This window comes from Oncorhynchus masou, chromosome 24 (genome assembly GCF_036934945.1).
Source record: "Oncorhynchus masou masou isolate Uvic2021 chromosome 24, UVic_Omas_1.1, whole genome shotgun sequence".
NCBI lineage: Eukaryota > Metazoa > Chordata > Actinopteri > Salmoniformes > Salmonidae > Oncorhynchus > Oncorhynchus masou.
The window spans coordinates 17,102,923-17,175,011 of NC_088235.1; positions in this window are offsets into that span (position 1 = coordinate 17,102,923).

Sequence of the window (72,089 nt, forward strand, 5' to 3'; positions counted from 1 at the left end):
CTACAATTCTGCTGGGTTTTTCACACTCAACGGTTTCCCGTGTGTATCAAGAATTGTCCACCCCCGAAAGGACATCTGTAACGGCATTCCTCTGAGGAGGAGGAGAAGCGAGAAGGATCGGAGGACTAATGTGCAGCGTGGTAAGTGTCCATAATGTTTATTTTAAGATATAAACTAAACACTATGTGGTGGTGTGGGGGCTGTGCTTTGGCAAAGTGGGTGGGGTTATATCCTTCCTGTTTGGCCCTGTCCGGGGGTGTCCTCGGATGGGGCCACAGTGTCTCCTGACCCCTCCTGTCTCAGCCTCCAGTATTTATGCTGCAGTAGTTTATGTGTCGGGGGCTGGGGTCAGTTTGTTATATCTAGAGTACTTCTCCTGTCCAATTCGGTGTTCTGTGTGAATCTAAGTGTGAATTCTCTAATTCTCTCCTTCTCTCTCTCGGATCTGAGCCCTAGGACCATGCCCCAGGACTACCTGACATGATGACTCCTTGCTGTCCCCAGTCCACCTGGCCGTGCTGCTGCTCCAGTTTCAACTGTTCTGCCTTATTATTATTCGACCATGCTGGTCATTTATGAACATTTGAACATCTTGGCCATGTTCTGTTATAATCTCTACCCGGCACAGCCAGAAGAGGACTGGCCACCCCACATAGCCTGGTTCCTCTCTAGGTTTCTTCCTAGGTTTTGGCCTTTCTAGGGAGTTTTTCCTAACCACCGTGCTTCTACACCTGCATTGCTTGCTGTTTGGGGTTTTAGGCTGGGTTTCTGTACAGCACTTTGAGATATCAGCTGATGTACGAAGGGCTATATAAATAAATTTGATTTGATTTATGAAAACACAAAACAATAAATGTGAAACGAACGAAACCGAAACAGTACAGTGTGGCAACAAACACCCACAACTCAAAAGTGAAACCCAGGCTTTACACCTGTAGGCAGAAGATGGAGAGACAGGGGCTGCCACCGGAGGGCTGGTGCATGGAAGTTGCACTGGGTAGACCGGATCGTGCAGGCGCAGTGGAGCTCTTGAGCACCGAGCCTGCCCAACCTTACCTGGTTGAATGGTCCCCGTAGCCAGGCCAGTGCGGCGAGGTGGAATAGCCCGCACTGGGCTGTGCTGGCGAACCGGGGACACCATGCGTAAGGCTGGTGCCATGTACGCCAGCCCAAGGAGATGCACTGGAGACCAGATGCGTAGAGCCGGCTTCATGGCAGCTGGCTCGATGCCCACTCTAGCCAGGCCGATACGAGCAGCTGGAATGTACCGCACCGGGCTATTCACACGCACTGGGGAAACTGTGAGCTCCACCGCATAACACGGTGCCTGCCCGGCCCCTTTCTCTCTCCGGTAAGCACGGGAAGTTGGCGGAGGTCTCCTACCTGGCTTCACCACACCCCCCGTGTGCCCCCCTCCAAGAAATTTTTGGGGCTGCCTCTCTGGCTTCCAGCTGCGCTGCTGTGCTGCCTCCTCACACCAGCGCCTCTCTGCCTTCGCTGCCTCCAGCTCTGCCTTGGGACGGCAATATTCCCCTGGCTGTGCCCAGGGTCCTTTACCGACCATTATCTCCTCCCAAGTCCAGGAGTCTTGTGTTCGCTGCTGCTGCTGTCCTTTACCACGCTGCTTGGTCCTTTTGTGGTGGGTGTTTCGGTAACGGCATTCCTCTGAGGAGGAGGAGGAGAAGCAAGAAGGATCGGAGGACCAATGCGCAGCGTGGTAAGTGTCCATAACGTTTATTTTAAGATATAAACGGAACACTATGAAAATACAAAACAATAAACGTGAAAAGAACGAAACCGAAACGGTGCCGTGTGGCAACAAACACACACACGGAAAACAAACACCCACAACTCAAAAGTGAAACCCAGGCTACCTAAGTATGATTCTCAATCAGAGACAACTAACGACACCTGCCTCTGATTGAGAACCATACTAGGCTGAAACAGAAACCAAACATAGAAAAACAAACAGACTGCCCACCCCAACTCACGCCCTAACCATACTAAATAAAGACAAAATAAAGGTCAGAAGGTGACGACATCCTGCCAACTTGACACAACTGTGGGAGGCATTGGAGTCAACATGGGCAAGCATCCCTGTGGAACACTTTCGACAACTTGTACAGTCTATACGCCGTTGAATTGAGGCTGTTCTGAGGGCAAAAGGGGGGAGGGGGGATTGCAACTCAGTATTACATTTTAGTCATTTATCATAGTGGTGCCCAACTTATGTTACTGTACCACCAACTGCTCTACCTGGAGTACCCCTGAAGTATTCCCTCATGTGCATTTTACCAGTAGGCCTATGGTCTCATGAGTCTTCTCAAATGCCCCTGTGGATAGGCCTTGTACCCCCAGGGGTCCTAGTACTTGATTAGTAACCACTGATTTACCAGATACTCTTATCCAGAGTAATTCGGGTTAAGTTCCTTGTTCAAGGGCCCTGTCATGACTCTCCAGTTCAGACCTGAAGGATCAGGTTACAGTGGGTCTCCCGCAGATGGAAAGAGGGGTGAAGTTGCCCGTTTTATGACTGTCGTAAATACCTGCAGGGAAACTCTCCCTCCCACTCTTCCAGAAATGGAAGCTAAATCCCTTTGTTACCACAGAAAGAGACGTTGCAGTACGGTAACTTCAAAAGGTTGAATAATGAAACAATATGTATGTATTCCAAACAGTTGGAAGGGTCTGTGAATACTTAACAATCAAGTCGAATTCATTACTAATTTGTTATGTAACTAAGGGCAGTAGAACAACATAACTGTATCTCTGAATGTGTATATTTCCAAGTGATCAGATTCACATACAAATGTTGGGGAACTTAAATTATTAAATATGAAACTATTTCTGAGAAGATGTGATGTTAGCCTTCTAAATGAGATAATTGTTTTTCATATGAATTCTTAACCAAGTGAGTGTCTACGTCCACGTGAGCACAAACATTATGACAAAAGGAGGGAACATCCTTTCTCCCAGAGTGCTTAAATAGGACTCCTGACAAAATGTACATTAAACCAAGCAGGTGGACAGTGTGAACCAGACGTCACGAATGGTTAAGAAATATACAAAACTAAAGATGAGAGAACGTGAGGACATGCGTCCCCACACTGAAATGGTTACCACTCTATAGGCCAGCGAAACTGACAGCGTGGGCTGAAAGGTATAGAATAGCTAGATACTCTGAAACTTTCTTGAGAGAAGAAGTTGAAGACTACAGATGGATACATATGGAAAAAAAATATACACACATTTCCTAGACACGCAAAATACTTATTTTTTAGTTGAGTCAGCAACATTTAATATTTTATTGTGTAATTCACAACACATCGATTCAGTCTGCACCTGTTTAAGAACTTTCGTCTATTAACCTCGATCGGGAACCACCGGGTGATACTCTGAAAGATCCATTCTAAAGAACATTTCCCTATCAAACGACCATTGGTACATCTGACGTATCCATTATGAGCTACAACTACGAAATACTTTGATCTCTGGTGGACAAACCAGAGACTTTCTGTAGAATTCCTTCTCAGGTGGATTGACTGTTTTCAACGGAGAGACAGCAAGACACGCACGTAAATATGTACATTGCAACTCTTTCGAGTGAGCGGCCTTTCACAGGCCAGGTATTCGCATTTCCATGAGCATAGTTCTCAGCTGTATGTATGTAGTGGGTCCATTCTGTCTTTCCTGCTCTTTTTCTGTCCCCACCCCTTTCCATTGTCTACCAAGCCATCATATCATGTTTAGTCCACCAAGGACTTTTCATTGTATTATGTAGCAATTGTGGTAAACCGTGGGGTGTTGGGTTGAGCTTGCAGAGATTGACACAAAGACAGGGAGGCTTTAGTCCACAAAACAACTTTACTAAGACGTAAAATAAATATATCAAAGAAATCACTTTGGTCTTTCTTCTCTCTCTTAACTGGTGTCCGTCTTCCCCCTTCTCCCTCGCGCTGTGCCATTGTGCTCCTTTTATTTAGCCTCCACGTCTGGTTAGCACTTTCCTCTAATTATCTCCACTGATATCTGTCCGTGTCGGGGTCCCCAGCTCCTGTATCCCCAGCAGAGGGAGCCAACGTCATCTCACGTACCACCCCTCTATTACCATCCCCCAGGGTAGACCTCCTGGGATACCACATAATCAATGTGTAAGCTATTCTGTTTGTGTGTTTATGTAATTCTGTGTGATTATTTAGTTAGTTGGTAAATAAATAATTAAGCCGATTTGTTTGTCACTGATTCATCATTTATGCTAGGGTTCGTGCAGATATCCAAGGATTTTGCGACATTCAGAACGAGCCTGATAGAAGGTAAATATCAATGAATGAATTGTTATTGATATTTATATCTTTAGAGTTCAGTTGGGACATAGTAACTAGTTAAATAACTACTTAATTAATTGTTACATGAGTAATTTAATTGCGTAATAATTTAACGTCGTATGTAATTATTTGATAAAATAACAGTCCATCACATTAATGATAGTCAAAGACACGACAGCACATAGGTACATAGATACATAGATAGGTACATAGATAGATTTGTCACCTAGTCGGCTTGGGGATTCAAGCCAGCGACCATTCGGTTACTGACCCAATGCTCTTAACCGCTAGGCTACCTGCCAACCAAGATGGGTCACTTTAGTCGGCTTTAAAGATGACTCAGTTTAGCTGGCATTAAAGATGGCTCCGTTAATTTGGCTTTACTATCGCCACACTCCTCGACTCCTGGTTACTGTCTCCACACGCCACTCCACCTGGTTACTGTCTCCTCACGCCACTCCACCTGGTTACTATCTCCACACGCCACTCCTCCTGGTTACTATCTCCACATGCCACTCCTCCTGGTTACTATCTCCACATGCCACTCCTCCTGGTTACTATCTCCACATGCCGCCACTCCTGGTTACTATCTCCACATGCCACTCCTCCTGGTTACTATCTCCACATGCCACTCCTCCTGGTTACTATCTCCACATGCCACTCCTCCTGGTTACTATCTCCACACTCCTCTACTCCTGCTTACTATTTAATTAGAATTGTTTTGATTTCACCTTTATTTAACCAGGTAGGCCAGTTGAGAACAAGTTCTCATTTACAACTGCGACCTGGCCAAGATAAAGAAAAGCAGTGTGACACAAACAACAACAGAGTTACACATGGAATAAACAAACATACAGTCAATAATACAATAGAACAAGTCCATATACAGTTTGAGCAACTGAGGTAGGGTGAAGGAGGTAAGGCAATACATAGGCCATGGTGGTGAAGTAATTACAATATAGCAATTAAACGCTGGAGTAATAGATGTGCAGAAGATGAATCTGCAACTAGAGATGCTGGGTGCAAAGGAGCAAAATAAATAACAGCATAGGGATGAGGTTGTTGGATGGGCTATTTACAGATGGGCTATGTACAGGTGCAGTGATCTGTGAGCTGCTCTGACAGCTGGTGTTTAAAGTTAGTGAGGGAGATAGGAGTCTCCAGCTTCAGTGATTTTTGTAGTTCGTTCCAGTCATTGGCAGCAGAGAACAGGAAGGAGAGGCAGTCAAATGAGGAATTTGCTTTGGGGATGACCAGTGAAATATACCTGCTGGAGCGCGTGCTACATGTGGGTGCTGCTATGGTGACCAGTGAGATAAGGCAGGGCTTTGCCTAGCAAAGGCGTATAGATGACCTGGAGCCAGTGGGTTTGGCAACGAATATGAAGCGAGGGCCAGCCATGAGAGCATGCAGGTGGCAGTGGTGGGTACTATATGGGGCTTTGGTGACAGAACGAATGGCACTGTGATAGACTGCATCCAGGTTGCTGAGTAGAGAGTTGGAGGCTATTTTGTAAATGACATCGCCAAAGTCAAGAATCGGTAGGATAGTCAGTTTTATGAGGGTGTTTGGCAGCATGAGGGAAGGATGCTTTGTTGCGAAATAGGAAGCCAAATCTAGATTTAATTTTGGATTGGAGATACTTAATGTGAGTCAGGAAGGAGATATAACAGTCTAACCAGACATCAGGGTATTTGTAGTTGTCCACATATTCTAAGTCAGAACCATCCAGAGTAGTGATGCTGGAAAAGAGTCGGCCTTATCTCAACTATCTTCACATTCCTCTCCTCCTGGTTAGTATCTCCACACTCCTCTCCTCCTGCTTACCATCTCCACACTCCTCTCCTCCTGGTTACCATCTCCACACTCCTCTCCTCCTGGTTACCATCTCCACACTCCTCTCCTCCTGGTTACCATCTCCACACTCCTCTCCTCCTGGTTACCATCTCCACACTCTCCTCCTCCTCCTGGTTACCATCTCCACACTCCTCTCCTCCTGGTTACCATCTCCACACTCCTCTCCTCCTGGTTACCATCTCCACACTCCTCTCCTCCTGGTTACCATCTCCACACTCCTCTCCTCCTGGTTACCATCTCCACACTCCTCTCCTCCTGGTTACCATCTCCACACTCCTCTCCTCCTGGTTAATATCACTACACTCCTCTCCTCCTGGTTACTATTTCCACAAGCAGAGATCGAAGGTGTGTGTTGATGGGATGGACAATTTATTTCCCCCTGACAGGTAGAATACAGTCCAGGATGACTATCCATCATGAACCCATCACACACACACACACACACACACACACACATCACACACACACACACACACGAGAGAGAAAGAGCATCACACACACACACACAAACGCATTCATTACGTTCCCATCAAACTGTCAGAGACACTCCTTGATCAATCGTTGAAAGAGAAAGTGGCCCCTTGACGATCCATACGGTAAACACTAATACTATCCTGTGTCCCAAATGGCACCCTATTCTCTATCTAGCATACTACATTTGACCAACAATAAAAAGGGAAATAGGGTGCCATTTGGGATACACACGACAAAAAATACTCCCACTTCAAAACTCCAATTTCAGTTTCTTTCTTTCTTCTCCCTTAGGGCGTTTCTAGTGAAAAGATGTATTCTCAGACATAACTGAATAGAGTTATGAGAGATAACGCTGCCTCAGGTAACAACACAGAAAATAGACCTTCTCATTTGCTTGTTGCCATTTTTATTCGTCCCTTGCCCACCGACAGTTTCCGTAAAACTGGTAATGAGGTTGTTGCTTCGTCATCACCTAAAACGATACTGCAATAACATCTACAAAGGTTACACGAGTCATCCAACTACTGTAGCAGGTTATGGGTTGGTGAACACTCACTCAACTTATAAATACACACATTCAAACTACAGTTTGGTATTCATTTTAAAGCAATACAGCAGTCACACCACATGTTTTGCTGTAAAGCAGAGTGGTAGGGCTGGAGACATGGAAGCAGATTCATAGATGGAGCTATGGAAGCAAGGAGTGACAGTCCATGAGGCCTACGTGATTGCGTTAATTATATATTGAGGCTCTGTTTGGTTTCATTATTAGCTTTAGAAATCACAGAGTGGGGCTTTAAATATGAAAGCAGCTCTTCAAAGGCTCATAATCCCCAATGCTTTTCCTCTGCTTCATTACATTTCTCTTCCTCTTCTCCTCTCTTCCCTCTTCCTCTCTCTTTTTTTCATTTTTTCTCTGCTCTTTTCCTCCCATTACAACAGAGAGCTTAATTCAAATGCCACCAAACAAACTGAATAAGGATGGCTACAAATGCGACCCAATTTGTAAGCAGATCCTTATTCTTTATAAAATGGTAGTAAGCGCAACACTAATGCAAGGTATATCCATGCTTAAGGGCTGTTAGCCTTATAAATATTTAAAGTGTAGGTAACATATGGATTTGCATTAAAATACGTATCAAAAGTCCCAATACAAAGTAACACCTCACTATTCTATTTTTCAAGTTATTCCAAAGAATGCCGAATAAAAATGCAGGAAAAAACATTTCCAGGGTGTGATGTAATATGGAGGACCCGGCAAGCCAGCCTATTCCCTATAATGTCATGCAAAGAGATGCAGTTTTTCACATTCTTCATTGATGTACATAGTAGCTTACCAGTGTCAAGACTTGGTCTTTAATTTAATTACATGTCAGCATGGCCAGTAGCTACCGTTAGCCAGCTGGAGCTATCTAGGTAGCTTCAGTTCTCCATATGACATTGAGAAATAGTGCATTGTGGTTAGTTCTGAAGATATCCGGAAATAAGTTAATAAATATATAAATATAATCAAACATAACTACGTTTGTAGGTAACCGAATCGTGACTATGACTAAGTCTTTCACCGCTCCGTGTTGCTACGTTGGTGAGTAAAAACTCTTCCTACTCTTTAAATAGTCACTAACATTTCGAGATTAAAGGATCCAAATAGTGCTGTAAAAAACAACAACTATTTCAGCTTGTCCTTGATCTCAGAGTCGTGGCTGAAAAACAACATGGTAAATATATAACTAACTGATTTTTCTATACATCTGTAGGACAGACCGGTGGCTTTGGGGAAGCTCAGGGGAGGGTTTGTGTTTATTTGATTAAAAACAGCTGGTGAGCAATCTCTAATATTAAGAAAGTTTCAGGGTTCTGCTCACCTACGTTAGAATAGGTCATTTAAGCTGTAGACCATACTATTTAACATCAATATTTTTCATATATATCTATTTACCAACGCAAGCAGATGCTGTCACTAATACCACATTCAATGAGCTATATAGGGCCAAAAGCAAACAAGAAAATGCTCCGCCAGGGGCCATGCTCCTAGTGGCCAGTGACTTTAGTACAGGAAAACTGAATTCCATTTCAACTCATTTCTACCAGCATGTCACCTGTGCAACTTGAGGCGGAAAAATCTCTAGATCACCTTTACTGCAGACCCAGAGACACATACAAAGCTCAATTTGGCAAATCTGACCATAACTCTATCCACCTTATTCCTGCTTTCAAGCAATATATCAAACAGGAAGTACGAGTGACACAATCAATACGGAAGTGTTCCGATGAAGCAGGAAGCTACAGGACTGTTTCACTAGCATAGACTGGAATATTTTTCCGGGATTCATCCGATGGCATTGAGGAGTTTACCACATCAGTCATCGGCTTCATTAATAAGTGCATCAACAAAGTCATCCCCTCGGTGACCGTACGTACTGTAACAGTCAAAAGTTTGAACACACCTACAGTGGCTTGCGAAAGTATTCACCTCCCTTGGCATTTTTCCTATTTTGTTACCTTACAACCTGGAATTAAAATATATTCTTTGTGCGTTTGTATCATTTGATTTACACAACATGCATTCCACTTTGAAGATGCAAAATATTTTTTCTTGTGAAACAAACAGAAATAACACAAAAAAACTGAAAACTTGTGTGCATAACTATTCACCCCCCCCAAAGTCAATATTTTGTAGAGCCACATTTTGTACAAGCTGCAAGTGTCTTTGTGTATGTGTGTATAAGCTTGGCACATCGAGCCAATGGGATTTTTGCCCATTCTTCAAAGCAAAATTGCTCCAGCTCCTTCAAGTTGGATGGATTCTGCTAGTGTACAGCAATCTTTAAGTCATACCACAGATTCTCAATTAAATTTAGGTCTGGGCTTTGACTAAATCATTCCAAGACTGTTAAATGTTTCCCCTTAAACAACTAAAGTGTTGCTTTAGCAGTATAATTAGGGTCACTGTCCTGCTGGAAGGTGAATCTCCGTCCCAGTCTCAAATCTCTGGAAGACTGAAACAGGTTTTTCTCAAGAATTTCCTTGTATTTAGCATCATTCATCATTCCTTTAATTTGGACCAGTTTCCCAGTCCCTGCCGATGAAAAACATCCCCACAGCATGATGCTGCCAACACCATACTTCACTGTGGGGTTGGTGTTCTCATGATGATGGGAGGTGTTGAGTTTGCACAAGACATAGTGTTTTCCTTGATGGCCAAAAGGCAACATTTTAGTCTAATCTCACCAGAGTACCTTCTTCCATATGTTTGGTGAGTCTCCCTCATGCCTTTTGGCAAACACCAAACATGTTTGCTTGTTTTTTTCTTCGAGTAATGGCTTTTTTTCTGTCCACTCTTCCGTAAGCCCAGCTCTGTGGAGTGTACGGCTTAAAGTGGTCCTATGGATAATTACTCCAATCTCCGATGTGGAGCTTTGCAGCGTCTTCAGGGTTATCTTTAGTGTCTTTGTTGCCTCTCTGATTAATGCCCTCCTTGCCTGGAGAGAGCTCCTTGGTCTTCATGGTGTCGCTTGCTTGGTGGTGCTCCTTGCTTTATTTAACTAATCATGTGACTTCTGATAGTAATTGGTTGCACCAGATCTTATTTAAGGGCTTCATAGCAAAGGGGGTGAATACATATGCACGCACCACTTTTCCATTCTACATTTCTTTGAAACATTTAAAACAGGGGGGGAAAAATCATTTCACTTCACCAGTCTTGACTTTTTTTGTGAATATCAATTACAAGTATTTGAGATTCTTATGAGTAGACACCCTTTGTCTTGTTGACAGCTTTGCACACTCTTGGCATTCTCTCAATCTGTTTCATGAGGTAGTCAGCTGGAATGCATTTCAATTAACAGGTATGCCTTGTTAAAGTTAATTTGTGGAATTTCTTTCCTTCTTAATGCGTTTCAGCCAATCAGTTGTGTTGTGACAAGGTAGGTGTGGCATACAGAAGATAATGTGTGTTAAGTCCACATTATGGCAAGAACAGCCAAATAGCAAAGAAAAACGTCAGTCCATCATTACTTTAAGACATGAAGGTCAGTCAATCCAGAACATTTCAAGAACTTTGAAAGTGTAGTCTCAAAAACCATCAAGCGCTATGATGAAACTGGCTATCATGAGGACTGCCACAGGAAAGGAAGACCCAGAGTTACCTCAGCCACAGAGGATAAATTCATTAGAGTTACCAGCCTCAGAAATTGCAGCCAAAATAAATGCTTCACAGAGTTCAAGTAACAGACACATCTCAACATCAACTGTTCAGAGGAGACTGTGTGTATCAGGCCTTCATGGTCAAATTGCTGCAAAGAAACCACTACTAAAGGACACCAATAATAATAAGAGACTTGTTTGGGCAAAGAAATACGAGCAATGGACATTAACCTCTTGAAACTCCCCATCCCGGATCCGGGATTGTGACTAAGCCTCAGGCTCATTAGCATAACGCAACGTTAACGATTTCTGAAAATCGCAAATAAAATTAAAATAATGCGTTTGCTCTCAAGCTTAGCCTTTTCTTAACAACACTGTCATCTCAGATTTTCAAAATATGCTTTTGAACCATAGAAATTGACTAATTTGTGTAAGAGTATGCAAAGCTAGCATAGCATTTTGTGTAGCATGTAGCACGCAACATTTTCACAAAAGCCAGATAACCAAATAAATAAAATCATTTACCTTTGAAGAGCTTCTGATGTTTTCAATGAGGAGACTCCCAGCCACATACCAAATGCGCAGTGTTTCCTGAAAGCGTCTGTGTGTAGGAGAAATCGTTCCGTTTTCAAACATTGCGCCTGACTACCGAAACGAACCGAAAATGCAGTCACCTACAACGTGAAACTTTTTCCGGATTAACTACATAATATCGACCGAAACATGGCAAACGTTGTTTGGAATCAATCCTCAAGGTGTTTTTTCACATATCACTTCATTGACATGCAGTTCATGGAAGCTTGCTTCTCTCTCTGTGCCCCATGGAAAAATACTGGCAGGTGACTTTTGCGCACCAATTTCGGCGCAGGACACCGGGCGGACACGTGGTAAATGTGGTCTCTTATGGTCAATCTTCCAACGATCTGCCTACAAATACGTCACAATGCTGCAGACACCTTGGGAAACGACAGAAAGGGCAGACTCATTCCTCTTGCGTTCACAGCCATATAAGGAGATCATGAAAGACAGAGCCTCAAAAATCCTTGTCATTTCCTGGATGCCAAGTCATCTTGGTTTTGCCTGAAGCTCACGTTAAAGGGCACGCACAGAGAAGATATTTGTATTTCTGGACACGTCAGAGTGTTTTCTTTCGAACAGTAGCAATTATATGCATAGTCGAGCATCTTTTTGTGACAAAATATCTTGTTTAAAACGGGAACGTTTTTCTTCCAAAAATGAAATAGCGCCACCATAAGTGTAAGAGGTTAACCTCTTACATCTATGGGGGCGCTATTTCATTTTTGGATAAAAAACGTTTCCGTTTTAAACAAGATATTTTGTCACAAAAAGATGCACGACTATGCATATAATTGATAGCATTCAAAAGAAAACACTCTGACGTGTCCAGAAATACCAAGATATTCTCTGTGCGTGCCCTAGAACGTGAGCTTCAGGCAAAACCAAGATGAGATGGCATCCAGGAAATGACAAGGATTTTTGAGGCTCTGTTTTCCATTGTCTCCTTATATGGCTGTGAATGCGAGAGGAATGAGCCTGCCCTTTCTGTCGTTTCCCCAAGGTGTCTGCAGCATTGTGACGTATTTGTAGGCAGATCATTGGAAGATTGACCATAAGAGACCACATTTACCAGGTGTCCGCCCGGTGTCCTGCGCCGAAATTGGTGCGCAAAAGTCACCTGCCAGTATTTTTACATGGGATACAGAGAGGAAAGCAAGCTTCCACGAACTGCATATCAATGAAGAGATATGTGAAAAAACACCTTGAGGATTGATTCGAAACAACGTTTGCCATGTTTCGGTCGATATTATGTAGTTCATCCGGAAAAAGTTTTACGTTGTAGGTGACTGAATTTTCGTTGTAGGTGACTGAATTTTCGGTTCGTTTCGGTAGCCAGACGCAATGTAGAAAACGGAACGATTTCTCCTACACACAGACGCTTTCAGGAAAAACTTTGGTATGTAACTGAGAGTCTCCTCATTGAAAACATCAGAAGCTCTTCAAAGGTAAATGATTTTATTTATTTGGTTATCTGGTTTTTGTGAAAATGTTGCGTGCTAAATGCTACTCAAAATGCTATGCTAGCTTTGCATACTCTTACACAAATTACACATTATTTTCATTTTATTTGCGATTTTCAGAAATCGTTAACGTTGCGTTATGCTAATGAGCCTGAGGCTTTAGTCACAAACCCGGATCCGGGATGGGGAGTTTCAAGAAGTTAAACAGGTGGAAATCTGTCCTTTGATCTCGAATCCAAATCTGAGATTTTTGGTTTCAACTGCTGTGTCTTTTTGAGAAGCAGATAAAGGGAACGGATGATCTGTGTGGTTCCCTCCGTGAAGCATGGAGAAGTAGGTGTGATGATGTGGGGGTGTTTTGCTGTTGACAATGTCAGTGATCTTTTTTGAGTTCAAGACACACTTAACCAGCATGGCTATCTCAGCATTCTGCAGAAATATGCCATCCCATCTGGTTTGTGCTTAGTAATCATAATCTTAGTAATTATCTCTCTAGTCACCCCCAAAACCAATTCTTTCTTTGGCCGCCTCTCCTTCCAGTTCTCTGCTGCCAATGACTGGAACAAACTACAAAAATCTCTGAAACTGGAAACACTTATCTCCCTCACTAGCTTTAAGCACCAACTGTCAGAGCAGCTCACAGATTACTGCACCTGTACATAGCCCACCTATAATTTAGCCCAAACAACTACCTCTTTCCCTTCTGTATTTTATTTATTTATTTAGTTTGCTCCTTTGCACCCCATTATTTTTATTTCTACTTTGCACATTCTTCCATTGCAAATCTACCATTCCAGTGTTTTACTTGCTATATTGTATTTACTTTGCCACCATGACCTTTTTTTCCTTTACCTCCCTTATCTCACCTCATTTGCTCACATCGTATATATACTTGTTTATACTGTATTATTGACTGTATGTTTGTTTTACTCCATGTGTAACTCTGTGTCGTTGTATGTGTCGAACTGCTTGGCTTTATCTTGGCCAGGTCGCAATTGTGAATGAGAACTTGTTCTCAACTTGCCTACCTGGTTAAATAAAGGTGAAAAAAATCATTTGTTTTCAACAGGATAATGACCCAACACACCTCCAGGCTGTGTAAGGGCTATTTAACCAAAAAGGAGAGTGATGGAGTGCTTCATCAGATGACCTGGCCACAATCACCTGACCTCAACCCATTGAGATGGTTTGGGATGAGTTGGACTGCAGAATGAAGGAAAACCAGCCAACAAGTGCTCAGCATATGTGGGAACTTCTTCAGGACTGTTGGAAAAGCATTCCAGGTGAAGCTGGTTGAGAGAATGCCAAGAGTGTGCAAAGCTGTCGTCAATGCAAAGGGTAGCTACTTTGAAGAATCTACAATCTACAATATATATTTTGATTTATTTAACACTTTTTTGGTTGCTTCATGATTCACATGTGTGTTATTTCATAGTTTTACGTCTTTACTGTTATTCTACAATGCAGAAAATAGTCATAATAAAGACAAACCCTTGAATGAGTAGGTGTGTCCAAACTTTTGACTGGTACTGTTTATATTCCAACCAGAAACCATGGATTACAGGCAACACCCGCACTTTGCTAAAGGCCAGAGCTGCAGCTTTCAAGGATCGGTATTAATCCGGGACAAATCCCACTCTACCCTCCGACAAACCATCAAGCAGGCAAAGCATCAATACAGGACCAAGATCGAATTCTATTACACCGGCTCTGACGCTCGTCGGACATTGCAGGGTTTGAAAACTTTCATGGATTACAAAGGGAATCACAGCCGCAAGCTGTCCAGTGACGCGAGCCTACCAGACGAGCTAAATACCTTCTATGCTCGCTTCGAGGCTAGCAACACTGAACCATGGATGAGAGCCCCAGCTGTTACAGTTGACTGCGTGATCCCGCTCTCCATAACCAGTGTGAGTAAGACCTTTAAAGAGGTTAACATTCAGTGCCAGATATATTACCAGGATGCGTACTCAGAGCATGTGCTGACCAGCTAGCAAGTGTCTTCACTGATGTTTTCAACCTCTCCCTGACCCAGTCTGTAATACCTATATGTTTCAAGCAGATCAGCATAGTCTCTCTGTCCAAGAACGCCATTGTAAACTGTTTACGTGACTATCACCCTGTAGCACTCACATCTGTAGCCATTAAATGTTTTGAAAGGCTAGTCATGGTTCAAATCAACAACATAATCCCAGACAACCTGGACCCTTTCTATTTTGCATTCTGCCCCAACAGATTCACAGATGACGCAATCTCTATTGCACTCCACACGGCCCTTTCCCACCTGGACAAAAGGAAAAGCTACGTGAGAATGCTTTTCATTGACTACAGCTCAGCGTGGTGACGGGAGGCATCAACACATCTGGCACGTTGACCCTCAACACGTGGTCCCCTCAGGGGTGTGTGCTTAGTCCCCTCCTGTACTCCCTGTTCACCCACGACTGTACACACACAACTCCAACACCATCCTTAAGTTTGTCCAAAACACAAAGGTGAAGGGCCAGCCTACAGTCGGGAAGTCAGAGACCTGGCAGTGTGGTGCCAGGATAACAACCTCTCCCTCAACGTCAGCAAGACTATGCGCTATCGTTACTCATTGTGTAATTATTCCTTTTGTTATTATTTTTCTATTATTTAACTTTTTCTCTCTGCGTTGTTAGGAAGGGCCCTTCAGTAAGCAATTCACTGTTAGTCTACAGCTGTTGTGACAAATAACATTTGATTTGATATTAGAGTGTTATTAACACATTGTGGATTACTGAGTTATCGTCTGTATATTTGACATGACGTAACACACAAACACACACACAAAGAAACACATAACAAATGCTTGAATGATTTGTCATTCATATTGTTTTTGCTGAAAGACCTCTATCCTTGACGTGATGTTGGTGGTGGTAGCGAGGATTTTCCTGCTTCACTTGGCTCCACTGAGGACTTACGAGAAGTGTGTCCCAAATGGCACACAATTCCCTATAAAGTGCACTTCTTTTGACTAGGGCCCATTGGGCTAACATCAAAAGTAGTGGACTATGTAGGGAATAGGGTGCCATTTGGGATGCAAAAAAACTATCCCAAGTCAGGACCACTGACCGGCAAAAATCTAAAATAGAATAATAGCCACTTGAAGCTCATATTCCACAAATGCATCCACTCCAATTGCTACATTCTACTGCTAAATGTATTGGAATATGACGGAAACATTTTACTTCCAAGAGCAGAGCAGAACAAAACGGAAAATCTTTTTCACTCACCAGTCCTAACATGCACTTCACTGTTGTTTGAGTTTACCATGAAGTGGTGTGTCAAATAGTGCATCTAATAAATACATGTTATGTTTCATCCCAGATCCCTTGTTCTTCCTGAATAGAATCTGTAAAACGAAAGATATCCTGACAGTAGTGTCATAATCATGTCAGCCTCAATCCCTCCATCCTACTTCTCTACCCTCTCTCACTATCTCTCTTTTCACTATCCTCCATGGAGAGGTGAGCTGCTGATGAGCTCATAGCTCATAGCCTATTACCATTTTATCACTGCCTCCTCCCTGCCTCCTCTGTGCCTCCTCTCTAACGCCTCTCTGCCTCCTCTCTAACTCCTCACTGCCTTCCTGTACCTCCTCTCTGCCTCATCCCTGCCTCCCCTGTCTCCTCTCTGCCTCATCCCTGCCTCCCCTGTCTCCTCTCTGCCTCCTCTCTGCCTTTCCCCACCTCCCCTGTATCCTGTCTGCCTTTCCTCCACTCTGCCTTCCCCTGTCTCCTCTCTGCCTTCCCCTGTCTCCTCTCTGCCTTCACCTGTCTCCTCTCTGCCTTCACCTGTCTCCTCTCTGCCTTCCCCTGTCTCCTCTCTGCCTTTCCCTGCCTTTCCTCCACTCTGCCTTTCCTCCACTCTGCCTTCCCCTGTCTCCTCTCTGCCTTCCCCTGTCTCCTCTCTGCATTCCCCTGTCTCCTCTCTGCCTTTCCCTGCCTCCTCTCTGCCTTCCCTTGCCTCCTCTGCCTTTCCCTGCCTCCTTTCTGCCTTCCCTTGCCTCTTCTCTGCCTTCCCCTGCCTCCTCTCTGCCTTTCCCTGCCTCCTTTCTGCCTTCCCTTGCCTCCTCTCTGCCTTTCCCTGCCTCCTTTCTGCCTCATCCCTTGCCTCTTCTCTGCCTTCCCCTGCCTCCTCTCTGCCTCCTCTCTAACTCCCCACTGCCTTCCTCTAGCTCCTCTCTGCCTTTCCTCCACTCTGCCTTCCCCTGTCTCCTCTCTGCCTTTCCCTGCCTCCTTTCCGCCTCTTCTCTGCCTTTCCCTGCCTCCTCTCTGCCTCCTCTCTAACTCCCCACTGCCTTCCTCTACCTCCTCTCTGCCTTTCCTCCACTCTGCCTTCCCCTGTCTCCTCTCTGCCTTTCCCTGCCTCCTTTCTGCCTTCCATTGCCTCCTCTCTTCCTTTCCCTGCCTCCTTTCTGCCTTCCCTTGCCTCCTCTCTGCCTTTCCCTGCCTCCTTTCTGCCTTCCCTTGCCTCCTCTCTGCCTTTCCTCCACTCTGCCTTCCCCTGTCTCCTCTCTGCCTTCCCCTGTCTCCTCTCTGCCTTCCCTTGCCTCCTCTCTGCCTTCCCCTGCCTCCTCTCTGCCTCCTATTTTCCTTCCCCTGCCTCCTCTCTGCCTTCCCCTGCCTCCTTTCTGCCTTTCCCTGCCTCCTTTCTGCCTTACCTTGCCTCCTTTCTGCCTTCCCTTGCCTCCTTTCTGCCTTCCCTTGCCTCCTCTCTGCCTTCCCTTGCCTCCTCTCTGCCTTCCCTTGCCTCCTCTGCCTTCCCCTGCCTCCTCTCTGACTTCCCCTGCCTCCTCTCTGACTTCCCCTGCCTCCTCTCTGACTTCCCCTGCCTCCTCTCTGACTTCCCCTGCCTCCTCTCTGCCTCCTATTTTCCTTCCCTTGCCTCCCCTGTCTCCTCTCTTTCCCTACCCTGAATTGCCACTGGGCTCATACCCCTGTTCCCATCCCACAGGACTGTCAACAGAGGGGAGTCTGTAGTGACAAGGAGACATGGGGAGACATGGGATCATAGTTAAACGTTGGGAGGCCTTATCCGTGTGGCTATGACCTTTTTCCTGAAATTATTAATATAGATTATTATACAACCTCATAGGACACAACTAGAAAAGGTAAAGGTAACTTTCCTGAAGAAAAATGTTACGCCTCGCTTTTAGCTGTCTTAAAATATTTTTATGGTGGTGGTAGTTTAAGAAGTTCTAAGTGTTAGATAACGGTGAGAGTATTCTATGTACATTTCATAGTATTCCATGTTCGGCAGTTGCTTTATTTACCAACAGGAACAGTTGTGTATACCTATTGACCAGGGAATAAATAATGTATATTCAATAAGTGTTCATGCATCTAAGCATATCTCCCAGAGTCTGTGTTATCTCCCAAACAAGTACAGTGGGGCAAAAAAGTATTTCGTTAGCCACCAATTGTGCAAGTTCTCCCACTTAAAAAGATGAGAGGCCTGGAATTTTCATCATAGGTACACTTTAACTATGACAGACAAAATGAGAAAAAAAATCCAGAAAATCACGTTGTAGGATTTTTAATGAATTTATTTGCAAATTATGGTGGGAAATAAGTATTGGTCACCTACAAACAAGCAAGATTTCTGGCTTTCACAGACCTGTAACTTCTTCTTCAAGAGGCTCCTCTGTCCTCCACTCGTTACCTGTATTAATGGCACCTGTTTGAACTTGTTATCAGTATAAAAGACACCTGTCCACAACCTCAAACAGTCACACTCCAAACTACACTATGGCCAAGACCAAAGAGCTGTCAGAGGACACCAGAAACAAAATTGTAGACCTGCACCAGGCTGGAAAGACTGAATCTGCAATAGGTAAGCAGCTTGGTTTGAAGAAATCAACAGTGGGAGCAATTATTATGAAAATGGAAGAAATACAAGACCACTGACCCCGTGGGGTCAAAATGATCACAAGAACAGTGAGCAAAAATCCCAGAACCACACGGGGGGACCTAGTAAATGACCTGCAGAGAGCTGGGACCAAAGTAACAAAGCCTACCATCAGCAACACACTACGCCGCCAGGGACTCAAATCATGCAGTGCCAGACGTGTCCCCCTGCTTAAGCTAGTACATGTCCAGGCCCGTCTGAAGTTTGCCAGAGAGCATTTGGATGATCCAGAAGAAGATTGGGAGAATGTCATATGGTCAGATGAAACCAAAATATAACTTTTTGGTAAAAACTCAAATCGTCGTGTTTGGAGGACAAAGAATGCTGAGTTGCATCCAAAGACCACCATAACTACTGTGAAGCATGGGGTGGAAACATCATGCTTTGGGGGTGTTTTTCTGCAAAGGGACCAGGACGACTTATCCGTGTAAAGGAAAGAATGAATGGGGCCATGTGTCGTGAGATTTTGAGTGAAAACCTCCTTCAATCAGCAAGGGCATTGAAGATGAAACGTGGCTGGGTCTTTCAGCATGACAATGATCCCAAACACACCACCCGGGCAAACGAAGGAGTGGCTTCGTAAGAAGCATTTCAACGTCCTGGAGTGGCCTGGCCAGTCTCCAGATCTCAACCCCATAGAAAATCTTTGGAGGGAGTTGAAAGTCCGTGTTGCCCAGCAACAGCCCCAAAACATCACAGCTCTAGAGGAGATCTGCATGGAGGAATGGGCCAATACCAGAAACAGTGTGTGAAAACCTTGTGAAGACTTACAGAAAACGTTTGACTTCTGTCATTGCCAACAAAGGGTATATAACAAAGTATTGAGATAAACTTTTGTTATTGACCAAATATGTATTTTCCACCATAATTTGCAAATAAAGTCATAAAAAATCCTACAATGTGATTTTCTGGATTTTGTTTCTCATTTTGTCTGTCTTGAAGTGTAGCTATGATGGAAATTACAGGCCTCTCTCATCTTTTTAAGTGGGAGAAATTGCACAATTGGTGGCTGACTAAATACTTTTTTGCCCCACTGTATATTCCTGAGTATCTTCCTGACAATTTAAATGAGGCCAGCTCTAAATAAACTGTCAACACAATACCTTAGCGTTCCCTAAACAAATGCAGTATAGGACAACGAACAAATACAGTGGACTAGAATGCAAAGTTTCCCCATTCTCAATCATTAAATCTCATAATATTTAACTTAAAAGATTGTTGTCCATAACAATAGTTTTCTAAGTCCAAGCTGTCAGAGCCCTTTAGACAATCATAATTGTATGCACTGTAGCTGCAAAATTGTTCCACAATAACAGCTTGCTATTGTGAGAGCAGAATTAGAAAACTGTCAAAAAATAACATTTACACCGTCAGCCTATTCAGTCATTCAGAAGGGGGTTAGATGAAATTGTAAAGCCTTGAAGTCTGTTTAAAATGCTTCCCAAATAGCACCCGATTCCCTACATAGTGTCTACTTTTGACCAGACCCCAATGGGCCCTGTTTCAAAGTAGTGCACTATATAGGGAATAGAGAGCCAGTTGGGATGCGAACTTGATGTCTGTTTTCATGAGTTTCCAGCTGAATAAAATAGAATGGACGGACATAATTTCAGTTTGCATTCAGTTGTTATGTACGGCACGACAAACAGTCTCTATTACAATCTGTATACATAGTTATTCAGTCTGTTCCACTACATACTATAGAGTTTACCGTTAACTGGGGCTGTGTCCCAAAGGGCACCCTAGTCCCAATATAGTAGATTCATTTCGACCAGGGCACATACAGAGATTGGAGCAGAGGGTGTCAATTGTTTTGAGTTTAATGTGTTGGAGATCATTTGTTATATTAAACGTGATTGAAACATTTCAAATGACATTTCTCTGTACTGTCATGTAATAGGTACAATGTGGTGGAGGGATGCTATTGGCAGAAGGCAAAATTTAATATTTATTATTCAAGACAATGATAAAGTAAAATAATAAGTGGAAATAAGTGGAAATAAATGCATTATTTATTCAGAGGGTGATTGCTGCAGTGGGAGTGAAAATAGGTTTAGAATGGATGGGAAAGCATCCTGGCTGTGGTTGGGTTCGTTTCCTGCAGTTTATATTGCTCCTTTACTATCCTACACTGGAGGGGACGCAGAGAGGAGAAGACACAGAGAGGAATGGACAAGGAGAGGAGACAGAATGGAGAGGACACAGAGTGGAGAGGACACAGAGAGGAGAGGACACAGAGAGGAGAGGACACAGAGAGGAGAGGACACAGAGAGGAGAGGACACAGAGAGGAGAGGACACAGAGGGGAGAGAACTTAGAGGAAACAGAGAGGAGAGGACAGAGAGAACAAAGGGAGAAGAGGACATGGAGAGGCTACAGAGAGGAGAGGACAGAGAGTACATAGGGAGAAGAGGACATGGAGAGGCTACAGAGAGGAGAGGACACAGAGAGGAGAGGCAAGATATCCCCCATAAGCTATCCGACTCAATGGATTCTCCATTCACCGAGTGGACAGGACAGTATAGACAGGGAAATTGAGAAGGGGAGGGGTTAACAATTAACAATAAATGTTTAATTAGGAAATAAGGAAACATAATAACATTCCACCCATGAACCACTAGAGGGCTTCATGGGTGGACTGCATGAAAGGGTGATGTCCAACTTCCATCAACACCTTTCCTTCGTCACTACAGATGATAAAGTCCTCTACTCAGCAAACTGGATGCAGTCTATCACAGTGCCATCCATTTTGTCACCAAAGCCCCATGTACTACCCACCACTGCGACCTGTACGCCCTCGTTGGCTGGCCCTCGCTTCATTTTCATCACCAAACCCACTGGCTCCAGGTCATCTATATGTCTTTGCTAGGTAAAGCCCTGCCTTATCTCAGCTCACTGGTCACCATAGCAGCACCCACCCATAGCACGTGCTCCAGCAGGTATATTTCACTGGTCACCCCAAAGCCAATTCCTCTTTGGCTGCCTTTCCTTCCAGTTCTCTGCTGCCAATGACTGGAACAAACTGCAAAGATCACTGAAGCTGGAGACTCCTATCTCCCTCACTAACTTTAAGCACCAGCTGTCAGAGCAGCTCACAGATCACCACACCTGTACATAGCCCATCTGTAAATAGCCCATCCAACTACCTCATCCCCATGCTGTTATTTATTTTGCTCCTTTGCACCCCAGTATCTCTACTTGCACATCTATTACTCCAGCGTTTAATTGCTATATTGTAATTATTTTGCCACCATGGCCTATGTATTGCCTTACCTCCTTCACCCTACCTCAGTTGCGCACACTGTATATAGACTTTTTCTATTGTATTATTGACGGTATGTTTGTTTATTCCATGTGTAACTCTGTGTTGTTGTTTGTGTCTAACTGCTTTGCTTTATCTTGGCCAGGTCGCAGTTGTAAATGAGAACTTGTTCTCAACTAGCCTACCTGGGCAGGCAGGGGTCGATAATCCAGAGCAGAGGCCAAGGTACAGGACAGCAGGCAGGCTCAGGGTCAGAGACAGGCAGTGGTCAGACAGGCGTGTACAGGTTCAGGAAAGACAAAGGTCAAAAACCAGGAGGACAAGAAAAAGAGAGACTTGGGAAAACCAGGCACTGAGACAAGACAAACTGGCAACAGGCAGACAGAAAACACAGGCATAAATACACTGGGGATATAATTTTCAATGACGACCTAGGAACAGTGGGTTAACTGCCTGTTCAGGGGCAGAACAACAGATTTGTACCTTGTCAGCTTGGGGGTTTGAACTTGCAACCTTCCGGTTACTAGTCCAACGCTCTAACAACTAGGCTACCCTGCTGCCTCATTGGGGACACCTAGGGACTGGTAGAGACCAGCACAAGGACAATTGAAACAGATCAGGGCGTGACCAAATGACAATATAGGAATAAGATGGAATCATGTTAACAATCCTCTGATGCCTGCCACATGGGGTACAGTCCATTACGGATTACGAAGGAAGTCCCAGCCATGATCTGCCCAAATATTCCTCTACCAGATGAATTAATTACGGTTACTAGTCCAACGCTCTAACCACTAGGCTACCCTGCCGCCCCATTGGGGAAGATGGGCGACACCTAGAGACTGGTAGAGACCAGCACAAGGACAGGTGAAACAGATCAGGGCGTGACCAAATGACAATATAGGAATAAGATGGAATCATGTTAACAATCCTCTGATGCCTGCCACATGGGGTACAGTCCATTACGGATTACGAAGGAAGTCCCAGCCATGATCTGCCCAAATATTCCTCTACCAGATGAATGAATTGCATTTCATGCACACTTCGACAATAACAACACTGTGCTTGTGGGCCCCCACCAACACAGAGGACTGGGTGATCTCGTTCTCCAAGGCCGACATAAGTAAGGTCTTTAATCAGGCCAACACTCGCAAGGCTGCGGGGCCGGACGGTATTCCAGGGCACGTTCTCAAAATATGCGCAGAACAGCTGGAAGGCATATTCACTGTTATTTTCAACCTCTACTTGTCTATTTTCCCAACATGTTTTAAATTGACCACCAGATCCCACAATGAGTGTCTGTAATCATAACACACACTAGACCCAATCCAATTTGCATATCATATCTACTTATATCACTCCAGTATCCCTGCACATTGTAAATATGGTATTGGAACTAACAGGAAAGGGGACACCTCGTCAGTTGCACAATTTAATGCGTTCAACCAAATCCCTCTGGATGAGAGTGGTGCAGGGTGCTGCCTTAATTGCATCTACATTTGATGTGGTTTAAAGGCCAATTTTTCCACTTTGCTGGCTCGAGGATTCAAACCTGTGACCTTTCGGTTACTGGCCCAACACTCTTAACCACTAAGCTACTTGCCGCCCCGTAAACACCGGTAGCTTTCTTACATTCTTGGGTTCTTCTTATTTGTATTTACTTTGTGTTTTTGTTCTACTCCATGTTATTTTTAGTACTACATCGATATTGATTAATACATTGTTGGGTTTAGAGCTTGCAAGGCATTTCACTTTACTTGTGCATGCAACATTAAAACTTGAAACTAACAGTAAAACTTTGAAATCAGCCTTAACAGTAAGCCATTGTAGAGAGGCTAGCAGTGGAGTAATATGAACAAATTGTTTGGTTCTAGTCAAAAGTTTAGCAGCCATATTTAACACTAGCTGAAGTTTATTCAGTGCCTTATCTGGGTAGCCGGAGAGTAGACCATTGCAGTAGTCTAATCTTGAAGTGACAAAAACATGTATTAGCTTTCCTGCATATTTTTTTCACAAAAAGATTCTGATTTTGCAATGTTACAAAGATAGAAAAAAGCTGCTCTTGAAATATTTGTCATATTTTCGTCAAAAGAGAGATCAGGGTCCAGAGTAATGCTGAGGTCCTTCATAGTTTTATTGGAAACGAACCATCGAGATTCATTGTCAAATCCAACAGCAGATCAGTTTGTTTCTTGGGACCAAGAACTAGTCTGTTTCGTCCGAGGTTAAAAGTAAAACATTTGCCACCATCCACTTCCTTTTATCTGACACACAAGCTCCTAGGGTAGGCAATTTTGGGGGTTCATCATGTTTCATTGAAATGAATGACATTGAATGACACAACCAATTGATATAATATATAGTGAGAACAATAATGGTCCTACAGTGGAACCTTGAGGAACACCGAAACGTACCATTGAATTGAAATGTTGTATTTTCTCGACAGATAACATCTAAACCAGGCAAGAACTTGTCCACGTATGGTTTCCAATCTCCTTAAGTGCTAGCTATAATTAGCGATTTCTCAAATCACAGAGAGTTTATGTGCGCAGGGTGTGTGCAGTGTGCTAGCAGCTGTTATCTTATGAGCTGAAATCCGGTTGCACACGTCATGTTAGCAAGCAAGCCAATTTGACTGTATGGAGTAGCTAACAATGCCCATTGCATGATATATGAGAAATTAGCAGCGTGGCAGTTTCCCAAAGTTTGGTGTTGACTATAAACATTACTTAGCTAACTATGCTTTGCGGAAGAATGTGGGATATAGCTACCTAAGTTATTGTCAACATTGACTTGTTACTAGTTGGCTAGTTAACTGGCCATAGCAGGCAAGGATGCTCACCAGCTTATTTGTTTGTTTAATAAACAGTTAACCAACCTTATATATAAAAAAACATTCCTTGGCAAAATATACCTACTTAGCTTTCCTCACTTGTTGATTAGCTAGCTAGCCAACATTAGTTCTCCTCTGACGGGTAACTTATTCTATCTGTGGTATAATGTTACTTTAGTTAGATACCTAATGTTACAGCTGCTGGCTAGCTACCTACCATTAGCTAATTTAAACAAAATCACATTCAGCTCACTAATATACACTATTCAATTTTTCATGTTGGAGAATTATCTGCATGCATTTAGTGATTAAACTCAGAATGAGAACAAACATATAGCTATCTATAGTAGCCTAGGTTTGTCCTCAACCACTTCTTATCATGGCTGGCTGCTGCCTGACTGGTGCAGGCGGCGAGCTGTTTGTGTGGTCGAGTTGCTGAGTGACCGAGTTGTTGGACCGGTTTGATAGAGCTCTGAGATTCAGCTGCAAATGTTTTTTTTGCATTGTCAGAAATGATACAAAAAGGACATTGTTGTTTCATAAAGGATGGAAATGTGCACGAGAGTGATAAATTATACATTTTATAAATGTGGTTCTTGGTAACGGACGTGCAGCTCATGACGAGAGGCGGTGATTTTGTTGTGTACATCCAATCAAGTTGATTTGGTATGTGGTTCTCGGTAACGGGCGAGCGGCTCATGACGAGAGGCGGTGATTTTGTTGTGTACATCCAATCAAGTTGATTTGGTATGTGTGGTTCTCATGACGAGAGGCGGTGATTTTGTTGTGTACATCCAATCAAGTTGATTTGGTATGTGGTCATGACGAGAGGCAGTGATTTTGTTGTGTACATCCAATCAAGTTGATTTGGTATGTGGTTCTCGGTAACGGACGTGCAGCTCATGACGAGAGGCGGTGATTTTGTTGTGTACATCCAATCAAGTTGATTTGGTATGTGGTTCTCGGTAACGGGCAAGCGGCTCATGACGAGACTCATTGAGTGTGTTGTGTGCCTCCAATCAAGTTGTGAATTTTCATTGAGATCTTGAAAAATTATTTCTATATCGACCTCGCTTTGTGCATGGGGGCGTTGTGGATTGGGGCTCCCGAGGGGTGCAGTGGTCTAAGACACTGCATCTTAGTGCAAGGGGTGTCACTACAGTCCATGGTTCGATTCCAGGGGCTGTGATTGGGAGTCCCATAGGGCGGCGCACAATTGTCACAGCGTCGTCCGGGTTCGGCCGGGACAAGCCGTCTTTGTAAAGAGGAATTTGTTCTTAACTGACTTGCCTAGTTAAATAAAGGTTCAATAAACAAATATATTCTCATGCTGAAATAGGAAAGGGCCTTTCCCAAACTGTTGCGTCAAAGTTGGAAGCACAGAATTGTCTAGAAAGTGATTGTATGCCGTAGCGTTAAGATTTCCCTTCACTGGAACTAAGGGGCCTAGACCAAACCATAAAAAACAACCCCAGACCAGTATTCCTCCTCCACCAAACTTTACAGTTGGCACTATGTATACGGGCAGGTAACGTTCTCCTGGCAGCCGACAAACCCAGATTCGTCTGTCGGACTGCCAGATGGTGAAGCATGATTCATCACTCCAGAGAACGTGTTTCCACTGCTCCGGAGTCCAACGGTGGCAAGCTTTACACTACTCCAGCTGAGGCTTGGCATTGCCCATGGTGATCTTAGGCTGCTCAGCCATGGAAACCCATTTCATTAATTAAGCTCCCAAAGAACAGTTCTAGCGCTGATGTTGGTTCCAGATGGCTGAGCCGTTGTAGCTTCTAGACATTTCCACTTCAGGATAACAGCACTTACAGTTGTCAGGGGCAGCTCTAGCAAGACAGAAATTTGACAAACTGACCTGTTGGAAAGGTGGCATCCTATGATGGTGCCACATTGAAAGTCACTGAACTCTTCTATAAGGCCATTCTACTGCCAATGTTTGTCTTTGGAGATTGCATGGCTGTGTGCTCGATTTTATACACCTGTCAGCAAAGGGTTTGGCTGAAAAAGACGATTTTACTCATTTGAAGGGGTGTCCACATACTTTTGTATATATTGTGTATGATGCTAGGGAGATTTGAATTTAACAGTGAGCTTCAACAAATACCGATATATATACTCAAATGCTATGGCCGTGCATTAATGTAATGTTAAACCTCTGTGTTACAGTATATCAATTATGCTGGGTATTTTACTTTGTTGGGATCAATACTATCACAATATATTTGGTGTATGTTGACTGAGTAATAGGTTGTCAATGAAATTGCATCACTAAATCTCCTGTCATTTTTATTAATTGATCATACATATTGATTAGCTAGATTCAATCTAGATTCAAACAAAGAGTTTTGAATTATAACTAACAGGAACTGTTAAGTGGATTTACTGAATAATATTGATCGACAATTCAGATTATGGTCAAATTAAACAAAAATTGTATGTTAAATGATGTCAACATTGACCTTTTGGATTAAGATGCCACCTCATCATGTGTGTGTGTGTGTGTGTGTGTGTGTGTGTGTGTGTGTGTGTGTGTGTGCGTGTGTGTGTGTGCGTGTGTGTGTGTGTGTGTGTGTGTGTGTGTGTGTGTGTGTGTGTGTGTGTGTGTGTGTGTGTGTGTGTGTGTGTGTGTGTGTGTGTGTGTGTGTTCACAGGAAGTAGGGGTGCTGAGGATGCTGCAGCACCCCCTGACCAATCTGAATAATCAAATACAATTTTCACAAAGGTGGTGCACTGGGCATTTACTCATATTAGCAGATCTTTACTCATATAGACATCTGGAGTGCAAGAAACAACAAAACAATTCAGCATCTCTACTTTGGCAAAAAAAGTTAATTTTGTATTTACAGAAGGAGGATTCTGAGGGGAGGATGGCTCATAATAATGGCTGGAAAAGAGCAAATGGAATGGCATCATATTATGTGTTTGATGTATTTTGTACCATTCCACTGATTCCGTTGCTGCCATTACCATGAACCAGTCTTCCCCAATTAAGTTGCCACCAACCTCCTGTGTGTAATGAAGGTAGTATTTTGCAGGATCAATATTTGGAATTGTAGGAATTGTCCTGTCCCTTTCTCTGTGATTGTCATTCTAATGGATCCAGAAAGAACCAAACTCTGTCCCCAAACATTACCATCAAAAGGTGCAAAGTTATGGGCAAAGACACAAGACATCCACATGTAATTAAACATTTTTCTTGATCAAATAACATGGAAAACAACCACAGTTTTAATTTATCATCCTTACATACTTTTTTTTGCATGAAAACGGTTTGTCTCTCGATGAAAGATAACAAAGACTTTTCTAAAGAATCCCTACTGTTGACCAATCACCAACGAAAGGGTTTCAGCTTGCCTCAAGAAAAAAAAGTTGTGCCCGAACAACAGAAAAAACCCTTACTGAATTCCACAACGAACAAAAACCTCACAAAACTCTTCCCAACTCTTTTGGTTGGAATGCATGCTGACTCCTTGAATAGACCATTTCAGTTTTCACATAGAAAAAAGTTACATTTGCAAAGTATTTCAAGAAACTGGAAAACATATTTCAAGCAAGTATTTTTAAATTCCACAAGTATTATCAGATTAACTGTTTTGTACAGATAATTATTAGACGTAAATTACGAATTCAGGTTAAACACTCAAATATACACTGCTCAAAAAAATAAAGGGAACACTTATACAACACAATGTAACTCCAAGTCAATCACACTTCTGTGAAATCAAACTGTCCACTTAGGAAGCAACACTGATTGACAATAAATGTCACATGCTGTTGTGCAAATGGAATAGACAACAGGTGGAAATTATAGGCAATTAGCAAGACACCCCCAATAAAGGAGTGGTTCTGCAGGGGGTGACCACAGACCACTTCTCAGTTCCTATGCTTCCTGCCAGAGCCCTGCAAAATGACCTCAAGCAGGCCACAAATGTGCATGTGTCTGCTCAAACGGTCAGAAACAGACTCCACGAGGGTGGGGGGTTGTGCACCATGTTTGGCATTTGCCAGAGAACAGGAAGCAAATTCGCCACCGGTGCTCTTCACAGACGACAGCAGGTTCACACTGAGCACATGTGACAGACGTGACAGAGTCTGGAGACACCGTTCTGCTGCCTGCAACATCTTTCAGCATGACCAGATTTTTTATTTTTTTACTAGGCAAGTCAGCTAGGAACAGTGGGTTAACTGCCTGTTCAGGGGCAGAATGACAGATTTGTACCTTGTCATCTTGGGGATTCGAACTTGCAACCTTTCGGTTGCTAGTCCAACGCTCTAACCACTAGGCTACCCTGCCGCCCCTGGCAGTGGGTCAGTCATGGTGTGGGGTGGCATTTCTTTGGGGGGCCGCACAGCCCTCCATGTGCTCGCCAGAGGTAGCCTGACTGCCATTAGGTACCGAGATGAGATCCTCAGACCCCTTGTGAGATCATATGCTGGTGCAGTTGGCCCTGGGTTCATCCTAATGCAAGACACTGCTAGACCTCATGTGGCTGGAGTGTGTCAGCAGTTCCTGCAAGAGGAAGGCATTGATGCTATGGACTGGCACGCCCGTTCCCCAGACCTGAATCCAATTGAGCACATCTGGGACATCATGTCTCACTCCATCCACCAACGCCACGTTGCACCACAGACTGTCCAGGAGTTGGCGGATGCTTTAGTCCAGTTCTGGGAGGAGATCCCTCAGGAGACCATCCGCCACCTCATCAGGAGCATACCCAGACGTTGTAGTGAGGTTATACAGGCACGTGGAGGCCACACACACTACTGAGCCTCATTTTGACTTGTTTTAAGGACATTACATCAAAGTTGGGTCAGCCTGTAGTGTGGTTTTCCACTTTAATTTTGAGTGTGACTCCAAATCCAGATGTGTTGATAAATTTGATTTTCATTGATCAATTTTGAGTGATTTTGTTGTCAGCACATTCAACTATGTAAAGAAAAAAGTATTTAATAAGAATATTTCATTAATTCTGATAGAGGATGTGTTATTTTAGTGTTCCCTTTATTTTTTTGAGCAGTGTATTTCATTTGAAAAAAATCACAAAAGCAGTGAAATTGTCCTTTACTCGTCCTGTATTAGCAGACCGATATAGACCTCTTCAGCACAGGCATTTCATTTTCATTTTTTTTTGACGCACCACCAACCCCAAACTACTTCCCGTTGCTGTGTGTGTGTTTTGTGTCTGTATGTGTGTCAGTGGGATGGCCCTGACATCTCCGTCCGCGTTACTATAGTTACCTAATCCAATGGCCTCCTCCTTGGCAGCATCCTCACACCTCCCTATCCTACAAAGAATTGATAGGAGGAGAGGAGGGTGGGAGCTGTGTATCAGAGTGAGAGCTAATTTGAACCTGGAGAGTAGCGGAGACAACGGATAGAGCAGCAATCTTTCAGACAGTCCCTCAATCCCTCAGTCCCTCAGTCTCTCTCTTACTCTCTCTCTCTCTCTCTGTATTGCACGTGTTTTAATCTGTCTTCTATTGGATTAGAAATGTCACTGTGGTCATTTAGGTTGTTAAGTCTATTGGACTTGATCAGACAATGAAACCCTCGATGGAATCTAGGTTTGAATGTACATAATTTAGCAGTGGTTATGAACATGATTACACAGTACTACAAGACATTGGTCCAAAGCAGGTGTGTATGTGCGAGTATGCTTTTGTTACAACTAAATTGCATCATCAAGGAACCATGACAGCTATGATGACTATGGTAGCTTCAGCAATCACCAGTATAGCTAGAATCAGCACTATGGAAAGTGCTTTTCACATAAAATGCAATTTACCAGTAGGAAAGTGACCTGTATCTGAAGATAGCAGTGCATTATACAATTGTAATTGTGGTGGAACACATGCAATGACAGAAGTAGGAAACGTTCCTCCTGAAACTGAAATACATACTCTAACCCCAAAACCAACCCAAATGACCACAAACCTTGCTACTCTAACATCAACCCTAACAAACACCAACATGCTATTCTTACACCAACACTAACAACCACCAACCATGCTACTCTAAACCTAACCCTAACAAACACCGAACATGCTATTCGAACACCAACCCTAACAACCACCAACCTTGCTACTCTAACCCCAACCCGAACAACCACCAACCTTGCTACTCTAACACAAACAACCACCAACCTTGCTGCTCTAAAACCAACCCTAAAAGCCACACACCTTGCTACTCTAACCCCAATCCTAAAAACCACCGACCTTGCTACTCTAACCCCAACCCTAACAACCACTAACCTTGCTACTCTAACCCCAACCTTAGCAACCACCAACCTTGCTACTCTAACCCCAACCCTAACATCTGCCAACCTTGCTACTCTAACCCCAACCCTAAACACCACCAACCTTGCTGCTCTAAAACCAACCCTAAATGCCACACACCTTGCTACTCTAACCCCAACCCTAACAACCACCAACCTTGCTGCTCTAAAACCAACCCTAAAAGCCACCAACCTTGCTATTTTAACATCAACCCTAAAAACCACCGACCTTGCAACTATAACCCCAATCCGAACAACCACCAACCTTGCTATTCTAACCCCAACCCTAACAGCCACCGACCTTGCTACTCTAACCCCAACCCTAACAACCACCAACCTTGCCGCTCTAACACCAATCCTCACTAACCTTGCTACTCTAACACCAACCCAAACACCCACCAACTTGCTACTCTAACCCCAACCCTAACAACCACCAACCTTGCAACTTTAACTCTAACCCCAACCCTAACAACCAACAACCTTGCTGCTCTAAAACCAACCCTAAAAGCCACAAACCTTGCTACTATAACCCCAACGCCAACCCTAACAACCACCAACCTTGCTACTCTAAACCCAACCTGAGCAACCATCAACCTTGCTACTCTAACCCCAACCCTAACAACCACTGACCTTGCTACTCTAACCCCAACCCTAACAACCACCAACCTTGCTACTATAACCCCAACCCCAACCCTAACAACCACCAATCTTGCTATTCTAACAACCACAACCAACAACTTGCTAACTATAAAAGCCACCAACCCCAACCCTAACAACCACCAATCTTGCTATTCTAACCCCATCCCTAAAAGCCACTAACCTTGCTAACAACCAACAACCTTGCTGCTCTAACCCCAACCCTAACCTTGCTACTCTAACCCCAACCCTAACACACCAACCTTGAGCCACCAACGTTGCTACTCTAACCCCAACCCTAACAACCACCAATCTTGCTACTATAACCCCATCCCTAAAAGCCACTAACCTTGCTATTCTAACATTAACACTAACAACCACCAACCTTGCTGCTCTAACACCAACCCTAACAACCACCAACCTTGCTACTCTAACCCCAACCACAATCCTAAAAGCCAACAATCACCAACCTTGCTACTATAACCCCAACCCTAAACCACAACCTTGAGCAACCAACCCTAACAACCACCAACCTTGCTACTCTAAACCCAACCTGAGCAACCATCAACCTTGCTACTCTAAACCCAACCCTAACATCCACCAACCTTGCCGCTCTAACCCCAACCCTAACACCCACAAACCTTGCTACTCTAACCCTAGCAACCACTAACCTTGCTACTATAACCTAACCCCAACACTCACAACCACCAATCGTGCTATTCTAACCCCAACCCTAACAACCACCAACTTTGCTGCTCTAACACCAACACCAGCCCTAACAACCACCAACCTTGCTACTCTAACCCCAACCACAATCCTAAAAGCCACCAACCTTGCTACTCTAACCCCAGCCCTAACAACCACCAACCTTGCTACTATAACCCCAACCCTAAAAGCCACCAACCCTTGCTACTCTAACCCCAGCCCTAACAACCACCAACCTTGCTACTCCCCAACCCTAACACCAACCTTGCTACAACCCCAACCCTAACAAACACCAACCATGCTACTTAAACCCAACCCTAACATCCACCAACCTTGCCTCTAACCCCAACCCTAACACCCACAAACCTTGCTACTCTAACCCTAGCAACCACTAACCTTGCTACTATAACCTAACCCCAACACTCACAACCACCAATCGCTAACCACCAACAACCACCAACTTTGCTGCTCTAACACCAACACCAGCCCTAACAACCACCAACCTTGCTACTCTAACCCCAACCACAATCCTAAAAGCCACCAACCTTGCTACTCTAACCCCAGCCCTAACAACCACCAACCTTGCTATTCTAACATCAACCCTAACAGCCACCAACCTTGCTGCTCGAACACCAACCCCAACCCTAACAAACACCAACCATGCTATTCGAACACCAACCCTAACAACCACCAACCTTGCTCCTCTAACTCCAACCTTAGCAACCACCAACCTTGCTACTCTAACCCCAACCCTAACATCCACCAACCTTGCTACTCTAACCCCAACCCTAAACACCACCAACCTTGCTACTCTAACCCTAACAACCACCAACCTTGCTGCTCTAAAACCAACCCTAAAAGCCACACACCTAGCTACACTAACCCCAACCCTAACAACCACCAACCTTGCTACTCTAACCCCAACCCTAACATCCAACAACCTTGCTACTATAACCCCAACCACCACAAATCTTGCTGTTCTAACCCCAACCCTAAAAGCCACCAACCTTGCCATTTTAACATCAAACCTAAAAACCACCGACCTTGCTACTCTAACCCCAACCTTAGCAACCACCAACCTTGCTACTCTAACCCCAACACTAACAACCACCAACCTTGCTACTATAACCCCAACCCTAAAAGCCACCAACCTTGCTATTTTAACATCAACCCTAACAACCACCAACCTTGCTGCTTGTACACCAACCCCAACCCTAACAACCACCAACCTTGCTATTCTAACCACAACCCTAACAACACCCAACCTTGCTGCTCTAACACCAACCCTAACAACCACCAACCTTGCTATTCTAACCCCAATCCTAACAACCTCCAACCTTGCTGCTCTAACACCAACCCTAACAACCACAAACCTTGCTACTATAACCCCAACCCTAAAATCCACCAACTTGCTACTCTAACCCCAACACTAACAACCACCAACCTTGCTACTATAACCCCAACCCTAAAAGCCACTAACCTTGCTATTCTAACATCAACCCTAACAACAACCAACCTTGCTGCTCTAACACCAACCCCAACCCTAACAACCACCAACCTTGCTATTCTAACCACAACCCTAACAACACCCAACCTTGCTGCTCTAACACCAACCCTAACAACCACCAACCTTGCTATTCTAACCCCAACCCTAACAACAACCAACCTTGCTGCTCTAACACCAACCCAAACAACCACCAACCTTGCTACTCTAAACCCAACCCAAACAAACACCAACCATGCTATTCTAACCCCAACCCTAACAGCCACCGACCTTGCTACTCTAACACCAACCCTAACAACCACCAACCTTGCTACTGTAACCCCAACCCCAACAACCACCAACCTTGCTATTCTAACCCCAACCCTAAAAGCCACCAACCTTGCTTTTCTAACATCAACCCTAACAACCACCAACCTTGCTGCTCTAACACCAACCCCAACCCAAACAACCATAAACCTTGCTGCTCTAACACCACCCCCAACACTAAGAACCACCAACCTTGCTTTTCTAACACCAACCACAACCCTAACAACCACCAACCTTGCTGCTCTAACACCAACCCCAACCCTAACAAACACCAGCCTTGCAATTCTAACCCGAACCCTAACAACCACCAACCTTGCTGCTCTTACACCAACCCTAACAAACACCAACCATGCTATTCTAACACCAACCCTAACAAATCACCAACCTTGCACCTATAACCCCACCCCCAACCCTAACAACCACCAACCTTGCTATTCTAACCCCAACCCTAACAACCACTAACCTTGCTGCTCTAACACCAACCCTAACAACCACAAACCTTGCTACTATAACCCCAACCCTAAAAGCCACCAACTTGCTACTCTAACCCCAATCCTAACAACCATCAACCTTGCTACTCTAACCCCAACCCTAACAAACACCAACCTTGCTATTTTAACATCAACCCTAACAACCACCAACCTTGCTGCTCAAACACCAACCCCAACCCTAACAACAACCAACCTTGCTACTATAACCCCAATCCTAAAAGACACCAACCATGCTATTCTAACATCAACCCTAACAACCACCAACCTTGCTGCTCAAACACCAACCCCAACCCTACCAACCCCAACCTTGCTGCTCTTACACCAACCCCAACCCTAACAACCACCAACCTTGCTACTATAACCCCAATTCTAAAAGCCACCAACCTTGCTATTCTAACATCAACCCTAACAACCACCAACCTTGCTGCTCAAATAGCAACCCCAACCCTAACAAACACAAACCTTGCTTATAGGGTTATCCCAACCCCAACAACCACCAACCTTGCTACTCTAACCCCAACCCAAACCACCAACCTTGCTACTCTAACCCCAACCCAACCCTAACCACCAACCTTGCTATTCTAACCCCAACCCTAACAACCACCAACCTTGCTACTCTAACTCCAATCCTATCCCAAACCACCAACCTTGCTACTCTCACCCTAACCCTAACCAACAACCTTGCTATTTGTCTGCTAGTGTAACATACCTCGCCCCCCCCCTTCACTACTCTGAGTGGCTAATAAGTCTGACTGCACATCTGACTGGCTGACTTACTGAAAATTTAGAAATGAACTCAACAAACTAAACTCAACAAAATGGAGAAGAAAATTAGGCAGGAAATGCCAACAACAAACAGTGAGCCATCGTATTCATGCATAAAAAAAATATTTTAAAAACGAAAGAAAAGCATTGTAGGTTTGAATTTTGTAAAGTTATGGAGAGATGGAAAATTGTTGTTATCGATCAATAATGACATCCCTTGATAACTTAGATGGAAAGATACTGATGGAAAGTCTTTGTCCTCAGCCTGGATGGAAGCCAAAGTAATTCCGCTACCCAAGAGTGGTAAAGCAACCTTTACTGGTTTTAAGAGCAGACCTATAATCTTGCTGCCAGCTCCTAGCAGCTACTAGCAAAATTGTGTTTGACCAAATACAATGCTATTTCTTTGTAAACAAATTAACAACAGACTTCCTGCATGGTTATAGAGAAGGCCACTCAACATGTACTGCACTGACAGAAATTACTAATGATTGGTTGAAAGATAATGACAATAAGAAGACAATAAGCAGTACTATTAGATTTCAGTGCAGCCTTTAATATTATTTACCATAAACGTATGTGTTATGGCTTTTCAAACTCTGCCATATTGTGGATTTAGAGCTATCTATCTAATAGCACTCAAAGGGTTTTCTGTAATGGAAGCTTCTCTAATGTCATACATGTAAAGTGTGGTGTACCGCAGGGCATCTCTCTAGGCCCTCTAATATTTCCTATTTTTACCACTGCCCTGCCACTGGCATTAAACAAAGCATGTGTGTCCATGTATGCTGATGATTCAACCATATGCGCATCAGCAACCACAGCTACTGTAGTCACTGAAACCCGTAACAAAGAATTGCAGTCTGTTTTGGAATGTGTGGCCAGTAACAAACTGGAAGGAACATCTATAAAACTAGGAGAATTGTATTAAGTACGAATATTTCCTAAGTTATAGACCTCAGCTGAATCTAGTAATGAATGTGTGGCTGTTGAAGAGTTGAGGTGACTAAATTAATTGGCGTTACATTAGATTGTGAACTGCCATGGTCAACATATAGATTCAGTGGTTGTAAAGATGGGGAGAGGTCTGTCCGTAATAAAGAGATGCTCTGCTTTTTTGACACCACACTGCAAAAAGCAAGTTCTGCAGGCTCTAGTTTTGTCTTATCTTGTTTATTGTCTAATCTTGTTTATTGTCCAGTCGTGTTGTCATGTCTTATTATGTCTGTTCATGTCCTTTCTCTTCACTCTGTCTCTCTCTGCTGGTCTTATTAGGTTACCTTCTCTTTCTCTCCTTCTCCAGCTGTTCCTCATCTCCCCTAACTAGCTCGTTCACCCTTTCCCCACCTGTTCCCTTTTTTCCCTCTGATTAGGTCTCTATTTCTCTCTCTGTTCCTGCTACTTTCGGTGTCAGATTCTCGTTTGTGTTTCTCATGCCAGAAGCAAGCTATCGTCTCGTTTGCTTCCTCCTAGTCCTATCCTGTCGGAGTCTGCCTGGCAGGTGCATCCTGTACTCTACTAACTATCTTTTGTTTGCACCGTGTCCAGTTCATCATATGCTACGTGTGATCAGCTACCACCGTTCCTCTGTGACCCGCACCGACCCAGAGCGACCTGCAGCCTGTCGCCGCTACCCAGCTATTCATCAGAGGGACTTTATGTTTCATTTGTCACCCTCTCTGCGGGTATTCTATTGTGCCATTGACAACGTCGGAAGAGGATCTATGCCATTCCTGTTTTTTCATTAAAAGAACTCTGTTTCTGTTAAACCGCTTTTGGGTCTTCACTCAAGTACATAACACGTGTGGTCCAGTGCTGCAAAGAAAGACCTAATTAAGCTGTAGCTTGCCCAGAATGGAGCGGCACATCTTGCTCTTCATTGTAATCAGAGTGCTGACATAAATACTAACCATGCCAGTCTCTCTTGGCTAAGAGTTGAGGAGAGACTGACTGCATCGCTTCTTCTTTTTATAAGAAACATTAATGTGTTGAAAATCCCAAGTTGTTTGCGTAGTCAACTTACACACAGCTTTGAAAGAACAATTTCAAGAAAGTGTACAGTATTACATAGAGCCTTTATTGCATGGAACTCCGTTCCATTTCAAATGAAGAACAAACCGGGTTTCAAAAGAGTTTGTGTATGTATTGATGTGTAGGCTACGTGTGCCTTTAAAACAAATGTATGTAGTTATGTCCTTGAGTTGTTCTTGTCTATTAATGTTCTGTATTATGTCATGTTTCATGTTTTGTGTGTACCCACAGGAAGAGTGGCTTCTGATTTTGCAACAGCTAATGTGGATCCTAATAAAATACCAAATACCTAACCACCAAGCTATTTGTCTCCTATTGTAACATGACCCTCCCTCGTGCCTGTTAATGTGATGTTGGTACTTTTCTATTTGTATATTTTGTTTTACCTTTCTGTCCCTCCCCCTCTCCCACCTTTCTCACTCTCTCTCTTTCCTTCCCTCCTTGTCTCTCTTCTGTATCTCTCTGTGTCTCTTTCTCTCTCTCTCTCTCTCTCTGTCTCAGTCTCTCTCAATCTCTCTCTGTTTCTCTCTCTATTGCTGTATTCCTCTCTGTCTCTGGTCAAATGTAGTGCACTGTGTGGAATAAAGGTCGGTTTGGTCAAATGTAGTGCGCTATGTAGGGAATAAAATCTGTCTCTGTCTCTAGGGAATAAGGTGGCATTTGGGGCTCTCAGGTAAAGAAGCCTGTTGTGTTTTACTTCCTTTCCTAGATCATCTATGTCTTCTTATCTGAGCATCTTTGTTGCCCTCCCCACACACACGTTCACCACACACACACACACACACACACACACACACACACACACACACACACACACACACACACACACACACACACACACACACACACACACACACACACACACAAATATACTGTACACACACACACAACCTCTTCAACCGAGTGCAGGGATATTATTAAAAAAAGACTCAGCTGTCTCTCCATTCCTGTCCCTAATCAGCGCAGAGTGAATGCATGGGTGCTCTTGTCACAAATAGCAATGAGACCTTGGGATCCATTACCGATGAACAGGGCTTGTTAATTTATGAAGTGGTTTAATTCTTTCCTGTCCTTTGAGTTGAGTCTTCAAGCCTTTTTTCACTTCCTCCATTTCAATCAATCAAATGTATTTATAGACCCCTTTTTACATCAGCAAAGTGCTTATACAGACACCCAGCCTAAAACCCATCAATGCAGATGTAGAAGCATGGCAGCTAAGGCAGCAGGTAGCCTAGTGGTTAAGAATGTTGGGCCAACAACCGAAAGGCCACTGGTTTGAATCCCTGAGCCGTCTAGGTGAAAAATCTGCCGCTGTGCCCTTGAGCAACGCACTTAACCAACATTACTCCTGTAAATCGCTCTGGATAAGAGTGTCTTCTAAATAACTAAAATGTAAATATATATATATATAAAATATGTAGGAAAATCTCCCTTGAAAGGCAGGTACCCAAGTAGAAACCTAGAGAGGAACCAGGGTCTGAGGAGTGGTCAGCCCACTTCTGGCTGTTCCAGGTGGCAATTAAAATGACAGAATTTGGCAGATAGGCTGTACTGACTTTCCCAAGACGCTTGTGGCGGTCACATAGTAAAAACCATAGAGGGTCATAATAGTTGTTAGACCGTTCAGACACTACAGACAATTTTGAGAGAAGACCGATTTTCGGGTCTGACAAACGCTCTTTCTCTGTCACCTTTCACCACAGATGTGGAAGTGCGACATCGGCAGTATATTGAGAGGCATCCAATCTTGCTTAAAATAACAGATTTTTATGGGGATTTTGTTTTTCTTATCACTGGTGCGTGGGCATCGACTCTAGGGGGTTTTAAGGCCAGATCTTTCTTCAAGATGCTCAAACGTTCAAATAATAATCACAGTGGTTAAATGTTGTTTAGGAGTGGAATAACTGTTGTGGATCTTAATGTTTCTCCTCATAATCCTGGACTATCAGACCACCATTTTATTACGTTTGCAATCACAAACCAAGGATCATCAAAAGCTGTGCTATAAATTCTTGGACAACACAAACCTAGATGCTCTTCCAGAATCCCTCTGCCTACCCAAGAACGTCAGAGTACAAAAATCAGTTAACCACCTAACTGAGGAACTCAATTTAACCTTGCGTAATACCCTCGATGCAGTCGCACACCTAAAAACCAAAAACATTCATCATAAGAAACTAGCTCCCTGCTATACAGAAAATACCTGAGCTCTGAAGCAAGCTTCCAGAAAAATGGAGCTGAAATGGTGCTACAGCAAACTGGAAATCTTCTGACTAGCTTGGAAAGACAGTACCGTGCAGTATCAAAGAGCCCTCACTGCTGCTCGATCATCCTATTTTTCCAACTTAATTGAGGAAAAGAACAATCCAAAATGTATTTTTGATACTGTCGCAAAGCTGACGAAAATATCATGATCATTAGAAAGCAAATTACTGACTCCTCTTTAAAATCTGCATATTCCTCCAAAGCTCAGTTGTGCTGAGTCTCCACAACACTGCCAGGACCTAGGATAAAGGGAGACACTCAAGTTTTTTAATATTATATCTCTTGACACATTGATGAAAATAATCATGGCCTCTAAACCTTCAAGCTGCATACTGGACCCTATTCCAACTAAACTACTGAAAGAGCTGCTTCCTGTGCTTGGCCCTCCTATGTTGAACATAATAAACAGCTCCCTATCCACCAGATGTGTACTAAACTCACTAAAAGTGGCAGTAATAAAGCCTCTTGAAAAAGCCAAACCTTGACCCAGAAAATATGAAACACTATCAGCCTATATCGAATCTCCTATTCCTCAGTTGCGCAGCAACTCACTGCCTTCCTGAAGACAAACAATGTATATGAAATGCTTCAATCTGGTTTTAGACCCAATCATAGCACTGAGACTGCACTTGTGAAGGTGGTAAATTACCTTTTAATGGCATTAAAAGTCTCTGCATCTGTCCTTGTGTTCCTAGACCTTAGAGCTGCTTTTGATACCATCGATAACCACATTCTTTTGGAGAGATTGGAACCCCAAATTGGTCTACACGGACAAGTTCTTATCTGTTGTGAAGATAGATAGATTGATAGATAGATTGTCTCTGTAGATGGTTTGTCCTCTGACAAATCAAATGTTTTTTACCTTTATTTAACTAGGCAAGTCAGTTAAGATTTTTTTTATTTTCAATGACAGCCTAGGAACAGTGGGTTAACTGCCTTGTTCATGGGCAGAACAACAGATGTTTTACCTTGTCAGCTCGGCAAATCATTCTTGCGACTTTTCGGTTACAAGTCCAACGCTCTAACCACTGGGCTACCTGCTGCCCCAACTGTAAATGTCAGTGTTCCTAAAGGCTACATTTTAGGACCACTATTGTTTTCATAATATATTTTACCTCTTGGTGATGTCATAATGTTAACTTTCACTGCTATGCTGACGACACAGCTGTACAATTCGATGAAACATGGTGAAGCCCCAAAATTGCCCTGCCTGGAAGCCTGTGTTTCAGACTTAAGGAAGTGTAAGGAAGTGACGTAAGGGAGTGAACAGCAAATGTCCAACTTTTAAACTTGCATAAAACAGAGATGCTAATTCTAGGTCCCAAAAAACAAAGAGATCTTCTGTTGAATCTGACAATTAATCTTGGTTGTACAGTCGTCTCAAATAAAACTGTGAAGGGCCTCTGCGTTAATCTGGACCCTGATCTATCTTTCGATGAATATATTAAACTGACCCTAGCCCCCTGACACATAAACTACTGCAGCATAAAGACTGGAGGCTGAGACAGGAGGGGTCAGTCTGTTATATCTATCATCTTTCTCCTGTCTTATCCGGTGTCCTGTGTGAACTTAAGTATGCTCCCTCTAATTTTCTCTCTCTCCTTCTCTCTCCCTCCTCTCCTGGAAGACCTGAGCCTTGAGACCATGCCTCAGGACTACCTGGCATGATGACTCCTGGCTGTCCCCAATCCACCTGGTCGTGCTGCTGCTCCATTTGTAACTGTTCTGCCTGCGGCTATGAAACCCTGACCTGTTCCCGGACGTGCTACCTTGTCCCAGAACAGCTGTTTCAACTCTCTAGAGACAGCAGGTGCTGTAGAGATATTCTGAATGATCGGCTATGAAAAGCCAACTGACATTTACTCCTGAGGTGCTGACCTGTTGCACGCTCTTGGCCTCGCTCTGTTATAATCTCAACCCGGCACAGCCAGAAGAGGACTGGCCACCCCTCTAGGTTTCTTCCTAGGTCCCGTCCTTTCTAGGGAGTTTTTCCAAGTAACTGTGCTTCTACCCCTGCATTGCTTGCTGTTTGGGGTTTTAGGCTGGAATTTTGTACAGCACTTTGTGACATCAGCTGATATAAGAAGGGCTTTATAAATACATTTGATTGATATAGGGTGCAAAAAGTTAGCATCTTAGGAGTAAATGTCAATGTACATACTAACCTCTCACCATTACAATAACAGTGGATGTTTGCATATTTTGGTTGGGTATGATACACTGCCTTGCAAAAGTATTCATCCCCCTTGGTGTTTTTCCTATTTTGTTGCATTACAACCTGGATTTAAATTTAAATGTATTTCATGTAATGGACATACAAAAAAACATCTAAATTGTTCAAGTGAAAAAAATTCAAAAAAGAAAAGAATCGGAAAAGTGGTGCGTGCATATGTATTCACCCCCTTTGCTATGAAGCCCCTAAATAAGATCTGGTGCAACCAATTACTTTCAGAAGTCACATAATTCATTAAATAAAGTCCACCTGTGTGCAATCTAAGTGTCACATGATCTGGCACATGATCTCAGTATGTATAAACCCTGTTCTGAAAGGTCCCAGAGTCTGTAAACACCACTAAGCAAGGGGCACCAACAAGCAAGCGGCACTGTGAAGACCAAGGAGCTCTCCAAACAGGCCAGGGACAAAGTTGTGGAGAAGTACAGATCAGGGTAGGGTTATAAAAATAACGAAACTTTGAACATCCCATGGAGCACGATTAAGTCCATAAAATGGAAAGAATATGCACCACAACTAACCTGCCAAGAGAGGGCCGCTCACCAAAACTCACATTCCAGGCAAGGAGGGAATTGACCAGAGAGGCAACAAAGACACCAAAGATAACCCTGAAAAAGCTGCAAAGCTCCACAGTGGAGATTGCAGTATCTGTCCATAGGACCACTTTAAGACGTACACTCCACAGAGCTGGGCATTATGGAAGAGTGGACAGAAAAAAGCCATTGCTTAAATAAAAAAATAAGCAAACACATTTGGTGTTTGCCAAACGGCATGTGGGAGACTCCCGTGTGGGAGACTCCCCAAACATATGGAAGAAGGTACTCTGGTCATATGAGACTAAAATGTCTGGCGCAAACCCAACACCTCTCATCACCCCAAGTACACCATCCCCACAGTGAAGCATAGTGGTGGCAGGATCATGATGTGGGGATGTTTTTTTATTGGCAGGGACTGGGAAACTGGTCAGAATTGAAGGAACGATGGATGGTGCTAAAGACAATTATTGAGGGAAATTATTGAGGGAAAACTGTTTAAGTCTTTCTGAGATTTAAGACTGGGACGGAGGTCCATCTTCCAGTAGGACAATGACCCTAAGTATACTGCTAAAGCAACACTTGAGTGGTTTAAGGGGAACATTTAAATGTCTTGGAATGGCCTAGTCAAAGCCCAGACCTCAATCCAATTGAGAATCTGTGGTATGACTCAAAGATTGCTGTACACCAGCGGAACCCATCCAACTTGAATGAGCTGGAGCAGTTTTGCCTTGAAGAATGACCAAAAATCCCATTGGTTAGATGTGCCAACCTTATAAGGACACACCCCAAGAGACTTGCAGCTGTAATTGTGCAAAAGGTGGCTACAAAGTATTGACTTGGGGGGGGAGTAGTTATAAACACTCAAATGTTCAGTTTTTTTGCCTTATTTCTTGTTTGTTTCACAATAAAACATGTTGCATGTTGTGTAAATCAAATTATACAAATCCCCCCCAAAATTCATTTTAATTTCAGGTTGTAAGGCAACACAATAGGAAAAATGCCAAGGGGGTTAGTACTTTCGCAAGCCACTGTATTCTACGGAATCTTAGTCATTTAATAATGTTTACATATCTTGCATTACTCATCTCATATTTCTATACTGTATTCTATACCATTCTACTGTATCTCATTCACTTAATAATGTTTACATATCTTGCATTACTCATCTAAATATATAAAAATATATCCCATTTAGCAGACGCTTTTGTCCAAAGCGACTTACAAGTCGGCTGGGGCCACTACTTTTTTACATATGGGTGGCCCCAGCGGGAATCGAACCCACGACGCTTGGCGTTGCAAGCGCCATGCTCTACCGACTGAGCCACACAGGACCCACAGGACTCATCTCATATGTGTATTTACTGTTTTTTAATACTATTCTACTGTATCTTAGTCCGTTCCGCTCTGACATCGCTCGTCCATATGTACATAGTCTTAATTCATTCCTGCTTAAATGTGTGTGTATTGGGCATATGTTGTGTAATTTGTTAGATATTACTGTACTGTCAGAGCTAGAAGCACAAGCATTAATTTCGCTACACCCACAATAACATCTGCTAATCACGTGTATGTGTCAAATAAAATTGTATTTGATTTGAAAATATATTTTATATAGAGATCAAAAGTATGAAAAAGCACATTTGGAATCATTTAGTATTTGAGATTCTTAAAAGTAGCCACCCTTTGCCTTGTTGACAGCGTTGCACACTCTTGGCATTCTTTCAACAAGCTTCATGAGGTAGTCACCCGGAATTTCAATTAACAGATGTGCATTGTTAATTAATTTGTGGAATTTCAAATCAAAGTTTATTTGTCGCGTGCGCCGAATACAACAGGTGAAAAAAACAGCAGCCAGGCTATAACAGTAGCGAGGCTACATACATACACCGGTTAGTCAGACTGATTGAGGTAGTATGTTCATGTAGATATGGTTAAAGTGACTATGCATACATGGTGGACAGAGAGTAGCAGTAGCGTAAAAAAGGGGTTGGCGGGTGGTGGGTGGCGGGTGGCAGGACACAATGCAGATAACCCAGGTTAGCCAATGTGCGGATGCACTGGTTGGTCGGGTCAATTGAGGTAGTATGTCCATGAATGCATAGTGAAAGTGACTATGCATATATGATAAACAGAGAGTAGCAGCAGTAAAAAAGAGGGGTGGGGAGCACACAGTGCAAATAGTCTGGGTAGCCATTTGATTAAATGTTCAGGAGTCTTATGGCTTGGGGGTAAAAACTGTTGAGAAGCCTGTAGAGGTCCTGGATGGCAGGCAGCTTAGCCACAGTGATGTACTGGGCCGTACGCACAACCCTCTGTAGTGCCGGAGGTTGAGCAATTTCTGTACCAGGGAGTGATGCAACCAGTCAGGATGCTCTCGATGTTGCAGTTGTAGAACCTTTGAGGATCTCAGGACCCATGCCAAAAAAAAATGTTTCCTGAGGGGGAATAGGCTTTGTCATGCCCTCTTCAAGACTGTCTTGGTGTGCATGGACCATTCTAGTTTGTTGGTGATGTGGACACCAAGGAACTTGAAGCGCTCAACCTGCTCCATTACAGCCCCGTCGATGAGAATGGGGGCGTGCTTGGTCCTCCTTTTCCTGTATTCCACAATCATCTCTTGGATACGATGAGGATAGGTTGTTATTCTGGAACCACCCGGGCAGTTCTCTGACCTCCTCCCTATAGGCTGTCTCGTAATTGTCAGTGATCAGGCCTACCACTTTTGTGTCATCTGCAAACTTAATGGTGTTGGAGATTGGAGTCATGCCTTGCAATGCAGTCGTGGGTGAACAGGGAGTACAGGAGGGGACTGAGCACGCACCCCTGGGGGGCTCCAGTGGGCTCCTGTGTTAAGGATCAGCGTGGCAGATGTGTTGCTACCAACCCTCACCACCTGCGGGCGGCCCGTCAGGAACTCCAGGAGCCATTACCTGACTTTCAAAGCACTTCATGGCTACGGACGTGAGTGCTTCGGGTCTGTAGTCATTTAGACAGGTTGCCTTTGTGTTCTTGGGCACTTGGACTATGCGGGTCTGCTTGAAACATGTTGGTATTACATGTTGGCCCCGCAGCCTTGTGTATGTTGACCTGTTTAAAGGTCTTACTCACGTCAGCTACGGAGAGCGTAATCAAACAGTCGTCCGGAACAGCTGATGCTCTCAATTATGCCTCAGTGTTGCTTGCCTCGAAGCGAACATAGAAGTGTTTTTGCTCATCTGGTAGGCTCGTGTCACTGGGCAGCTCACGGCTGTGCTTTCTTTTGTAGTCTGTAATAGTTTGCAAGCCCTGCCACATAATACGAGCTTCGGAGCAGGTGCAGTATGATTCAATCTTACGCTTTGCCTGTTTGATGGTTTGTTGCTGGGCATAGCAGGATTTCTTGTAAGATTCCGGGTTAAAGTCCCGCACATTGAAAGTGGCAGCTCTACCCTTTAGCTCAGTGTGAATGTTGCCTGTAATCCATGGCTTCTGGTTGGGATATGTACATACAGTCACTGTGGGGACGACGTCCTCGATGCACTTATTGATGAAGCCAGTGACTGATGTGGTGTTCTTCTCAATGCCATCGGAAGAATCCCAGAACATGTTCCAGTCTGTGATCACAAAATAGTCCTGTAGTTTAGCATCTGCTTCATCTGACCACTTTTTTATAGACCGAGTCACTGGTGTTTTATGCTTTAATTTTTGCTTGTAAGCGGGAATCAGGAGGATAGATTTGTGGTCAGATTTACCAAATGGAGGGCGAGGGAGAGCTTTGTACACGTCTCTGTGTGTGGAGTACAGGTGATCTAGAATTTGTTTCCTTCTTAATGCATTTGAGCCAATCAGTTGGATTGTAACAAGGTAGTGGTGGTTTACAGAAGATGGTATTTTACCGGATATGCCTAAATCCATATTATGGAAATAACAGCTTGCATAAGCAAAGTGAAATGACAGTCCATCATTACTTTAAGACATGAAGGTCAGTCAAAAACATTTCAAGAACTTTGAATGTTTGTTCAAGTGCAGTCGCATAAGCCATCAAGCTCCATTATGAAATTGGCTCTCATGAGGACCGCCACAGGAAAGGAAGCAGAGTTACCTCTGCTGTGGTATGATGAAATTGGCTCTCATGAGGACCGCCACATGAAAGGAAGCAGAGTTACCTCTGCTGTGGTATGATGAAACTGGCTCTCATGAGGACCGCCACAGGAAAGGAAGCAGAGTTACCTCTGCTGTGGTATGATGAAACTGGCTCTCATGAGGACCGCCACAGGAAAGGAAGCAGAGCTACCTCTGCTGTGGTATGATGAAATTGGCTCTCATGAGGACCGCCACAGGAAAGGAAGCAGAGTTACCTCTGCTGTGGTATGATGAAACTGACTCTCATGAGGACCGCCACAGGAAAGGAAGCAGAGCTACCTCTGCTGTAGTATGATGAAATTGGCTCTCATGAGGACCGCCACAGGAAAGGAAGCAGAGTTACCTGCCGGCAGTGGATAAGTTCATTAGAGTTAACTGCACCTCAGTCCAAATAAAGGCTTCACAGAGTTCAAGTAACAGACACAGCTCAACATCAACTGTTCAGGCCTTCATGGTCAATTTTGGTTCTAAACGACATCATTTAAGAAGAGACTTGCTTGGGCCAAGAAACAAGGGCAATGGACATTAGACTGGTGGAAATCTGCTGTGGCATGTTGTTTGTTTTTCACGAGGACCCCATAGGTGTTGTTTGTTTTTCATGCAGACTCCATATGCTGTGGTTTGATTTTCATGCTGACTCTCATAGCGCATGTTTGTTTTTCATGCTGCCTCCCTATAGGAAAGGACTCTCTATTGCAGTTGTTTGTTTTTCACGCTGACTGCTGTTGTTTGTTTTTCATGATGAAAGCGTGTGTTTGTTTTTCATGCTGACTCCATATAGCGTGGTTTGTTTTTCATGTTGACTCTGCTGTGTTTGTTTTTCATGATCCCTAAAGCATGTTGTTTGCTTTCATGCTGACCGCCATAGCGTGTTGTTTGTTTTTCAGCTGACTCCCTCTGCGTGTTTGTTTTTCATGATGAAATTGGCTCTCATGACGGACCGCCACAGGAAAGGAAGCAGAGTTACCTGCGCGGAGTGGATAAGTTCATTAGAGTTAACTGCACTCAGTCCAAATAAAGTTTGCTTTTTCATGCAGAGTTCAAGTAACAGACACAGCTCAACATCAACTGTTCAGGCCTTCATGGTCAATTTTGCTGCAAGAAACTCCTACTAAACGACATCATTTAAGAAGAGACTTGCTTGGGCCAAGAAACAAGGGCAATGGACATTAGACTGGTGGAAATCTGACTCACTAGAGCATGTTGTTTGTTTTTCACGCTGACTCCCTATAGCGTGTTGTTTGTTTTTCATGCTGACTCCATTAAGTTGTTTGTTTTTCATCCCTATAGCGCGTGTTTGTTTTTCATGCTGACTCCTATTGCGTGTTGTTTGTTTTTCATGCTGACTCCCTATAGCGCGTGTTTGTTTTTCATGCTGCCTCCCTATAGCGCGTGTTTGTTTTTCATGCTGACTCTCTATTGCGTGTTGTTTGTTTTTCACGCTGACTCCCTAAAGCGTGTTGTTTGTTTTTCACGCTGACTCCCTAAAGCGTGTTGTTTGTTTTTCATGCTGACTCCATATAGCGTGTTGTTTGTTTTTCATGCTGACTCCCTATAGCGCGTGTTTGTTTTTCATGCTGACTCCCTATAGCGTCGTGTTTGTTTTTCATGCTGACTCCCTATAGCGTGTTGTTTGTTTTTCATGCTGACTCCCTATAGCTGTTGTTTGTTTTTCATGCTGACTCCATATAGCGTGTTGTTTGTTTTTCACGCTGACTCCCTAAAGCGTGTTGTTTGTTTTTCATGCTGACTCCATATAGCGTGTTGTTTGTTTTTCACGCTGACTCCCTATAGCGTGTTGTTTGTTTTTCACGCTGACTCCCTATAGCGTGTTGTTTGTTTTTCGTGTTGTTTGTTTTTCATGCTGACTCCCTATAGCGCGTTTTGCTTTTCATGCTGCCTCCCTATAGCCTGTTGTTTGTTTTTTCCACGCTGACTCACTATAGCATGTTGTTTGTTTTTCACGCTGACTCCCTAAAGAGTGTGTTTGTTTAACGCTTTTTCCCAATGGTATGTTGTTTGTTTTCATGCTGCCTCCATATAGAGTGTGTTCTCTTTTTGTTTGTCTTGTGAAGAGTGTGTATTTTTGTCTTGTCCAGTTATTCCAAATTGTGGAAGTAAATTGTCAAATAGTTGATACATTACTATAAGCCACTTAATGTCTCTGTGGTAACTATTGCCTTGAACTACATAACGAAACATCATGTTGTACAATAAAGAGGAAAACAATATCAGCATTTATCTGGAATGTTTCTAGGCACCACTTTTCTGTTGGAATGTACTGGACTGTTGTTATAAGTCTGCATTGGCCAACCATGCTAATCAGAATGATGTATATGAAACCAAAATCAAAGTACAGAGCATTCAGAAAGTATTCAGCCCCCTTGACTTTTTCCACATTTTGTTACGTTACAGCCTTACTCGAAATTGATGTTGTGCAGGGTTGTAATGTCTTCTGATTTTTTGTTATTTCCTGTTTTACAGCTTCAATTCTCTGGGGCCTGGTGTTGTCGCCAAGGAGCGTTCGGACCGTCGGAACCAGGTTTTAGCTACTGTGCATCCTTCCTCCCATAGATGGTCTGCTTGTAAAAGTGCTACTTGGACTGGACATAACTAGACAAACTATATTTTTAAAAGATCAGGGAGTTTTGTGATGAAGAGGCTATGGACACCACATGCCCCGCACCAAAGTCAAGGGCAGGACAGAAACAGGCTCCCCAAATATGGATTCCCTTGTTCATGTGTGGTTTGATCAGACCAGTCATCAGCACTATCTGCAGTGCCTCTATTCACATAACTCTCTCCTAACACACATGCCATACGTTGCTGCTACTATTTTCTTTATCCTGCTGCGCAGCCACTTTACCCCTGATTGTATGCATATAACTACCTCGTCTATCACTGATATCTTTATGTACATTGTTCTTGTACATAGAGTCAATATAAGTAAAATATACAGTATCTATTTCTGATATTGCTACTATGCAAGTAACCATTTGGCTGTACAGTTTACACCTTCTGTAGAGACCATCCACTTATCAATATTCATTATATATCAAAATGTTGCTATGTGTGGTCGTAACATGACATTGTGACATATCACAACAATATCATGTGACCATATCAGGTGTCCACCACATAAATATATGGGGCATGCATCTGTTTCTGTAATGTACATGTGTACCTCGCTCAGGTTGCATTACCTTAACTTACTGTATATATGGAATACTATGTGATAAGTGCATGTGTAACAGTATATAAAGTATGCTAATGTACTGGTGTGAAGGCATTTGGGCAGTGGTGTAAATTACTTAAGTAAAAATGCTTGAAAGTGCGACTTAAGTGGTTTTTTGTGGTATCTGTACATTACTTTACTATTTAATATTTTTGGCTACTTTTACTACATTTGTAAAGAAAATAATGTACTTTTTTCTCAATACTTCTTCATTGACACCCAAAAGTACTTGTTACATTTAAAGAGGAAAATTGTAGAAATCACACACTTATCAAGAGAACATCCCTGGTCATCCCTACTGCCTCTGATCTGGCTGACTCACTGAACACAAATGCTTTGTTTATAAATTATGAGTGTTGCAGTGTGCCCCTGGCTATCGTCACATTTTTTTTTTACAAATTGTGCCGTCTGGTTTAATATAAGGAATTTGAAATGACTTATACTTTTACTCTATGACAATGTAGTACTTTGTCCACCACTGGATGTGGCTGGGGGTTAAAGCATTTATTTCACATGACACATCAATTTAGACAAGTGTTTTATGGATCCCTTCACGCTGCCAATCCCTTTAGCAGGATCGATTTGACAACATCCAGTGAAATGGCAGCGTGCCAAATTCAAACTACAGGAATATCAATATTCAACATCCATGAAAATCTATGCATAATACATCAAAATTAAGCTTTAACTTCTTGTTAATCCAGCCGCCGTGTCAGATTTCAAAAAGGCTTTACGTCGAAAGTAGACCATGCGATTATCTGAGGACCGCGCCCCGCATACAAACATTAAAATAATTTTTCAACCAGGCTGGTGCTACCCAAGAGTCAGAAATAACCATATAATAAATACCTTACCTTTGAAGATCTTCTTTTTGCAATCTCAACACTATAAATGGTCGTTTTGTTTGATAAATTCCTTCTTTATATCCCCAAAATGTCCATTTATTTGGCGCGTTTGATTCAAATTTAATATGGAATAAACTGTTTCCAATACCAGATAAAAACAACGTGAAGCATGTTCCAGGTCACGCGCACCAAAAGACTAGAGTCCACCTGGAGTGACACTTACAAAGAACAGCCATACTTCTTCATTTCTCAAAAGAAAAACATTGAACAATTTGACATCTAGTGGAAGCCATAGGAACTGCAACCAGGTTCCTCATAAATAGGGCTTCCCATAGAAATCAATTTGAAAACACAATGACACAAAGCTATTTTCCGGTCTCTCCAGTACTGCTCGATCGGGTTCAAGTCCTGGCTCTGGCTGGGCTACTCAAGGACATTCAGAGACTTGTCCCGAAACCACTCCTGCGCTGTCTTGGCTGTGTGCTTAGGGTCATTGTCCTGTTGGAAGGTGAACATTCACCCCAGTCTGAGGTCCTGTGCGCTCTGAAGCAGGTTTTCATCAAGGGTCTCTCTGTACTTGGCTCTGTTCATTTTTCCTTCAATCCTGACTAGTCTCCCAGTCCCTGCCGCTGAAACAACACCATGATTCACTGTAGTGATGGTGCCAGGTTTCCTATAGACGTGACACTTGTTTTTCAGGCCAAAGAGTTCAATCTTGGTTTCATCAGACCAAATAATCTTGTTTATCATGGTCTGATAGTCCTTCAGGTTTCTTTTGGCAAACTCCAAGCAGGCTGTCATTTGCCTTTTAGTGAGGAGTGGCTTCCGTCTGACAACTACCATAAACGCCTAATCGGTGGAGTGCTGCAGAGATTGTTGTTCTTCTGGAAGTTTTTCCCATCTCCACAGAGGAACTCTGGAGCTTTGTCAGAGTGACCATCGGGTCCTTGGTCACCTCCCTGACCAAGGCTTTTCTCCCCTGATTGCTCAGTTTGGCCAGGCAGCCAGCTCTAGGGAGAGTTTTGCTGGTTCCAAAATTCATCCATTTAAGAATTGTAGGGCAAGGGTCTCAAAGACCCTCCCCATTATTGATTAAGGGGACCTTAAGATTCATATGTTTTGCTGCAGGCCTTATAATATATACTGTTGCTATGTGTCTGAAACTCTGCCACTATCTGTTGCACAAGCCATCTATATTAGTCTTTGTGGTTATGCTCTAGCTGTTGCAAGAACATGCCTGCAGGCTGAGTGAGAGACAAACCGAAACTAGGTAAAGAGCTGAGAGGTTAACACCAGAGGTGGGACCAAGTCCTTGTTTTAAATCTTAGCAAATAAGTCTCAAATCTTAATCCCAAGTCAAGTCCCAAGTCAAGACAGGCAAGTCCGAATCAAGTCTCATGTCAAGACCGATAAGTATCAAGTCAAGTCTCAAGTCCGTAACTTTGTGTTTGGCGTCCTAAACAAGTCATAATGTGCTTTTCACCAAATGTAATACCATTTCATATTTTTAACAAGAGTAACAGTTAGTATATTACATTTACGCAAATCATGAATGCTTTTAAAAATATCTATATATTTATTACTTTCCAAATAAATGTTATATTTCCATGGAAATACATGGGTAGCCATGAGAAAGACACACCCCCACAATAGTGATCGACTATCGAGGATCGCAGATCGCTATGGGGCGCATTCAGCGATGTAGGCTTGTACACAATCGCCCAACCTTAACACACTTAACACACACACACTCTGTGTGTGGTTACAGTACGTATGTCAATGGTTTTAGGTACATCAGTAACATCAGACAAAATCTAGGCTACCAACTGCCTAGCCAGTTGTAGCTCAATCTTGGGTGTAATGATCATGTTCCCGCACTGATTGACTGTGTAGAGGCTCATTGATTTTTTTTTACCTTTATTTAATTAGGCAAGTCAGTTAAGAACAAATTATTATTTTCAATGACAGCCTAGAACAGTGGGTTCACTGCCTGTTCAGGGGCAGAATGACAGATTTGTACCTTGTCAGCTCGGGATTTTGAACTTGCAACCTTTTGGTTACTAGTCCAACGCTCTAACCACTAGGCTACCCTGCCACCCCGGTGGCAGCCTACATGCTACACTAGCAAAGTTATAAATTATATAGCTCTCAACTATATTAGACACAACCTAATGTTCTCTGTGCAGCTTCAAATTCGAACAAAGCTTGAAATTGTTGTGCCTCCATCTGTAATTTTCTTTCTGTATGTTTTGCAAGTTGCAATCCGTTTTTGTTGATACAGCGTCGTCATTATATGCAAAATAATACTTTTGGGCATCATCTTTCCAAGGGCACCATCTGAATTCACCCACCGACATTCCTCTGCACTGCCACGCACAACTTTTTCTCAGCTGGCACAATTTGATTGGCAAACACTGTCTGGTTTTGACCCTTTGATCTTGTGTGACATCGGAATTTAGAGAAATTACTGTACTAGGTTACCTTATAAGGTAACCTCAGTTTATTGCTGCACATATACATTGACGTAGATGATCACACCATCAGGGAGTGATCACAGGTATAAACCAGCTGCGCCCTTTGCTTGGTTGCAGAACTTACTCTGAGACATGCATGCTGTGTTTCCATTGTTCATTTCTGCCTGCAATTGCATTAATAATTGATTTACTTTAAGAAGATATTGTCTGACTGCTGATTTCACCAATAAGTCAGTGATTGACAAGGAACAAGGAACCTACCCCGACAGAATGACGGAGGCCACTGTGTTCTTAGGGACCTTCAATGCTGCATACATTTTTTGGTAGCCTTCCCCAGACCTGTGCCTCGAAACAATCCTGCTTCAGAGCGCTACAGACAATTCCTTCGACCTCGTGGCTTGGTTTTTGCTCTCACATGCACTGTCAACAGTGGGACCTTATATAGACAGATGTGTACCTTTACAAATCATGTGCAGTCAGTTGAATGTACCACAGTTGGACCAATCAAGTTGTAGAAACATCTCAAGGATGATCAAGGAAACAGGATGCACCTGAGCTCAAGTCGCATAGCAAAGGGTCTGAATACTTCTATAAATATGGTATTTCTGTTTTTTACTATTAATACATGTACAGAAAATTCTAAAAATCTGATTTTGGTTTGTCATTATGGGGTATTGTGTGAGGATTTGTATATATTTAATCCATTTGAAAAAGGAAAAAGGGAATGGGTCTGAATACTTTGGTACATCGTGCCTTAGCCTCAGTCACCCACTTCAATTGGGGCTCCTTACAATTGCATGAGCCTCATTTGCACTTTGCGTGACACAAAGAATGTGTCTCAAATGGCACCCTATTCCCTATATAGTGGGATACATTTGAACAGGGCCCATGGGGCCCAGGGTGGCATTTAGGACTGCAATATTGCACAGCTGTCTCGGTGGCCTACCTCCATTGCACTTAAGTTATATATGTTTCACTCTGTACATTGAAATATAACCACACAAGTCATTTTTATGTTCATGCCAAGGCACAATGAAGCTGTTCCGGCAGCTCGTGGTGGCCCAATGCCCTATTAAGACATGATTATGGTGTTTCCTTTATTTTGACAGTTAATAATATTGTAAATGTTTTGTTCACCTACAATCTAACGACAAAACTTGCCATATTTCCCCCTCTCGTTCTGACTGCCCTCCCCTTTCCATTTTAACTTCAAGTTGGTTTAGTGAATAAAAATTTACTAAAAATAGTAATACAAATAAATGCTCAATTTAATAATTTTGCAGAAATTATTTTTTATTTTTTATTTTTTTTTACAAATAGTTACATAGTCTATATGGAAATAACAGTCATGATCCAAGCATTTTTATCTGTCAAAAGCTAGCTTATTAGCATTAGCCATCTATTATGCTGAGGGAGAGTAGCTAGTTAGCTATCACCAACCCTGATCAAACCTGTGGCTAACTATGCTGCTGCACTTTGTCTTTCTGACTGCCCTCTCCTCCTAATTCATTGCTGCCTCAACCTGCTCACTTTTTATTGCCTCTCTTTCAGAAGAAGTTCCAAATATCCATACTTCCTCTGTGCCATGCTGCAGACTCTAAGTGACAGGCGTTAGGCTGGGTGATTACATCGACATCTAACCGGTGCTGTAGGAGTGGGGGAAGGGCAAAGATAATCTTGACCAATTACAGCAGGCAGAGCGTCACTCCAGGGGCTTTTTGCGGTACCTGCTACTCCCTAGCGCAGTATATAACATTGTTTATTTTAGTCATAAAAATGTGTCAGTAAATCATTTTCACCATCAGTTTGGTGCTGGACCAAAAACATCTGGGACTGAAGCCCGGAAGTCCAGGCCTTTCAACGCCACTGAGTAGAACCATGTCTACATCCCAAATGGCATCCTGAGTAGAACCATGTTTACATCCCAAATGGTATCCTGAGTAGAACCATGTTTACATCCCAAATGGCATCCTGAGTAGAACCATGTTTACATCCCAAATGGCATCCTGAGTAGAACCATGTTTACATCCCAAATGGCATCCTGAGTAGAACCATGTTTACATCCCAAATGGCATCCTGAGTAGAACCATGTCTCCCACATCCCAAATGGCATCCTGAGTAGAACCATGTCTACATCCCAAATGGCATCCTGAGTAGAACCATGTCTACATCCCAAATGGCATCCTGAGTAGAACCATGTTTACATCCCAAATGGTATCCTGAGTAGAACCATGTTTACATCCCAAATGGCATCCTGAGTAGAACCATGTCTACATCCCAAATGGCATCCTGAGTAGAACCATGTTTACATCCCAAATGGCATCCTGAGTAGAACCATGTCTACATCCCAAATGGTATCCTGAGTAGAACCATGTTTACATCCCAAATGATATCCTGAGTAGAACCATGTTTACATCCCAAATGGCATCCTGAGTAGAACCATGTCTACATCCCAAATGGCATCCTGAGTAGAACCATATCTACATCCCAAATGGCATCCTGAGTAGAACCATGTTTACATCCCAAATGGCATCCTGAGTAGAACCATGTCTACATCCCAAATGGTATCCTGAGTAGAACCATGTTTACATCCCAAATGATATCCTGAGTAGAACCATGGCATCCTTACATCCATCCCAAATGGCATCCTGAGTAGAACCATATCTACATCCCAAATGGCATCCTGAGTAGAACCATGTTCCTACATCCCAAATGGCATCCTGAGTAGAACCATGTTTACATCCCAAATGGTATCCTGAGTAGAACCATATCTACATCCCAAATGGCATCCTGAGTAGAACCATGTTTACATCCCAAATGGCATCCTGAGTAGAACCATGTCTACATCCCAAATGGCATCCTGAGTAGAACCATGTTTACATCCCAAATGGCATCCTGAGTAGAACCATGTTTACATCCCAAATGGCATCCTGAGTAGAACCATGTTTACATCCCAAATGGCATCCTGAGTAGAACCATGTCCTACATCCCAAATGATATCCTGAGTAGAACCATGTTTACATCCCAAATGGCATCCTGAGTAGAACCATGTCTACATCCCAAATGGCATCCTGAGTAGAACCATGTTTACATCCCAAATGGCATCCTGAGTAGAACCATGTCTACATCCCAAATGGTATCCTGAGTAGAACCATGTCTATATCCCAAATGGCATCCTGAGTAGAACCATATCTACATCCCAAATGGCATCCTGAGTAGAACCATATCTACATCCCAAATGGCATCCTGAGTAGAACCATGTTTACATCCCAAATGGCATCCTGAGTAGAACCATATCTACATCCCAAATGGCATCCTGAGTAGAACCATATCTACATCCCAAATGGCATCCTGAGTAGAACCATATCTACATCCCAAATGGCATCCTGAGTAGAACCATGTTTACATCCCAAATGGCATCCTGAGTAGAACCATGTTTACATCCCAAATGGCATCCTGAGTAGAACCATGTTTACATCCCAAATGGTATCCTGAGTAGAACCATGTTTACATCCCAAAAGGCATCCTGAGTAGAACCATGTCTACATCCCAAATGGCATCCTGAGTAGAACCATGTTTATCCCAAATGGTATCATCCCAAAATGGCATCCTGAGTAGAACCATAAATCCCCCATAAACACACACAAACATAATACAGGTGTTGGTATGCAATCAAGACACTGAAATGTAGAGGGTGTACATCATTGGCACTGATTACAGCTTCTCTTATTAGTTTAATGATACACTGATCTCTGAAACATGGGATGTGTTCCAAATGGCACCCTCCTCTTTATATAGGGTGCAAGTTTTGATCAGGGACTATAAGACTCGGGTCAAAACTATTCCCTAGTATACAGGGTGCCATTTGGGACGCATCCACATTATGATGAGTCAGACTGAGAAATAATCGGTATCTAATAGTTGGAGATCTATTTATGTCAATGAAATAGCTCATCTATCTGCCAAAAAAGACTAAAAAAAAGTGGCTACTGACTAGTTACTACTAACTGGTGACTCCTGAATACTGACTAGTGCATACTGACTAATGACTAACTGGTGACCACTGACTACTTTTGGTATTTTTAGTATTTTTATTAGGATTCCCATTAAATCAAATCAAATTTATTTATATAGCCCTTCGTACATCAGCTGATATCTCAAAGTGCTGTACAGAAACCCAGCCTAAAACCCCAAACAGCAAGCAATGCAGGTGTAGCAGCACGGTGGCTAGGAAAAACTCCCTAGAAAGGCCAAAACCTAGGAAGAAACCTAGAGAGGAACCAGGCTATGTGGGGTGGCCAGTCCTTTTCTGTCTGTGCCGGGTGGAGATTATAACAGAACATGGCCAAGATGTTCAAATGTTCATAAATGACCAGTGCCGCCAGTCTGCCCAGCGCCACCAGTGCCGCCAGTCTGCCCAGCGCCGCCAGTGCCAGGAGCCAGTCAGCCAGGAGCCGCCAGTCAGCCAGGAGCCGCCAGTGCCGCCAGTCAGCCAGGAGCCGCCAGAGCCACCAGTCAGCCAGGAGCCGCCAGGAGCCGCCAGAGCCGCCAGTCTGCCAGGATCAGTTAGATCCACCAGTCAGCCAGGATCCGCCATTCAGCTAGGATCTGCCAGTCAGCCAGGATCTGCCAGAACTGCCAGTCAGCCAGGATCTGCCAGAACTGCCAGTCAGCCAGGATCTGCCAGAGCCGTCAGTCAGCCAGGATCCGCCAGAACAGCCAGGATCTGCCATTCAGCCAGGATCCGCCAGTCCATTCAGCCAGGATCTGCAGGCCATCTGCCAGAGCCGCCAGTCAGCCAGGATCTGCCGGAACCGCCAGTCAGCCAGGATCTGCCGGAACCGCCAGTCAGCCAGGATCTGCCGGAACCGCCAGTCAGCCAGGATCTGCCGGAACCGCCAGTCAGCCAGGATCTGCCAGCCAGCCGGATCCAGTCAGCCAGGATCAGCTAGAACCGCCAGTCAGCCAGGATCCGCCATTCAGCTAGGATCCGCCAGTCAGCCAGGATCTGCCAGAAGTGCCAGTCAGCCAGGATCTGCTAGATTCATCAACCTGCCTGAGCTGCCCCTCAGTCCCGAGCTGCCCCTCAGTCCCGAGCTGCCCCTCAGTCCCGGGCTGCCCCTCAGTCCCGAGCTGCCCCTCAGTCCAGTGGGGCCTGTTGTTAGGGTTCCTAGGCCAAGGTTAGCGGCGAGGGTCGCCACTCAAGGGATGCTAAGGAGGGGGACTAAGACAATTATGGAGTGGGGTCCACGTCCAGCGCTAACGCCGCCACCGCGGACAGATGCCCACCCAGACCTTCCCCTATAGGTTTAGTTTGTGCGTTCGGAGTCCGCACCTTGGGGGGGGGGGGGTACTGTCACGTTCTGACCATCATTCGGGTGTGTTTTCCTTGTTTTAGTGTTGGTCAGGACGTGAGCTGGGTGGGCATTCTATGTTGTGTGTTTGGTTTGTCTATTTCTATGTTTGGCCTACCTAAATATGGTTCTCAATCAGAGGCAGGTGTTAGTCATTGTCTCTGATTGGGAACCATATTTAGGTAGCCTATTTTGTGTTGGGGTTTGTGGGTGATTGTTCCCGTCTTTGTGTTTGTGGCACCAGATAGGACTGTTTCGGTTTTTTCACGTTTCTTGTTTTGTAGATTGTTGTATTTTCATCTTTATTAAAGATGTACAAAACTAACCACGCTGCATTTTGGTCCGCCTCTCTTTCACCAGAAGAAAACCGTTACAGGTCCTGGCAGAGTTGTGCAGACTCAGGACAACTGAGCTTTGAAGGAATACGCAGATTTAAAGAGGAGTCCGTAATTTGCTTTCGAATAATCATGATCTTTTCCTCAAAGAAGTTCATGAATTATTACTGCTGAAGTGAAAGTCATCCTCTCTTGGGAAATGCTGCTTTTTAGTTAGCTTTGCGACAGTATCAAAAAGGAATTTTGGATTGTTGTTATTTTCCTCAATTAAGTTGGAAAAATAGGATGATGGAGCAGCAGTAAGGGCTCTTCGGTACTGCACGGTACTGTCTTTCCAAGCAATTCTGAAGACTTCCAGTTTGGTGTGGCGCCATTTCCATTCCAATTTTCTGGAAGCTTGCCTCAGAGCTCGGGTATTTGCTGTGTAACAGGGAGCTAGTTTCTTATGATAAAGGTTTTTAGTTTTCAGGGCTGCAACTGCATCTTGGGTATTGCGCAAGGTTAAAATTGAGTTCCTCAGTTAGGTGGTTAACTGATTTTTGTCCTCTGGCGTCCTTGGGTAGACATAGGGAGTCTGGAAGGACATCAAGGAATCTTTGTGTTGTCTGGGAATTTCTAGCACGACTTTTGATGTTCCTTGGTTGGGGTCTGAGCAGATTATTTGTTGCAATTGCAAACATAATAAAATGGTGGTCCAATAGTCCACGATTATGAGGAAAAACATTAAGATCCACAACATTTTAGCTGTTGCCAAACTGTTCCTGGTGTCCATGCAAAACATGAAACTTGACATAACCTGTCATAATACAGAACATTAACAGACAAGAACAGTTCAAGGATAGAACTACTGTACATCAAAACATGTTTTATTTTATTTTTTAAAGGCAAACGTGGCTTACATACCAATTGATACACGCAAACTATCTAGGTCAAATAGGGGAGAGGCGTTGTGCCACGAGGTGTTGCTTTATCTGATTTTTGAAACCAGGTTTGCTGTTCATTTGAACAATATGAGATGGAAGGGAGTTTCATGCAGTAATGGCTCTATATTATACTGTACACTTTCTTGAATTTGTCCTGGATTTGGGGACTGTGGAAAGACCCCTGGTGGCATTTCTGGTGGCGTAAGCGTATGTTTCAGAGCTGTGTGTACGTTGACGATGCAAATAATTTGGTATTTCCAACACATGGTTTCTTTTTTTTTTAAGTGATGCAGTCAGTCTCTCCTCAACTCTTAACCAAGAGATACTGGCATGTTTGGTATTTATATCAGCCCTCTGATTACAATGACGTGACTCTCTGTTCTGGGACAGCTGCAGCTTAACTAGGTCTTTCCTTGCAGCACTGGACCGGACGACTAGACAATAAATAAGATTAGACAAAACTAGAGTCTGCAGAACGTGCTTTTTGGTGTTTGGTGTCAAAAAGCCGAGCATCTCTTTAGACCTCTCCCTCTCTTTACAAACATTGAATCTATAGGTTTTGACCATTACAGTTTACAATCTAAGGCAACGCCAAGTAATTTAGTCTCCTCAACTTGTTCAACAGCCACACCATTCACTACAAGATTCACTACTAACTACTGACTACTAACTAATGACTACTCAATTCTGACTAGTTACTAGTGACTACTGAATACTGACTAGTGACTGCTGAATACTGACTGCTGAATACTGACTACTGACCAGTGACTAGTGAAAGTTGAAGGTTGATTCTGGAGCCATTGCTAACTAGTGTTAGTGCAATGACTGGACCTCCTTACAGGACCTCCTTATTTGGCTAATTTCGCACTAACCCTTTAATACTCCCCTGCTACTGTAAATTTGCAGAATCCTCATAGTGAGACATCTTCTGAAACTGAAGACTTAATTTTTGTTTATAAAAGAAGTGGACCTCTGTGCTAAATGGGGTCTGTGCTAAAACCGTTCCTCTTTAAACTGCACCTAGACTTTCCTCCTCTGAAACAAGATGCCTACTGTACACTGTTCTCACTGATTCCTCCTCTGAAACAGGATGCTGGTTCTCACTGAATCCTCCTCTGAAACAGGATGCCTAACACTGTTCTCACTGAATCCTCCTCTGAAACAGGATGCCTACTGTACACTGTTCTCAAATCCTCCTCTGAAACAGGATGCTTTATACTGTTCTTACTCCTCCTCTGAAACAGGATGCACTGTATACTGTTCTTACTGAGTCCTCCTCTGAAACAGGATGCCTACACTGTTCTCACTGAGTCCTCCTCTGAAACAGGATGCCTACTGTTCTCACTGAATCCTCCTCTGAAACAGGATGCTTACTGTATACTGTTCTTACACCTACTGTTCTCACTGAGTCCTCCTCTGAAACAGGATGCCTACTGTACACTGTCCTCACTGAGTCCTCCTCTGAAACAGGATGCCTACTGTACACTGTATACTGTTCACTGAGTCTGCCTACTGTACTGTTCTCACTGAGTCCTCCTCTGTGCCTACTGTACACTGTTCTCACTGACCTCCTCTGAAACAGGATGCTGTCTGTATACTCTCACTGAGTCCTCCTCTGAAACAGGATGCCTACTGTACACTGTTCTCACTGAATCCTCCTCTGAAACAGGATGCCTATACTGTTCTTACTGACTCCTCTGAAACAGGATGCCTACTCACTGAGTCCTCCTCTGAAACAGGATGGTGTCCACTGTACACTGTTCTCACTGAGTCCTCCTCTGAAACAATGCTTACTGTGTCCACTGTCCTCCTCTGAAACAGGATGCTGTCCTCACTGAGTCCTCCTCTGAAATAAGGTGTCCACTGTACACTGTCCTCACTGAGTCCTCCTCTGAAACAAGGTGTCCACTGTACACTGTACACTGTCCTCACTGAGTCCTCCTCTGAAACAAGGTGTCCACACTGTCCTCACTGAGTCTGTCTGAAACAAGGTGTCCACTGTACACTGTTCTCACTGAGTCCTCCTCTGAAACAAGGTGTCCACTGTACACTGTCCTCACTGAGTCCTCCTCTGAAATAAGGTGTCCACTGTAACACTGAGTCCTCCTCTGAAGCAAGGTGTCTACTGTACACTGTCCTCACTGAGTCCTCCTCTGAAACAAGGTGTCCACTGTACACTGTCCTCACTGAGTCCTCCTCTCACTGAAACAAGGTGTGTACACTGTCCTCACTGAGTCCTCCTCTGAAACAAGGTGTCCACTGTACACTGTCCTCACTGAGTCCTCCTCTGAAACAGGGTGCCTGTACAGTAACTCTCCTCTTTTCACCTACTGTTCACTACAGTGTCTTTCATCCTCCTCACTGAGTCCTCCTCTGCACCCTGGTCCAGAGCCAGAATCTGAGATTTCTCACATGGCAGCTTCTCTCTACTCTTTCCCACTTTAGATGATTTTTAGTAAATAAATAAACAGTCTTCCCCGCCAAGCATAAACGGGCCAAATGAGGCAGATCAACTTCAAATAAAAATGGATAATACACATTAATGCACATTGGCAATTTTATAGCCAGAAGGTAGAGGTACATTATCTTAAATACCAAAAGGAAAGGGAAAACCTTACAATTATACCATGCTACTAAATCAAAGAGAAAAGGCTGAGGTATGGTATACAGTATGGTTCACCTTAGGCATCTGCTCTCTGTATATTATGCTCCCAGAGTGTAGTTTAATCAGACACATGGGTCTTGGTCAGGAGATTAAGGTGCTGTACATTGCCGTCAATTTTAAATGTAGGAATTAGGATGGGAGTTTATTTAGTTGGCATCGTCATTACTCATCTAGATCGGATGAACAAGAGAGCACAGCCTGAAGAAGTGAATTAATGTGTGTGTGTTCTGTTCACTGATTTTGTAAAAAAAATTGTCTTGAAGCATCTCTCTCTCTATATATGTCATGTCTTGTTATGTCTGTTCCTGTCCTTTCTCTTCACTCTGTCTCTCTCTGCTGGTCTTTTTAGGTTACCTTCTCTGTCTCTCATTCTTCAGCTGTTCTACATCTCCCCTAACTAGCTCATTCACTCCTTCCCACCTGTTCTCTCTTCCCCCTCTGATTAGGTCTCTATTTCTCTCTCTGTTCCTGCTACTTTCAGTGTCTGATTCTTGTTTGTGTTTTCGATGCCAGAAGCAAGCTGTCGTCCCGTTTGCTTCCACCTTGTCCTATCCTGTCGGAGTCTGCCTGGCAGGTGCATCCTGCATTATACTAACGTTCTTTTTGTTCCATTGACTACGTTGGAAGAGGATTTATGCCATTCCTGTTTTTCATTAAAGAACTCTGTTTTCTGTTAAAACCGCTTTTGGGTCTTCACTCAAGTACATAACAGAAGAATCAGACCAAGAATGGACCCAGCGGCTCCGGACCCTTTTCACTCCGCCGTCGAGATCCAGGGAGCGATGCTAGGCAGACACGAGGAGGAATTGTCTGCTGCTCGACATGCCGTTGAGACCCTGGCCGTCCAAGTCTCCGACCTCACAAGACAGGTTCACCAACTCCACCTCGATTCACCGCCCACTTCCAGGGTTTCCGAGTCTCCGGAGCCCAGGATCAACAACCCGCCGTGTTACTCTGGGGAGCCCACTGAGTGCCGCTCATTCCTCACTCAGTGTGATGTGGTGTTCTCTCTCCAGCCCAACACTTACTCCAGGAGCGCAGCCCGCATCGCCTACGTCATTTCTCTCCTTACCGGACGGGCGCGTGAGTGGGGCACGGCAATCTGGGAGGCGAGGGCTGAGTGTATTAACCAGTATCAGGACTTTAAGGAGGAGATGATACGGGTTTTTGACCGTTCTGTTTTTGGCGAGGAGGCTTCCAGGGCCCTGTCTTCCCTATGTCAGGGGAATCGATCCATAACGGATTATTCTATTGAGTTTCGCACTCTCGCTGCCTCTAGTGACTGGAACGAGCCGGCTTTGCTCGCTCGTTTTCTGGAGGGTCTCCTCGTCGAGGTTAAGGATGAGATCCTCTCCCGGGAGGTTCCTTCCAGTCTGGACTCCTTAATAGCTCTCGCTATTCGCATAGAGCGACGGTTTGATCTTCGTCGCCGAGCTCGTGGAAAGGAGCTCGCGTTCTCCGTGCTCCCCTCTCCACATCACTGCCACCTGCCGCATCACTGCCACCCTCCTCCGCCGGCTCGGATGCTGAGCCTATGCAGCTGGGGGGTATCCGCATATCGGCCAAGGAGAAGGAACGGAGAATCACCAATCGCCTCTGTCTCTACTGCGGCTCCGCTGGTCATTTTGTCACCTCATGTCCAGTAAAAGCCAGAGCTCATCAGTAAGCGGAGGGCTACTGGTGAGCGCAACTACTCAGGCCTCTCCTTCTGGATCACGCACTACCTTTCCGGTCCATCTCCGCTGGCCCGGTTCATCTGCTTCCTGCAGTGCCTTGATAGACTCTGGGGCGGAGGGCTGTTTTATGGACGAGACCTGGGCTCGGGAACATGACATTCCTCTCAGACAGTTAGGGGAGCCCACGGCCTTGTTCGCTTTAGATGGTAGTTCTCTCCCCAAGATTCAGCGTGAGACGCTGCCTTTAACCCTCACTGTCTCTGGTAATCATAGCGAAACCATTTCTTTTTTAATTTTTCGTTCACCTTTTACACCTGTTGTTTTGGGTCATCCCTGGTTAGTGTGCCATAACCCTTCTATTAATTGGTCTAGTAATACTATCCTATCCTGGAATGTTTCTTGTCATGTGACCTGTTTAATGTCTGCTATCCCTCCTGTTTCCTCTGTCTCTTCTTCACAGGAGGAGCCTGGCGATTTGACAGGGGTGGCGGAGGAGTATCACGATCTGCGCACGGTGTTCAGTCGTTCCAAGGCCACTTCTCTCCCTCCACACCGGTCGTATGACTGTAGTATTGATCTCCTTCCGGGAACTACTCCCCCGGGGTAGATTATACTCTCTGTCGGCTCCCGAACGTAAGGCTCTCGAGGATTATTTGTCGGTTTCGCTCGACGCCGGTACCATAGTCTCCTCCTCCTCTCCCCGCCGGAGCGGGGTTTTTTTTTGTTCAGAAGAAGGACGGGTCCCTGCGCCCATGCGTGGATTATCGAGGGCTGAATGACATTACAGTTAAGAATCGTTATCCGCTTCCTCTTATGTCTTCAGCCTTCGAGATCCTGCAGGGAGCCAGGTTTTTCACCAAATTGGACCTTCGTAATGCCTACCATCTCGTGCGCATCAGGGAGGGGGACGAGTGGAAGACGGCGTTTAACACTCCGTTAGGGCACTTTGAATACCGGGTTCTTCCTTTCGGCCTCGTTAACGCTCCAGCTGTCTTTCAGGCACTAGTTAACGACGTCCTGAGAGACATGCTGAACATTTTTGTTTTCGTTTACATGGACGATATCCTGATTTTTTCACCGTCTCTCTCGATTCATGTTCAGCACGTGCGACGCGTCCTCCAGCGCCTTTTGGAGAACTGTCTTTATGTGAAGGCTGAGAAGTGCATTTTTCATGCCGCCTCTGTTCCTTTTCTCGGTTCCGTTATTTCCGCTGAGGGCATTAAGATGGATCCCGCTAAGGTCCAGGCTGTCATTGATTGGCCCGTTCCTAAGTCACGCGTCGAGCTGCAGCGCTTTCTGGGCTTCGCTAATTTCTATCGTCGTTTCATCCGTAATTTCGGTCAGGTGGCAGCTCCCCTCACAGCCCTTACATACCTTAAGGGAACATTTCGACAATCACCGTATGGTTAGTGAGAAAGTCCCTATTGGAAATGTACGGTCCCTTACTAGACGTCCGAAAACATTTTAGAAATTCGGGGACGGCGTCGGGCCGAGCGGTAGGGCCAGACCTACCGGGAAGTCATCAAATGAACTTTGTCGGACATTCGGTTTTCGTTTAATAAAATAAACAAATTTTAGCCCATTTTTGCGCAATGCCGGAATATCCCACAAGAGGGCATAAGCAATCATATTGCTATTGGACAAAACATCCCGAATCACGACGTGCCATATCTCGGAAACCGAAAATATTTCGAAGCCGAAACTTGGTGAGCGTAGGTTTGGCATTATGGGAAGATGGCCCCGAACAAGATGGCGTCTAGGCCTCAACGGTTTTTGAGTTATGGCCATATTTCTGGGATTAAAGGTCCAAAATGAAAATAGAGAAAAGATTTTTTTTCACTTCACGTCAAAGTCAATGAGCCTCCGGTGTCAATAAAAAAAAATCGGCCATTTATCTATCGTCATTTACGAGAAATCGTACGGTGACCAGATCGTGATGTTCAGATATAGGTGTTTTTTTTTTCAACGGTTACAGATCCAGTTGCAGGGTGTTCATACGAGTATTTTTAAAATGTGCTGCGGAGCTCTGCGACATTTCTGTGATTTTCTATGATTTTCTGAAATAACACACACTCACTAAACCCTCCGTAAATAACTCAGTTCTTAACGTAAAGACTTAAAACTCAGGATTCTGTAAAGGCATACCCCAATGAGGATATGAGTTTATTTATAGCTTCCTGTGCCAACCGGAAGTGCCATAATTGGTGTCTCAGGGGCTGTTTGGAAGGGTTAAAAAAATCAGATCTGTCCAAAACTTCATATGTGTGATTAGACAACCCCCATGAACTGTAAATCAGTCATTTTTCCCAACAGATGTCAAAGAAAAGCTCTCACACACACACACAGCAAGGATGGAGTGACAAAGCGTGGTGTTTAAAGACACAGAGAGCAGGCAATGGCATAAACATAATCCCAAGGCAGGGCCGAGTCCAACGAGGTGCCCCGCTTGACCGTAGCTCACACGGTCTGAGCGCAGCGACCATGAGAAAAATAGGCCCACAATGAAGCCTGCACCACAATGTCATTTGATTTTGGGTGACAGCGGCGGAACCGTTAGGTTTAGAAGGACAATTCAAACACAGGACTGTTCCTAAGGTCCTCCCGATCTGTGCAAGCCTAACCTTGACTGTGTGGCATTAACCTTTCACAGTTAAAAGAAGGTGTTTACATAAAAACAGTGTGCATTGACTTCTCTCCCCATAGGAATACATTGCCTGCTCCCCTAAATACAACCTGGGGTCTTTATGGGTTATGAATGCTGTATGAACCTGTCTTCTATGACATTCCATCAGACCACTATGAGGTCTACCTGTGTCGATTCTAAGCTTCCTGGAGCAACCGGAAGTGGTTAAATTGACCCAAAAGGTATTTGGATGTACATCACCTCGAAAGGTGCCGAGGCCTCTGCATTATTCAACCCTGTGTAGATCAGTCAATTCTCAACTTAAAGACTTAAAACTCAGGATTCCCTAGGTTTCTATGTCAGTCAAGACATGTGTGTATTTATAGCTTCCTGTGCCAACCGGAAGTGCCATAATTGGTGTCTCAGGAGCTGTTTGGAAGGGTTAAAAAAATCAGATCTGTCCAAAACTTCATCTGTGTGATTAGACAACCCCCATGAACTGTAAATCAGTCATTTATCCCAACAGATGTCAAAGAAAAGCTCTCACACACACACACAGCAAGGATGGAGTGACAAAGCGTGGTGTTTAAAGACACAGAGAGCAGGCAATGGCATAAACATAATCCCAAGGCCGTGCCGAGTCCAACGAGGTGCCCCTCTTGACCGTAGCTCGCTCGGTCTGAGCGCAGCGACCATGAGAAAAATAGGCCCACAATGATGCCTGCACCACAATGTCATTGGATTTTGGGTGACAGCGGCGGAACCGTTAGGTTTAGAAGGACAATTCAAACACAGGACTGTTCCTAAGGTCCTCCTGATCTGTGCAAGCCTAACCTTGACTGTGTGGCATTAACCTTTCACAGTTAAAAGAAGGTGTTTACAAAAACAGTGTGCATTGACTTCTCTCCCCATAGGAATACATTGCCTGCTCCCCTAAATACAACCTGGGGTCTTTATGGGTTATGAATGCTGTATGAACCTGTCTTCTATGACATTCCATCAGACCACTATGAGGTCTACCTGTGTCGATTCTAAGCTTCCTGGAGCAACCGGAAGTGGTTAAATTGACCCAAAAGGTATTTGGATGTACATCACCTCGAAAGGTGCCGAGGCCTCTGCATTATTCAACCCTGTGTAGATCAGTCAATTCTCAACTTAAAGACTTAAAACTCAGGATTCCCTAGGTTTCTATGTCAGTCAAGACATGTGTGTATTTATAGCTTCCTGTGCCAACCGGAAGTGCCATAATTGGTGACTCAGGGGCTGTTTGGAAGGGTTAAAAAATCAGATCTGTCCAAAACTTCATATGTGTGATTAGACAACCCCCATGAACTGTAAATCAGTCATTTTTCCCATAAAAATTCAAAGGAAAAATAAATCACACAGATACACAACTTGGATGGAGGGACGTATTGGGGTGTGTAGAGACTGACAGTGCCTCCAATAGTTAGCTTTGTTCGAGCTAAAAAAGAACCGTCAGACCTAGAGTTCCGAAACTTTAGAATCCTGTTCTAGACCTCAAGTAGATAGTGCGTGGTGAGTTACGGCGCTCTAGGAGGTTCTCGGACCGAGAAACAGCGTCGAACATTTGCAATGACTTCAATTCATTTTGACCATTACGAAAATGGCGACATTTAGAAATGTCCCAGAGACACAAGACTAGGTGCATTGTGACCGTCTCGGCCCATAGAGACAGAACCCAACATCTCGGTCCGATAGCTCATTCAAGGACCCCGTAGCAAGGCATTGAAAAAGTGGATTTTCAGCACCAATTAGGCTTTTACTCGGACACCAAATGACCTATCGAGCCGAAACTCGGGATTCGGGGTCGCCTCACATAGGACTACACATAATGTCCGAACTGGCCCCGCAGCTAGAAAGTAACTATGTGTTTTATGGTTTTTTAATGTTTTGTACCGAAGGCCTTGTGAATTTTGGGCCAGCTCTGAAGTATGTTATACTTGGCTCCTAAATGAGTTGGGAAGAGTGGGTTTGGTGTCAGTTTGTATCAGTTTGGTGTCAGAATGATATCAAATTGACTGATGGACGGTGACTTGCAGGTGACTCTTGTCCATTAGCAATATGTTTAAGCGGTGAGGTACCATCACCAAAAGCGACATTCTGAAATCAACCCAAACGAGCGATGGAGAGGTACCAGTATCACTGCCCAGACATCCCTATGGCATCGGGCCAGTCAATTTGGCATTCCTGCATGATTTTTATGGCATGACAAATTGGTAATGGTGACTGCCCAGTTAACCATATGGCAAATGCACAGTGACTTTGCAAAAGTGAGAAAACATGACCAAATGGACATTCTGAAATCAACCCTAACGAGTGATGGAGAGGTACCAGAATCACTGCCAAGCCATCCCGAGTTCATCGGGCCAGTCAATTTGGCATTCCTGCACAAATTTTCAGTGACTTTGCAAAAGTAAGGAACATTTGCAATATGTTTTAACAGTGAGGTACCATCACCAAAAGCGACATTCTGAAATCAACCCAAACGAGCGATGGAGAGGTACCAGTATCACTGCCCAGACATCCCTATGTCATCGGGCCAGTCAATTTGGCATTCCTGCATGATTTTTATGGCATGACAAATTGGTGATGGTGACTGCCCAGTTAACCATATGGCAAATGCACAGTGACTTTGCAAAAGTGAGAAAACATGACCAAATGGACATTCTGAAATCAACCCAAACGAGCCATGGAGAGGTACCAGTATCACTGCCCAGCCATCCCGAGGTCATCGGGCCAGTCAATTTGGCATTCCTGCAAAAATTTTCAGTGACTTTGCAAAAGTAAGGAACATTTGCAATATGTTTTAACAGTGAGGTACCATCACCAAAAGCGACATTCTGAAATCAACCCAAACGAGCGATGGAGAGGTACCAAAATCACTGCCCAGCCATCCTGAGGTCATCGGGCCAGTCAATTTGGCATTCCTGCATGATTTTTATGGCATGACAAATTGGTGATGGTGACTGCCCAGTTAACCATATGGCAAATGCACAGTGACTTTGCAAAAGTGAGAAAACATGACCAAATGGACATTCTGAAATCAACCCTAACGAGTGATGGAGAGGTACCAGAATCACTGCCAAGCCATCCCGACTTCATCGGGCCAGTCAATTTGGCATTCCTGCAAAAATTTTCAGTGACTTTGCAAAAGTAAGGAACATTTGCAATATGTTTTAACAGTGAGGTACCATCACCAAAAGCGACATTCTGAAATCAACCCAAACGAGCCATGGAGAGGTACCAGTATCACTGCCCAGCCATCCCGAGGTCATCGGGCCAGTCAATTTGGCATTCCTGCAAAAATTTTCAGTGACTTTGCAAAAGTAAGGAACATTTGCAATATGTTTTAACAGTGAGGTACCATCACCAAAAGCGACATTCTGAAATCAACCCAAACGAGCCATGGAGAGGTACCAGTATCACTGCCCAGCCATCCCGAGGTCATCGGGCCAGTCAATTTGGCATTCCTGCAAAATTTTCAGTGACTTTGAAAAAGTAAGGAACATTTGCAATATGTTTTAACAGTGAGGTACCATCACCAAAAGCGACATTCTGAAATCAACCCAAACGAGCCATGGAGAGGTACCAGTATCACTGCCCAGCCATCCCGAGGTCATCGGGCCAGTCAATTTGGCATTCCTGCAAAAAATTTTCAGTGACTTTGAAAAGTAAGGAACATTTGCAATATGTTTTAACAGTGAGGTACCATCACCAAAAGCGACATTCTGAAATCAACCCAAACGAGCCATGGAGAGGTACCAGTATCACTGCCCAGCCATCCCGAGGTCATCGGGCCAGTCAATTTGGCATTCCTGCAAAAATTTTCAGTGACTTTGCAAAAGTAAGGAACATTTGCAATATGTTTTAACAGTGAGGTACCATCACCAAAAGCGACATTCTGAAATCAACCCAAACGAGCCATGGAGAGGTACCAGTATCACTGCCCAGACATCCCTATGTCATCGGGCCAGTCAATTTGGCATTCCTGCATGATTTTTATGGCATGACAAATTGGTGATGGTGACTGCCCAGTTAACCATATGGCAAATGCACAGTGACTTTGCAAAAGTGAGAAAACATGACCAAATGGACATTCTGAAATCAACACAAACAATGGCATGACCATAGTGTCCAGACTGTGCCGAGTCCAACGAGGTGCCCCGCTGACCGTAGCTCGCTCGGTCTGAGCGCAGCGACCATGAGAAAAATAGGCCCAATATGAAGCCTTCACCAGTACGTCATTTGATTTTGGGTGACAGCGGCGGAACCGTTAGGTTTAGAAAGACAATTCAACCACAGGACTGTTCCTAAGGTCCTCCTGATCTGTCCAAGCCTATCCTTGACCGTGTGACATTAACCCTTCACAGTCAAAAGAAGGTGTTTACATAAAAACAGTGTTCATTGACTTCTCTCCCCATAGGAATATATTGGCTGCTCCACTAAATACAACCTGGAGTCTATATGGGTTATGAATGTTGTATGAACCTGTCTTTGGTACCAGTCCATCAGACCACTATAAGGTCTACCTGTGTCGATTCTAAGCTTCCTGGACCAACCGGAAGTGGTCCAAATCGCCCTAAAAGTGTGTACCCATACACTGCCTGCAATTTGATGGACATAGTGCATTGAACCCTGTGTAAATCAGTCAGTTTTCATGGTAAAGACTTAAAACTCAGGATTCTCTAATGGAATACCCCAATGAGGATGTATGTTGAGTTACAGCTTCCTGTGCCAACCGGAAGTGCCATAATTGGTGTCTCAGGGGCTGTTTGGAGGGGTTAAAAAAATCAGATCTTTCCAAAACTTCATATATATGATTAGGCAACCCCCATGAACTGTAAATCAGTCATTTTTCCCATAAAAATTCAAAGGAAAACTAAATCACACAGATACACAACATGGATGGAGGGACGTATCATTGGGGTGCGTAGAGACTGACAGTGCCTCCAATAGTTAGCTTTGAATGATATCAAATTGACTGATGGACGGTGACTTGCAGGTGACTCTTGTCCATTAGCAATATGTTTAAGCGGTGAGGTACCATCATCAAAAGCGACATTCTGAAATCAACCCAAAAGAGCCATGGAGAGGTACCAGTATCACTGCCCAGCCATCCCGAGGTCATCGGGCCAGTCAATTTGGCATTCCTGCGTGATTTTTATAGCATGACAAATTGGTAATGGTG